The sequence below is a fragment of the Marmota monax genome, unplaced genomic scaffold (assembly GCF_021218885.2).
Source record: "Marmota monax isolate L192 unplaced genomic scaffold, Marmota_monax_Labrador192_F-V1.1 WCK01_AAM20220418_F8-fsc00013, whole genome shotgun sequence".
NCBI classification, from domain to species: Eukaryota; Metazoa; Chordata; class Mammalia; order Rodentia; family Sciuridae; genus Marmota; species Marmota monax.
Window position 1 is genome coordinate 11,043,562 of NW_026692202.1, and position 72,089 is coordinate 11,115,650.

A 72,089-nucleotide genomic window follows, 5' to 3' on the forward strand; every position below is an offset into this window, starting at 1 on the left:
TAGTCAGCAGTCCAGGCTTAAGAATTTAGTTTTGACTTTACTTGTATTAGGATGTAGTTAAAGTTTTTGAATAGCAAGATTTTTTTGTTTTTAATACGTAGTCTTGTATTATAGTGTCCCCAAATAGTATGCAGCTGGTATTGGTTGAGTAATAGAAAAGTAAATGACATACAGTTACATTCTGCCCATGATTGGTTATTTTTCACATCTAAGGATCTTAGAAACGTCAATAGCATCTGAGTTTTATAAGATGGTTTCATTATTCTAAGAGGAGAGTTACTTGTGTGGTAATCTCCAGAACCCAATGTGAAATTGATTATAAGTGAGTAAAAGTTGAGCTGAGTTTGAATAGACAGTGGTTGAGTTGAGACCAAGGAAATAAACAAGAGAAAGAACTGCAATTACAGTGCAAAAACGAGCACTTTAGAGCAATGTTGAATAAAAATATTGCCTGGGATAGCAAAGTTCACTTATGCTTACACTGCTAAAATTTCTTTAGCTCTTCTTCCATATACTCTTCCCCCAGAAGGTGTTAATTGATGTTGGCATTGAATCTTTTGAAGCACTGGGAATTCATACTTTAAAATGTCCAATTAGCTGCAAAAATGAATGATGGAATGGGTAGCTGAATATTTTTAAAAGCTGAGAAGCACCTTCATTTGAGGGCATCTGAAACACTGCCCTGAAACAGCCTCCAAGGATCTTTCCTTCAACTTTTGCTTTATGTCTTTGTACAGAGGCTAGGATAGCAGCATACAGCCCCCAAAAGGAGAATCCTCACAATTTTATTCAGAATGCCAAGTGTTACAGTGAACGATAAATAACCTTTCTGCAACAAGCAGTCCTTTTTTCCCCCCACTGGAACAAACTGTTCAACTCTATTTGAATAAAAAGCCCACACATATATCAAATTAAACAAAATAGCATTGTTCCAAATACAGATCAGGCAGTCTTCCCAGACTCGTGTCAGTAAAATTTCATAGTGCTCCACACCATTGTATAGCAGCTCTCTTTCTACTCTTCTTTATGTGTGAGTGCAGAATCACTACTCCCAGACAAAGGAATGCAGACAGAGGCCATGTCCCCCACGCAGCTGAATAAAATAAAGGTCTGACTAGGGACTTCCAAGGCACGAAAAGAGAATGCACCACTGAAAATACAGGTGGAGCTAATGCTGCACAACCACGTCAGCAGCCATTGATAGGCAAGAGGCTATTTTGCTTATTGCCAGGACAAATATTTTCACATTTGATGAGGCATAACTCTGGACTGATGTTAATGAACCAGGAAGCTAATTGTGTAGTGTGTACTGAGATGGAATGGAAGCAGGGGTGTGCTGGGACTGCCTCACACTAACTCTTAACTGTTAAATTTGCAGGAGGGAGTTTACAAGCTGTTGGTGATATACAGCTATTACTAAAATTAATAAAAATGTATAAACTTACAAATCAATAACTTATATTAAGAAGGGACCATCCCAAATATGTTACTTCCCAGTTTACTACACTTTACTCTGATCTGTGCTCTTGAGGTTATGCATGTCTTTTGATCTACACTAGTGGTGGTGGTTGTGCTATGGAAAAGTGTGAGACTTCATGTCTGTTCCCCATTCAGTATTCAGTGGTATTGCATTAGTTGCTTAAAGTTGGTCCACATTATAAATCAGGGTATTATTATTTTCTTTTCCCAGTGAGCTGATTGATGAACATTTCTCAGTGTGCCACTGGATACTAGCTTTCTAAGAACAAACATAATTTCCCATGTAAACTTAGGCTGCTGAACTGAACAGGATTCTGGTCAGGGGATGCTTTCAGGACTTGAAGGTTAAGAAGATATGTCAGTGCTGTGCTGGACTTACAGCAACTGGGGCAGAGTTTACATGTTGTGCTGCCTTCCATAAAAGCATACTAAAGAATTACAGAAAATTTCCCAGTCTGACATCTCCAATTGTTCTTTGAACACCAGAGCTGCTTCTAGAATAATATTATTAGGGTGAGTTGGTTTATTAGGAAACATTTATATTCATTCTGAGTATTATATTTTATCTGCCTTACTAAATAGGGTATAAGTTTAGCTGGAATAGGCAGTATGGCACAACATGGGGACTTTATCCCTGACATTTCCTACTCTTCACACCCTTCCCAAGGTTCTTGTTCCTGTTACACTGGAGAGGTAGACCAGGAAAACATGAGCCAGTTTGAAAACATAGGGGCAGAATTCAGAAGTGGTTATCATTCCATACAGGGGCTTTTCTGCTACATGTACCTTTCAAGGCTAAAAGCTAAAAGTGACATGATTTCTTATGGTATTTGTTGCAGATTTGAACTTGGTAGTGTTTATATAATTATTTTCTTCCTAATTGAGCCCCTATGACTATGTTAAGTCAATTGTAATATTTATAATTAATTGAAACAATTTTAATAAACATGTTCATAAGATATCCAGGGCTATACACATGTTGAATATATCACAATATCTCATATATACTATTATATATTATAATATACTATACATACATATTAGGATATATAAAGGATATATATATATATGTGTGTATATATATATACATATATACATACATATATATTTAAATAAAAGTATGTTTTGACTTGGACTAGCTGGTCAGAGCTCATCAGGTCAGAACCTGGTGTCAGAACTAAGTAGAGTAAACATTTTGTAAACCAGGACAATACTTATATAAAAAAATCATCATTTCTAATACAGACTATATTGTTTTATGATTTTATGCCACAAGAGGCCAGTAACTATTGTAATGTCCCTCCATCAAGTTTTCCTCTTTTGTTTGAAAAAATTCTTTAAGGAATGCCACGTGATCTTGTTTGGTTCTGTACAACTGTCACTTATAGTACACTTTGAGGATCAAATCCCTTATGTCACAATATTAAACAATTATTTTTGGCTAGACCATTGAATTTCAAATGCCTGAGGTGGCTCTTGCATTCCAAATCAGATCGAATTAAGAATATATACACTAGTAAATTGAAGAAACAGATAAGCAAGAGCAGGGAAAAAAAAACCAATAGGAAGATTATCCTTGTAATGTTTCATTAAGCAACTTCCATTAGGAAAGAAAAAAAATGATTAATGCTAACCCATGTTTGAACTTAAAACACAAAATCCAAACTGATTCATACAGTGTGTTTTTACAAGTAACCTGTGCTCTTAATAGTCACTCTTTGATACATGACAAGTATCATCTTGAATCTTATGTGAACTGATTCACAAAAGTCATTCAGCAAATTAATGTAGTTTTGGAAAATTAACAGCAAAGTAGGCATGCCGCCAAATGTCTAATGACAAATTGAAGGGTTTAGAGATGTGTCTGTCTATTTGCAGTATTGGAACTGTTTTCAAAACAAAAACACACTGAAAATGGTGCTGGCATGACAGAAGATGCAATCGTTATGCAATTTTAATTGACAAATAATTCTATTTTTATGTGAATAAATTCACCTAGCCAATAACTGCATTATCATCTATCATGTACTGGTTTCCCTTCCCATCTCCTGTACCCTCTAATTTTGATGAATTTGATCAAATGTATTTGGCAGCATAACCATACCTGGCAAGTCAAGGGGGGAACCACAGTGACTTGAAGGGTGGGGGCAGGAGGGAGGATGGTGATTTGTCACAGGGATGGAGACTGTCTTTAGCATTACCTGTTGTGCAGATATTATTATCCTCCATTTATCTTGCAACTGGAAAATTCAGACTGTGATGTGTCCTATTCTTTCAACAAGATGCTAAGCATCTCTCCAATATAAGTCAGGTATACAAGGAGTATATGTGTGGGGGTGGAGACTGGGAAAATTGGAAAGCTTTATGGATCTATATATAATTAATCTTCAGATGTTGGCTTTAAAGTCCAGCATAATAGCCTCAGTGTGTAGCTCACTTTCACATAAGAAGCAGCTGAAATGCAAAATGATCACAAATATGAACATACTCTAGCTAAGGGCAGGTATTCCAATGGCGGCATTAAATATAAATACAATAGAGTATTGACATAATGTAGTAAGGTTCCCTGGCTATTAAAAGGCTTTGTTCTAAAGCGTATCTGTGTACACAATGAGATGATGAACACAGTGCATCACATAGCTAAATTTAATATATGCAGGGGTATGATGTTTGCAATGCATGCATTTCAGCAGGTCCCATTAGTGCGCCTTTCCCCTCCAGTGAAAACAGAATGAACCACAGCCCCTTCTGGTTTGCATAAAGCAAACAAAATTAGATTTGCTTTGCTGAATTGAAACCCGCTTGGGATTGTGAGCCTCTCTCGGGGACAAATTACTTCAAACAATCCCTTTGTACCATAACAAAATCAAAAAATTCAGGCCAATCAACATGGCTCAAAACCCTTAACACAAGAATTAATAATACAACCTAGTCTATTTTTATTGCTTCTGTGCTACAGCTCCTTGTTTTAATGTAATTACACTTATTTGCCGTCCACATGTTAAGTAAGCTTGCATATGTTAACTAATGCGACATAAAACAACTTTCCTAATTTTACCATTGCTACAAGCATCGTTCCCCCTGGAATAAGATTTGAACGTTGGACAAGTTGAACACTAATGTTATTAAATTAAATCTATTTTTAGACCCTTGATAAATGAATATAGACAAAATGTCAAATATTTCTTTAGATAGGTGTAGAAGCTGATTGACAATCAGATTAGTCTATTAAGAATATTGGTTTATGGAGTGTTATTCACTAGATATCACTTGGCTTCTAAAGCCTGTTCTCCTGCAGAAGAGAAGGGCATTTAAGTCTGTAAGTATGGAATCTCTTAAATCGGGTATCTGGGCAATGATCACTTAAATTCAGCAGCTTGAGTTAATATCAAGATGATATATGTCCTACTGCTTTTAATACTTGAAAACCAACAGAGGTTATACACTACTAAAACTCTCATCTGAAGCACAAGTTTAGTGACTTTTCAGATTTGAAATTTAGGATCCAAGATAACTTTTTGCCTATTGCTTTTTAAGATATGTAAGTCGGCTAGAATATTCAAGTTCAGAAACTCTTGATCTTTTGAGATCCAAAACTGTTTTTTTTTTTCCATTCTGTAGTCCATCACAAACATAATATCATCTTTAGTAAAGAAGAATGTGTCAAACATTTATATATTAAGAAGGGTTTTGCCAGATGAAGTGAATTCTGAATAACTTGAGTGAACTGCTCTTGGCATTGAAAACATACCTGAGTGAAACCTTGTGAAGGTCTGTCTATAAGTATGGATTAATCTCTATAACTTTAGGACAGTTTAGACTCAAACGACATATCAATTTGGCTCAACTTGTGAGTTCTTCCAAAAGATCATTTAGACTCATTGTTTGCTATTGAGTAGATAAATATAATTGACAAATCTCCTTCCTACCTGCTATGTAGATTAGGTCTGAATTCACACACACACACACACACACACACACACACACACACACTTATATTGTCTACTAAGTAAAATTATCCATCACTAACTCTTTCCTATTAGACATTTGCTTATAAATATTGAAGACTCTTTATCAAAATAGTTACTCTTATCCATAAGTTCCAAGTATCTGTATGTGTGATTTCTTTAGTAAGGACAGTATTTGGTTTAGGTAATATTGGGATGCATCAATTTTCCTACTAACCTTCTTATAATCAGGCCATGCCTGGACCTTCAAAGTATTGAAAAAAATATATACAGTTGAGACCCCCTGAGAGAGACCTCTGGAACTGTCACACTGAAATAACTTACACAAAATATCTGAGAGAAAGGTATAAAAGGAGAATCAAAATATAGGGAACTTTTCTATTAAAAAAATTTACCCTGGATAACTACATGGGAACATGTGTATGAATACATGTAGATATATGTATACATACATTTTCACTTAGTCCTACTTTAGAATTTGTGTCCTACTATAGGTGGAGGCAGGGGAAATTGGTACCTTTCTAAGCAAAGATTTAAGGTTAGTGGATCACTTTGGCATCCTATTGTAAAAGACCATTCTCCATTTCTCCAAGTCAAAATGTTAACAATCAATTCTTTTAAAGAACAAAGGATGATGTCATTATTTCAGTTTTATTCATAAGACCTATGAATGCAAACCACCTTAGTTTTCTGCTATTTTTGCTTTCTATTATTTAGGTCTTATATTAAACCCTTGGATCAGTTCCCAACCCATTGTGATTCTAATTTGATTTGTATACCCCCATCTTTCTCAAAGGTACTTTAAAAATCTTAGATAAAAGAAAATGAATTAGTTGTATGTACATGCCAGAGCAGCAAGAGCAGGGATCTAAGATCAGTGAGCTGAGTTCAGCTTCAGAAGGAATAATTAAGTGATCTTCCACCTGCCCTCTCTACTTGCTCCCTCACCACACACACATACACACACACAAAATCATTCTCTTGTTCTTCAACTTTACCTTAGTGCTTCATTTCTTTGCAGTGTCATGCAAAATGCCCAATTGAGCCTTCTGTCCTCCTTTTGTACAAGCTGTAACGCTTTGACTAAACACATTAGCTCCTCAGATTTTTGCTTTCTCTATCTCTAAAGTTATGATGTCTTCCCTCAATGAATTTTCTTAAATTATAAGAGTCTCTCTTTTGAGAACTCTATTGCACACCACATGTCACAATTATTTTCTAATTCATCCTCTTTTGTCTGCCCATAGACTCTCTTGGGGTGTTCATTGAGTTAGATGTAGTGGCCCAGCAAAGGTAAAAAGATACTTTCTCAGATTAAATTGTTATCCTTCAGTACAGTATTATTATTCTTATTTTTAGATTTTGAAGAAGGAAACTGAGGCTGAACCAATCAGCTGGGAGAAAGCTAATGGACTTGTCTGAAGTGCTCAAAATGCCAGTTGAACTTTAGGTTTTGCCCTGACATTCATTCATACAATACATAGAATATTGTCACAGGTCACGTGAAAGTGGTATGAAGTAAGTGGAGAGGTTCTGGGATTAAACACCAAATCAGGTTAGCTTTTATGGCAATTCCACTGCTTCCTAGTAAGGAAAGAACTTAAGTTTAATAGCCACATACATACAAACAGAATAATAATATCTATCTTGCAGGATTGTTGCAGGTTTTAAGTGGAAAGATTTCAAGAACATAATAAGAAATTGCTTCAATTGTAGATTTGATTGTCATATAAAGCACATAAAACGTAGCACTGAGCAAATAGAACATGATCAATAAATGTTAGTTCTAGTCAGTCATATCTTCCTCAGTTTATTTAAAATGTTTTTAAACTATCTAAGTAGACATTTAAAATATATAACTAGTGTGAATTAGTTTATCAAAGAGTATCCACATTCTAATGAAATGTTAATTAATTCTATTAATTCTATAATTCATCAATAGAAGACCACAGAAAGGTGGTCTTCTATTGATGAATTATAGAATTCATAAAAGTCATTGATTATAACATTGATAAAAGTCATTGATTATAACAATAAAAACAGTTAAATGCATTCATACTGTGTCTAGCATGTATGTTGTATGCATAGGCCATAGAAATGCATAACAGATATTCAATGATTAGCTAAAAAGAGCTGGAATGAAATTTATTGTTTTGAAATAGATCTAATGTTTTTACTGTTGCCATGGGGAAATGCATCACTCCCTTCCAGAAAAATCTTCTTCTCTTCTTCTTTCCTTCCTTCCTTACATGGGTATCTTTTCTTCCAGTACAAGAAAAATGTCCTGGAAAAATGTAGTGCTCAAGAGAATGGGTCAACTTGAAGATGAATATATAGAATAGTGCAACTGACAGAGACCTGTTGGAAACATAGATACAGGGTAATTGATTTTCCCCCAGATGCCAAGGCAGTTCAATGGGTGAAAGAATGATCTTCACAATGTATGGTACTAGATAACTGGAATCTGTAGTGGGGGAAAATGAATCTTCATACCATACACATACTTAACTCAAAACTGATCAAGTGCATACATATAAATTAAAACCACAAATTTTCTACAAAAAAAAAAAAAAAAAAAACCAGGAGAAAAATTGGGTGTCTTTGGGATAAAGAAAAGTTGGGTGTTTTGGGGGTAAAGATTTCACAAAAGTACATTAAAGATGATACAGAAAGCACAAGCCATAATCAAAACATTTGACATTTTGTAGTTCACTGAATGAGTTTTGCTTTTCAAATACATAATTCAGTAAATAAAATGGTAAAGCATGGACTAGGTTTTGTGATGCAATATTTGGAATATATATATCTGTTAAAAGACTATCCAGATTTAGAAGAATTCTTGTAGCTCAACCATAAGACAACCTAATAGGAAATGGGCTAAATATCTAACAGAGTTTACACAAAGGAAGATAAATGAATGAAAAGATGCTCAGCATCAGTAGTTATCATATAAATTCAGATTAAAACCACAATGAAATACAACTATATGTCCACCTCAATGGTTAAAATTAAAAGAACCAAAGTACAAATCATCGGCAAAGTAGCTAGAACACTCATATGTGACTGGTGTAAACCTAAAATTGATATGCCACTTTAGAAAACTATTTGACAATATATTATAAAATTTAATGTGAATTTAACATATAACTAATTATACCCGTCAGTAATTTACCAAGGTAAATGAAAACAATATCCACACAAAAACAATTCTGATAAATTTATCCATGTTAGCTCAATTTGAGGAATAAATGTAAATTTCAATTAGCACATGAGTGGATAAGCAAGTCTGATATATTTGTATAGTAGAATACTACTACACAGTAAGAAAAATAAATTCATACAATGAATCTCAACAATACTATGCTTAGGAAAAGATGCCAGACAAATGAAATAGATAATGTGTGATTCCATTTATACAAATTCTAAAACAAGCAACTCTAATGTATAGTTACAGAAAATAGATTAGTGGTTACCTGAGGCTGGGGTGAGGGAGGAGAAATTTTAAAGGGTAGGAGGTCTTTCATTTAGATGATAGAAACACTTAAATATTAATTTGGTGTTGATTGCAAAACTCATTAAATTATATACTTGAAATGGATGTATTTTATTGCATATAAATTATTTTTTAAAAGTTGCTTTTTAAAAAGCATTTAATATTGGGCTGGGGATGTGGCTCAAGCGGTAGCTCGCTCGCCTGGCATGCGTGCGGCCCGGGTTTGATCCTCAGCACCACGTACAAACGAAGATGTTGTGTCTGCTGAAAACTAGAAAATAAATATTGAAAAATTCTCTCTCTCTCTCTCTCTCTCTCTCTCTCCCTCTCCCTCTCTCTTTAAAGATAAATAAATAAAAAGCATTTAATATCTAAATACATGCAATATCTAGTAGCATGACTACTACTATAATAACTATTCATTACAAAACCAAAATTGGCAGAAAGCTTTTCTCTTGGGAAAAATCATAGTTTGAAGTTTTTACTGCTAAAATCATGATTTGGGGATTTTATGTTTGATTCCAAAGTTTGCTTCTAGTAGATTCCAGTCTTGGGTCTATGATTAATTTCACTTGAGCATGTCAGGTAGCTCCACCAGGCCTCTGCATCTCCTCTGTGGATAAGAGGCCTGGCTAACATTCAGATTTAATAAAAAATTATTTTTACCTACTCTAACTCAGACATTGTGCTAGATGACCTCACCTACTTTATTTCTTTCAACTATTATTCTAATATGTCCCTCCACATTAAAAGTACAAGGCTTTAGAGTTTTGGGCTTTTTCATTTTCAAAGAAAATTGCTCCTCTCCAAAAATGTTACTTTGTATTATATTACCTATGAATCCTGCTGTCTAGCGAGGAACTTCTAAAGTTTATTATGAAGTACAAATCTGATTCAAAATGAACGACTACTTAACTGCCTTTTGAATTTGCCTCTGATGTTAGAATGGGTAAACTTTCAAGTTTTCAAATCCCATCCCCATAGCCTCAGTTTTCTGAGCCATATAATTCTTCCCTTAATAGAATCTGATTCTTGATAAATTCAAACCTGAACCCTGGGCAGGAGTAGAAGCCTACTTAGCAAATCCCTGGCATGGGGGATCATCTCCAGAAGTGCCTACTAGTTGCTGTAGAGGAATTGTAACCATGTGACTTAAAAATGCTGATTTATCTCATTGCCTTCCCAAGTATCTGTTCCAGAGAGGGTGAATTTCCAGCAGTCTTAGAAAGCTTCCGAGATATTTAAAAGCAAAACTGTTCTCCTGGAGAAAGTGTATGTACTACAGTGGCAGTAATGCGAAGTAAAGACTCAGAGGATGTAAAGGAACGATGATCAAGAATGTAAGCTTTTTTACCTTGGGGAACTAGATCCATTTGTTCTTTTCTATTTTGAGATTTATTTCTGATATTTCTGTCTCTGTCAGTCTGAGTGTTTCTTTATAGATGCTTTGCCCTACCCCATTTATTTATGTTTTCCTCCTGCCCCAATTTTCTCTCTCTCTCTCTCTCTCTCTCTCTCCCCCCCCCCCCATCTCTATCTCTCTGTGTGCATTTAATTTATAAGACTTACCCATTAGAAAATAAGATATCACCACTAAGGAACTAACAAAATATAGATAAGCAAAAAGAAAATCATATACTCACAGTTATAAGCAAGCCTCCTATAAGGTGCTCACCCAGCTATCACTATCAACAGTGAATATTTTATTGGGACTCTTTTAGACCTCATTCAGTATATATTTATATACAAGCAGAAACAAATGACAATGAAGTTACCATAATTCAGGGTATACAAAGATCAATTTAAAAAGCAGAACCCTAAGGAATATCCTCAGATTTGAGAAGACATTAGGTCCACAAAATAATAAGAAATATAGTAAATAAACTGCAATCAGAGAACAAGACTTTTGGGAAATTGAATATATGATTGTCAAATAATTTAACCTAAGGTTTTCAAAATAAAGTTTAAAAATTACTTCAGAAAGTTGATTAAAAGATAGATGAAAATATGAGCAGAAATATGAGAATGTGAATTTATGAGAGTGTCATGTAGAATGTCCAATATTTTAGGAATGGGAGTTTTAGAAACAGGGTACAGAGAAAAGTAGAGGGTGGGAAATTAAGAATCACTCCTTCATCCAGGCATCCCTACTATATAACTTAGCCAAGTTCTAGGTGCTAGAAACACTGCAGTTACCTAAACAGTCAAAATCCATGCCGAAACATGTGGAGCTTGTATTAGTGGGGGAAGAGGATGGCGGTGATGTGAGGAATAAACAAATCGTTCAAGTTCATTATATTCAGATGGTGATTAGTGCTGTGGGATGAAATAGAAGAGGTGAGGAGAACAGGTGAAGATAGAATGATTATAATTTTTAAAAGAAACTATGGAATTCCCCATTGATAAGTCAGCAGTGAAAGAGAAGAGAGGACGAAGCCTGCAAATACTGAAGAAAAGGGATTTTGGGGTACAGGAATATGCAAGCCCAGAAGTCTGAGGTGGAAAGAGCTTGGCATGTTCAAGGAAGAGCAGTGTGGGATGGAGTGAAGTTGGGTGAGGTGGGAGGTGGGTGAATGTAAAACCAAGAGGACTGGGAATGCGAGTCTGTGCAACAGAAGGAGGAGCCTGCCATTAATTGAGATGTGGAGGATGACAAAGAAGTGGGTGTGTTTGGGAGTGATCAGGGATTTGTTATTGTTTCAGTCAGCTTTTTTTTTCACCACTAAGATAAGAATAGATAAGAACAATTTTAGAGGAGGGAAAGTTTATTTGAAAGCTCACGGTTTCCAAAGTCTAAGTCCATAGACAGATGGTTTCATTCCTCAGGGCTCCAGGTGAGGCAGAACATCATGGTGAAGAGGATGGCAGAGAAAAGCAGCTCACATGATGATCATGAAGCAGAGAGAGAGATTTCACTCACCAGGTACAAAATATATACCCCAAATGCACATCCCTAATGACCCATGTCTCCAGCCACACCCTACCTGCCTTCAGTTACCACTCAGATAATACCTGTTAGGGGAATTAATTCATGGATTGAAATAAGGCTCTCATAAACCAATCATTTATCCTCTAAACCTTCTTGCATTGTCTCATACATGAGCTTTTTTTTTGGGGGGGGGGGCGGGAGAAACCTCACAGCCAAACCATAAAAATTATGAACTGCTTTAGTTTAAATTTCCTATGAAACAATTGAAACAGATTTCTGTTTGCATTGCTTTGACCCTGGCCTCCTTTCCTTTCTATTTTCTTCCTTCTCTTTCTCTGCTTTTTTTTTTCTAGCTCTTCCTTCCCTAAACCTTAATTAACATTAAGAAGTTAACAAATGACCCTCAAGACTTACAAAGATAGTTTTCAGAAGAGCTGTTCAGATGGCTGCCCAAAACAAACTATGACAATGATTCAGAACAAGAAGCATGGAAAAGAACAACAACAACAACAAAAGCTCCATGATTCTAACCACAGAACACACAGCAGCTCGAGATAAATAAAATTGCAGCCTCAGTCATATGCCCTCTTTTCCTCCTCTTAAAACACTTTAATCCTACTTTGGCAAAGAGAACACTTGTTCTTAAGGTGCATCCTAAAAAGTGTCTGTCTTTAACTTCTATTTGAGTTACTTTATATAACCAGAGACCTCTGAGTGGACACTTGGAGTGGAGTATGATTTATGATGTATGGATCAGGAATTTTGGGGAAAGGTTTGGGATGAGATGAAAACATATATGTTGTCAGCATAAAAATTACATTTAAAGCCATAAGACTAGATGAGATCACCAGTTAAGATCCCCAGTTAAGGGTCAATAAAGACCAGAGGCCCAAGTAGTGGAATAAGGGGCATCCAACATTAAGGGGTAGGAAAATGAGGAAAGACCAGCTGAGGATATTGAGAAGGACCAGGCAGTGTGATTGGAGAAGAACCTGCAGAATAGAATGTCCAGGGAACAAAGAATAAAAAATATTTGAATGGGGAGTGAACAATGACTGAATGCTGCTGATGAGTCATGTTAGAGAATATAAAAGAATTGGCCTTTGAATTTAACAGTGTCAAGAACATTAGTGACACCAAGAAAAACAGTTTCAGAAGACTGATGGTTTAAAGTTGGGGATGGGGGGGCTAGGGAAGAATAGAGTTACATTAGATTGTGAAGGGAGGGGAGGGGGTATAGAGATAGGAAGGGGAGTAGAACAAATCATACATTATTACCCTACATGCATATATAACAATATGACTGGTGGGGTTCCACATCATGTACAACCAGAAAAGTAAGGAATTATAATCTATCTATATATGATGTATACTTTACTATCACGTATAACTACTTAGAACAAATTTAAAAATGAGAGAGAAGTATCCTGTTGGGCTTTATGATAAAAATATTAGAAAGAAAGAAAATGAATATAGTGAATCTGAATAACTCTTTTGAGGAACACAGTTATACAGAGGGACAGAGATATGGAACCACAGATGAAACAGGAAATGGAATCAATATAAATTTGTTTTTGTTTATCCCAAGTGAAAGATATCATATTTTTTTAGGACTGAAGGTATGGTGCATATAGAAAAGGAAAAATATAAGGTAGGATAATGTAGGAGAGGTAAAAATTGCTGGAAACTGAACTCATAGGAATAGAAAGAGGGTTACCAAGGGCTGAAGTAGGAAAGGGGTTGGAAGACGTTGGTCAAAGAATACAAAATTTCGATTAGGAGAAACAAGTTAATGATATCTTTTATACAACATAATAGCTAAAGTTAATAACAGTGATTCTATTTTTGAAAACTGCGGAGAGATTTTAAGTGTTTTTATCATAGAACATGAAAATATGTGAAATAATGTGTTAAGTAGCTTGAATTAGCCATTTCACAAGGTACAAGTATTTCAAAACATGTTATTAACAATAAATATACATAACATTTTGAAAATTAGAATATAAATTTTAAAAAATAAGAAAAGAGGGAAATATCCCTCAAGAATGAGATGATATGAAATCTTGTGAACAATGGGGGCGGGCTATGCTAGAAGCTCAAACATTCTATCCATAGTGTTAGAAAGGAAGGCAGTTTATGAGCATGGATGTTAGCAACTGTGGAGGTAGAGTTCATAGAAGTTCTTTTTCTTTTTCCCTTTCAATTTTTTTTCAGTGAAACAGCAAGCAGAAGTATAAACTGAAAGTAAAGATGATTATACAGAACTCAGTATATGGGCTACCTCCAGATTCATGTAGTAACCTCATTTTTTAGCTTAAGCACCCGTAGAGAGAAGGTTCATTTATTTCCAAGGTCATGCAGTCAAAGAATCATTATTGGTACTTTAGCTTATAGTTTGACACTGGCCCAACTGTCATTGCTGTACCTCAGAGCTACCTGAGAGTCTTTTGTGTCCTGGTACTGTGTTTTCCTGGCAGTTTTGAGGCAGCATCAGTGAAATCAACGTGATGCTTTTAAATGTGCACTAGATCATTTTTCATGCTGTGGCTGATACTCTGGATCCTGCTAATCCTATGTTGAATTGTGTTTCTTACTCACTGCAATTTGGTGCCACCAGGAAGTACAGGGTAGGTGTTCCTGAGGTTGTCTGCATAAGGAATCTGGATCTCAGAATACACAATTCCTAGTGCTTGTCTCAGGCTAGAGATCTCTTGCAAAACTTGTTTTTGTAGATTAAATAGATATTTTATCCCTCTTTTTAGGCTAACTTGTAAGTAAAAAACGAGGTGTGTGTCTGCGACTTCCTTGCAATGCCAGAAGGAAGTCCCAGACATACACCTCTAGAGCTACCTAGCACAATTTATAATACAGGCCATGTTGGGGGAAAATTCATAGACTTACTTTCCCTCAAGCTCTTCTTCATTGACATTGTGTTCTAGTTGCCTTTTGTGTCACTGTGACCAATGTACCCAATAAGAACAATATAGAAGAAGAGAAGTTCATTTTGGCTCCATTTCAGAGGTTCAGTCCCTGGTCAGACAACTGAATAGCCTGGGCCTGAGGTAGAGTTGGGGGGGGAGTCATCGTGGTGAAAGAGTGTGACAGAGGAAGGCAGCTCTGGATATGGCAACCAAGGCAGAAATATCTCTGCTCACCATGGAAAAATATAAACCCCAAAGGCATACTCTCAATGACATACTTCCTCCAACCATTTCCGACCTGCATACAGTTACCACCCAGTTAATTAATATCAGAGAATTAACCACCCATTGTTTCACCTCTGAAAATTCTTGCCTTGTTTCACACATGATCTGGTTTTGAGGTGGGGAGTACCGGAGATTGAACTCAGGAACACTTCATCACTGAGCCACATTCCCAGCCCTATTTTGTATTTTATTTAGAGACAAGGTCTCACTGAGTTGCTTAGTACATCACTGTTGCTGAGGCTGGCTTTGAACTCACAATGTTCCTGCCTCAGCTTTCTGAGCTGCTGGGATTACAGGTGTGCACCTCCATGCCCTGCTCCTACATGATCTTTTGGAGAATACCTCATACCAAACTGTAACACATTAACAAGCATAGATGTTCTATATGTTCAATGACCAAAGTATCAGTGAGAGGCATCTTTATCAGCAAGCAGCCTGAACATACATTTTGAATACTTCAAAAGTGGAGATAAACCCATTGGCACATTGTGTTTTATATTTACAAATTAGCTGAAGAGTAGGTAGGAAATATCTATTAACTACCCACAATTTCTTGTGATGACCAATAGTGAGAGAAAGAGAGAGTAGACCTAATAATATTTAGGCAGAAAGCAATGTGTGTTGAGCAGGGTGAAGTGCTATTAGTATTGGGTTACAGATGTGATTGAGAATGTGGGGACCTCACCAGAGACATTGAACGTTCTAAGATTCTTCTTGACTCTTTCTGGAGATTGAGGAATAGGCAACATAAATAATAAGAAAGGCTTCTTTCCAAAACTAACAGTAGTTGTCATTAGATTGAAAGGGCCTGCCAAATACCTGGATCATTGAATGAGAAAAGGCTGTATCTAGGCATAATGTTGTGATGTCAGAGATAAACAGAATTTTAATCATTTCCAAAAAGAGTGGTGAATGGGTCATTTACAACAGAATACGTCATAATAGGATGATAATTAATAAGCAACACTGAAAGCTATAAGTCAATGTAGCAGCACATGCAAAGATTTGCTAAAAAATAAATTGCAACTTAAAATTTTATAACCAGATGAATTATCTATTTACTATAGGTGTAGAATGAAACCATTTTGAGAACATTGCCATTTACTTCCAGAATATGATTTCTTAAGAAATGACTTTAGGATGTGCTTCAATAAAATGTTTGAGAGAGGGGGAAAAAAAAGAAGTCATGGGGTCCATGAAAGCAGGGATGGAAATAGTCCAGAATAAAAAGAGATGGAAATTGCAATATGATGCTAAATAGCAGGCCCAGAAAAGAAAGAGCATAGATATGAATGTAGCACCCCATACAAAGGATTTGATAAGATGTAGGAGTTGTAACACCTTCAAAATTTGCAACTTAGGGAGGAAATGCAGTCAAACAGTGGAATAAGAAATACACTATTGAAAAAGCACAAGGAAAAATAGAAAAACTATATTAAGGGGAATGTATTCACATGCATTATTTTGGTGGCACAGCGAATAATATTAAATTATTCATTGAAATATAAATGCCAGTGTTTTTCATACTTTACAATCAATGGACAAAATAAAGCAGTTTTAATTATGGTTTCAGAATAAAATGTATATATTAGCAGTATAAATGTAGAGGAGAGAAAATTGTTGGCAAAGTAGAACTAAAGAGGATGCACAAAGGGCCATGTTCCAAAAGTGATAACCTTATGTTAGATGGGGACTAAAGAGATACCACCTACAGTTAATTAAACATGAAGTAGAAGTGTAAGCACATTATTATAAATTACAAAGTAAATTCAGAGGAAATAAGTGTAGTAACTATATTTAAATTGGAAGATAAGAAGGAAATGGTATAAATTAAGTAAAAACTCTCCTAACAAAATATCAGTAAATAATGTTAAATTTATAGTTAAAAAGTCATACTATAAAATAGTTATGTCAAGACTTGAAGATGAAAACTAAAAGAGTAAAAAAGAGAATTTGCTTCTCTGTCCTTTTGATATACTCCCATCCTTTTGGTTTTGTAACACTGCCTTACTTTTGGAATATCAAGGATGTTCCAGGATCATTTTAATAATGTTACCTATAAGTTTTTCATATAAACCCTTTATGAAGTTAAGGAAGCTTCTTCTATTTTTAGTGTTTTTTAAAATATACTTTTTAGAGCACTTTTAGATTTACAGAAAAATCTAACCAGAAATCAGATAGAATTCATACATATCCCCTCTCCCACATTTTCTCTTTTTTTAATATTTATTTTTTAGTTGTACACAACACCTTTATTTTGTTCATTTATTTTTATGTGGTGCTGAGGATCTAAACCAGGGCCTCGCACGTGCTAGACAAGTGCTCTACCGCTGAGCCACAATCCCAGCCCTGTCACATTTTCTCTTATTATTAATAGTTTACATTAATGCAGTACATTTTTATAATTGAATAATATCATAGTGTTGTTAACTATAGTCCATAGTTTACACCAAGGTTCACTCTTTGGGTCATACAGTTCTGTGATTATTGACAAATACATAGTGACCTATATCTTTCAGTAAAATTTCATAAAAAACAACTTTATATCCCTTAAAGTTCCCTGTTTTTTAAAATCCACTAATCCTTCCCTTCCCTCCTCTCAAACCCCAGACAACCACTGATTTTTTAATACTCTCAATAGTTTCACCATTTCTAAAATGTCACATAGTTGGAATGTATGATAAACAGTCTTTTAAGAATGGCTTGTTTTACTTAGCAATTTAAGGTTTCTTCATGCCTTTTCATAGCTTGATTGCTCATTTCCTTTTATTGCTGAGTAATATTGTATTGCACAGTTGTACTGCAGTTTATTTATATATTCACCTATTGAAAGAAGTCATAATGGCCTCCAATTTTGGCCATTATGAATAAATGTGTTATAAAATTAGTGTGCAGCAAAAATCAACTCAATGTGGATCAAACACCTATGAATTAGACCAGAAACACTGCAATTACTAGACGACAACATAGGGTCAATGCTCCAACATGGTGCAGGCACTGACTTACTTAATAGCAGGTACTAACTTTTTCTTAATAAGACTTTAAAGCTCAAGAAATAAAACCAAGAATCAATAAGTGGGATGGCATCAAATTAAAAGCCTTCTGCACAGCAAAGGAAACAATTAAGAACATAAGGAAAGTCTACAAAATGGGAGAAAATTTTTGCCAGCTACTCTTCCAACAAGGGATAAACATTCAGAATACAAAGAACTAAAAAAAAACCCAATAAATGGGCAAATGAACTAAGTAGACACATAATTATGTGCCAACAAATATATGAAAAATATGCTCAATATCCTTAGCAATTAAGGAAATGCAAATCAAAACTATGCTGAGATTTCATGTCACTTGTTAGAATGGCAATCATTAAGAATAGAAATGACAATAAATGGTGGTAAGGATGTGGGGAGAAAGGTACTGTCATACATTGTTGGTGGGACTGCAAATTAGTATAACTATTTGGAAAGCAGTATGGTAATTCCTAAAAGACCAGGCATGGAACCACTATATGCCAGCTATACCACTTCTTGGTATTTATCCAAAAGAATTAAAATAAGCAAACTATAGTGATACATGCAAAGCAATGTTTATAATAGCACAATTCAAAATAGGCAAGTATGAAACCAAAATAAATGCCTGTCAACAGATGAATGTATAAAGAAAATGTGATATATATATATATATATATATATATATATATACACACACACACACACACAATGGACTTTTACTCGACCCTAAAGAATAATGAAATTATTCCATTTTCTGGTAAATGCATAGAATCAGACAAGGATCAAATCTTAGAAGCTGGAGAGAGAGAGAGAGAGAGAGAGAGAGAGAGAGAGAGAGAGAGAGAGAGAGAGAGAGAGAGAGAGAGAGAGTTTTTAAAGGAATAAAAAAGGGAATTTCTCAAGAATAGAATGGAAACAAATGGAATAGAGGAAGGAGATCTAGAGGGAAGGAGAAGGCAAGGGCATGGAGAACTACGAGGGAACAAAAATCTACCAAATTATGCAACGTCTCTGTATGAATATATCACCGTAAATCTCATTCATACATATTATTGTAATACACTAATTGAAAAAAATAAATCCAAACTATTAATCTTCACCTTGTGTGTCAATGTTTTCAATTCAAATGGGTAAGTACCTAAGGATTGTATAGTAAAATTATGTTTAACTTTGTAAGAAGCTACCGAACTGTCTTCCAAAGTAGTTCAGTTTCATATGCATGTTTGCTATTTGCATGTTTTCATTGGCAGAATACCCAAATCTTCCCCCACCCCATCCCCCGTTTTTTGATAGAATTGTTTCCTTTCTTATTGTTGAGGTTTAAAAGTTCTTTTTATATTTCTGATAGAAGTCCTTCATCAGTTATGTTTGTTAAAAAATTATTTCAGAATGTGGCTATTCCTAGCTTTTTAGGATTTTTCAAGTCATAAATGAAAGAATGTGTTGAATGTATTTTATGAACATATGTGTTTTTAGGCAGTTTGATGAGAAGCATGAATTTCCTTGTTTCTGATTGTTAAACCAGAAATGAACCCCACTTGGTTTTCAAACAGTATTCTTTTTATATTTTGTTGGATCAGGTTAATTAGCATTTGTGGAGAATTTTGTGTCTATGTCCAGGAGAGATATTGGTCTGCAGGTGTTTTTCATTTTTCTTTTAACATCATTAGCTCAATTGATATCAAGGTAATGTTGACCTCCTAAGAGGAGTTGGAAAATGTTCTCCCTGCTTCCATTTTCTACAAGGGATTGTGGAGAATTTGTATTATTTCTTTTTAAAAGATTTGATAGTGATAAAGGGGATAATTTATGGATTTAGGGCTTTCTTTTTGGAAAATTTAAAATGAATAATTCTATTTATTTAATTTCTATAGACATCTATCTTTCCTGATGTGAGTTTTGTTAGGTTGTACCATTAAGAAATTTGTTCATTTTACTTACTAAGTTATGAAATCCATGAACATAGAGTTTTCCTACTCTTCTTTTATATTTCTTTAAGGTCAGTGGGACAATTTCTGATATCAGTAAAATTTGCCTTCTTTTTTTTTTTTTTGATTACCCTTATCAGAGGCTTTTTATTTTAATTGAATTTCTAAATGAACTAGCTTTTGGGGTGGTCAATTTTTATTACTGTTTTCCTGTTTAAAACGTGCATTTTGCTCCAATGTTACTAGTTTTTCCTTTCCCAGCCTAAGATCTTATATGTTCTTCTTGCTCCTGTTTCCTTTGTGATGCTTAAGTTACTAATATTATAAATTTATATTTTCCTAATATGCATATTTGGTGGTATTTATATCCTTCTATGTCCTGCATATTTTGATAAAATATATTTTCAACTTACTTCAAAATATTTAAAAATTTGTCTTGAGGTTCTCTCTTTAACACCTTGGTTATCAAGAAATGTATTGTTTAAATTTTAAGTAATTAGAAAATTTCCATTTTTTTGTGTTATTGATTTTTAGTATAATTCTACTGTGGTCTCAGATGAAACTTTATATGTTTTCTAATTTTTAAATTTGTTAAAGTATAATTTATGGCCTCTTTGTAGAAATTCCTAGTGAGCTTCCAGTTGTATAAATGTGAATTACATCAAGTTAGTTGATAGTATTTCTCAGGTCATGTCATTTAGAGTCTCAATGAATTTCTGCCTGTTTGATCTATCAATTACCCAAAGAGGGATGTTGACACTTTCCATTATAACTGTGGATTTCCTCGTTTGTCTCTTAAGTTCAATTGGTTTGTGTCTAATCTATTTTGATGTTTTCTTCTTAGGTATATAGAACTGTTGAGTTTTCTTGAAAAATTAAGCTTTTTATTAACATGTAATATTCTTTTATCTCTAATAATCTTCATTGTTTTTAAGTGTGCTTTATCTAAAATTCATACAGCTTCTTTAGCACTTCTAAATTTTTATCTACCTGAGTCTTTATATTTAAAGTGACCTTTTTATACAACACTTACTTGAGTCACTAGTAAAATTCCACTGTGACAAATGGAGATTTTTTTTCCCAGCTACTTGGGTGGCTGAAGCAGGAGGATCCCTTGAACCCAGGAGTTTGAGATAGCCAGGGCCACCCAGAAAAACCTGTTACCTTGAAAAAAAAATGAAAATCCACTTTGACAATGTAGTTCTTTAATTTAAGTGTTTAATTCATCAATACTTAAAATGATTATTCATATTGCTGGATTATTATTGAATATATATTGAAAATATATATGTATATAAGTATATATATATCACACTATACTATTTTATGTTTATTGTGGGCATGTTAATAAAGAATATTCCCAATTTTTCTCTTTTATCCCTGTGACAGTGTGTTATTAATTTTATTTATCTTTACATTATAACTACTGAATAAATATATTGACACTATTTTTGTCTTAAGAAAATATTTTAGCTAAATTAAAAATAAGAAAAATAAAATATTTTATTTTACCTAGTTACTTTTTCTTTAATGATTTGCCCTTATTTTTTAAAGAAACATATTTTTTTTCAATGATATAATTTTTTTCCTGACTGAAAAATTTATTTTAACCTTTTTTTCGAAGAAGATCCACTAGAAATGAATTCTCTCAATTTTTGTTTGTCTAACAATTATTTGTCTCTCTTTTCCTCTAAAAAAGTAATTTTGATGGAAGTAGAATTCTAGGTTGGTGTTTTCCTTTCAATACTTTCTCTTCCTATTCATATGTTTTCTGATGAGAAATCTATTTTAATTCTTATTCTTGTTCCTTTATAAGTAAGGGTCAGTCTTTCTTCTTTCTTTATTCAGAAGTTTGGTCTTTGGGTCTCTGACTGTGTGTGTGTGTGTGTGTGTGTGTGTGTACACATGCATATATATAGGTAGATAGGTGGATAGATATGCCTGTGTTTTAAATTGCTTTTTTGGATATTCTACCTGATGTTTCTGAGCATATCTTTATGTAATTTGGTGTCTATCATTAGTTTCAGAAAGTTCTTCAGCTATTATTACTTGAGATTATTTTTTTCTTCTTGTGTGTGATACTTCAAAGATGCATATGTTATAAATTTTAATGTTCAATGGATGTTCTTTTATTGCTTTTAGCTCATGCTTTCCTTGTTCTTTCTTCCTGCTTGCATTTCAGTTTGGGATGCTTCTATTGAAGTTAGCCAACTCCCTTCTCAGCTGCGTTAAGCCTACCAATGAGTCTGTTATAGGTATATTTCATTTCTGCTACTATATTTTTGAGTTCTAATATTTCTTTTTGATTATAGATGGTCACTGACTTATGCTGGTTTGACTCATGATTTTTTAACATTGTGCAAAAGCGATAAGCATTCAGTAGCTGCTGTGGTTTGAATTTTGAATTATGATCTTTCCCTGGGCTAGCTATATGCAGGATGAAACTCTCCTGCCATGCTGGGCAGCAGCAGGGAGCTGCATCTCCCAGTCAGCTACTCCATCTGGGGGGTAAACAATGGATGATCCAAGATGTACTGTTTTGCTAAGCTGTGGTGTGTGGTAGGTTAGGTGAACTAAATACATTTTTGACTTGACAATATTTTCAACTTACAATGAGTTTATCACGGCATAGCCACATCATAAGTCAAGAAGTGGTCTGTATTTAGAGTTTCCATCTCTCTGCCTGAATTATCCTGAATCTTAGGTTTTCCACTATAGCCCTTAACATATAAATGATAGTTATTTAAATTCTTTTCTCTGAGAATCCCAATATTTATGTCATATTTGAGTCTGGTTCTGATGCTTGCTTTGTCTCAGATTTCTTTCTTGCCTTTTGGCATACTTGTGACTTTTTATTGAATCTGAATATGTTGTATTGGGTAATAAATACAATAGGCTATTTGTGTGAGGATTTATATTACTTTGTTTGGAGTTGAAGTCTTTTTAATGTTTATTGTAGTCGTAGATACCAAACCTTTAAATTCCTTTAGATTTTTGTCTTCCCTATTAGTTTTGGGGTTTTTGCATTCTGCTCTAGGAGAGTGTCTATACTGTGACTCTTTCAATTGTAGTGCAATGTTATCAAGCTGTAGCAGACTGGGTGTGGATGTGCATGGGGAGTGGGGAGGATTCTATGATCAAATTAAATCAGTCTTCTGGTGGTCCTGTGTCTCAGAGCTGTGGCCTATACTAGACTTTCCATCCCTCTTCCAGTGCTATAGAGCATTTTCCCCTTTCCTGTCTACTCTTTAACCTGGCTGCAGTGTTTCCAGCCTACTTCCTTGAATCTTTGCTTCCTGTTTACTATGTTTTAACATCCCTTCCTCTTAAATGAGACAGAAATACCTGCGGAGGATTGAATTGGGAATTATTCTCTTCTCTCAGCTGGGATAAAGTTTCAAAATTGTGGTGGCCATATCCTTTCCCCAAGAGAGCAGTAACCCTTTGTTATGGAGAAAGCCCTGGGTGTTTGTTGCTCATGATCTTTCTTAGATCTTCCTAGTGGGAAGCTGGAGGAGTTACTAAAGAAAATCCAGGAAAATATGTGGTCTCCCTGGGACTGGATCCCCAGGTATCCCTCACTTTCCTCTTAGTCCACTTTGGCAATTTGTTAAAATTGCCTCAAGTACTCTGATTAGTTTGTGGCTCCAGAGGGCCCCTCTTTCAGAGAAGCTCATCTCAGTTCTCTCTTGGATGTACCTGCCTCTCTAGAATTTGAGGTGGCAGTTTTCTCTGAGGCCTTAGATCTCTGATGAGTGCAATATATTATTGATTTTTACATTGTCTAAATATTTGTTGTTGATAAGATGACAGTGACAGCTTTCAAGTTCTTTGCGTATTAGAGCTGAAACCTGAAGTAGCTCTCAACTCTTTATCTAATTATAAAAGCACAGTTTGCTTAAGCAAAGAAATATCCAGACAGGAAAAAAGTTCCAAAGCTTACTAAAAAATTATGTAGGTGAACAATCTTTTGCCACCAGGTTATTTTGGGAAATGTTTGCCAATCTCTTTCTATGTAGGTGAACAATCTTTTGTCACCAGGTTATTTTGGGAACTGTTTGCCAATCTCTTTATATGTAGTTCTCCCAGGTTATGTGGAGTGGACCATTTCCCGGATCTTGGCTCACTAAACATTTATGGTTGTTATGGTAATGCTTTAGAAAATGGTTGCAGTAATGGTTAGGGAAGCCTACCTCCAAACGTATGTCTCTTGACTTTTCTTAATGTAATGTCAAATATATAATTATTTGGAAAGAGCCTAAATAATGATGAGTGTGTTTCTCCAGTTTTCATGAAGATATTTGACCTGAGTGTTTCTCCTAGGCCTATTCACAATTTTTTTCTATCTAATGTTAAATATAGTTCCTAATATATTTTTGTACAAAGACCAAATAAACTTTCATGTATGAATGAATAAATATGTTAGCTACTATTATGCCAGTAGCTCTACTTTGCTATTTTTACATAAAAACTTGAATGCTGATATTGCTATAAATAGCAGCTACAAATGAATTTTGGGTGCATTGCTGGCAGGTTTCTGGTATACAAATGAACATGACTTGCAAATAGCAATTTTACAGTTTCCACATATGGAAATTCAGTTCTGTGTATAATATTCTGCTTTAAGGCTTAGAACAAGTATGCAGAGCAATGTTCATTCACACACAAAAATGTGTTTGCTTAGCTATTTCGGTTTCTTCTGTGGGAGAGTACTGAGTATATCAAGTATTACTGTGTGTTGAGTTCTAGGTTGCATGCTCAAGGACATCAGGGAAGATTTGAATTCAGGTTAATATTAGGTGAATTTTTCTGGTAGTTCCTCATCATAGAGCTAAAAGTGGAGACATACCCCGCATGTGATTTCAGGGCTTTGAGTTCTATAGCTCTGAGTTATTTCCTTAAAGGAACTGATCAGCCTCACTGCATTTCATGGCTCCCTGTCATTTCTACATGGTTCCATGTACCTAGTGCTTGTCAATGAAATGTGAGCATAGTTAATGTGGGTCCCTTCTGAACCAAATGGATGCCTACTCTCCAATACTTTTCTTTCCTACTGATGAGCGAAGAACTCAAAATTAAGTTGTGCTAAAAGATGGTAGGAATATAATGTCTTGGAAACAACAAAAGAGGAAGGATACCCACCAACCTAAAGCACTATATTACTCTTTTATATAAGTGAATCTACTTCATCATATTGAGCTCCTGATGATAGTTCGTAGTTTACATGATAGCAGCTATCATTATACAGAAATTATTACTGGAAGTGATAATCTGCTGTAAAAGATACTGGCGGTATCCCACCTGTATACCATTGAAATGAACATTTTAAAACATGCTGGACTCAATATCCAGCTGCTAGCATCTGACTCTTTTTACCTAAAGATAAAGTCATTTGTGCTCACACCTATGGCAGCATGGAAGTCAGAGGGAATTAAGACCTCAGGAGATTTCATCCAATGGAAGTTAGGAAAATTGACCTATCGATATTCATATAATTTTTGGTGAAACTTTTCTGCACAAAAGCCACTTGACCACACACCAAATTTTGTGTTCCTTTCCATAATGTACTTATTGCTTCCTTCCCCTCATGGCAGTGAATGAAGTGAACTTTTGAGTCCAGGGTCTCACCAAGTTGAGGTAAACTATTAACCTTCAAGAAATATCTACATGTTAACTACTAAGCAAGCAAGTGAAAAACTTATTTTAGATTAAACCTCTAACATTTGGAAGTTTATTTCTCATAGCAGTCAGTATTGCATTAATAAATATGAGAGGTAACTAAGGAGGCCATGTTGAAGAACATGAGTATCTTTGATACTCATCAAAGATGAGACCACATGTATGTCTGAAATTTATTAAGTAATGGGAACAAATATTAAGATCTGAATTACTGCAGAAAAGAGAGACTTAGAGAATCATGGAAGGTGAGAGTAACACATAGTGAATTAGAGCAAGCAAATAAAACCAGGTTTAGATTAATGTCAGAGAAAAGAATGATGTCTGTGATGGGTTTTAGGTCCATCTAATGCACGTTATGTAAATATGCTGGGTTCATGTAGGAGCCAGACTGGGGCGAATCAGTTCTGGGGAGTGTGACTTTTGCAAACTTTTTAAAGAAAAGTTTCAATAAAAACCATAATAGGAAAGACAGTAGAATCAATCTGATATAAATTTCCTATGCTTACATATGAATATACAACCAGTATAATTTCACATCTTGTACAACCACAAGAATGGGATCTAAAATGGAATGGGTTGCACTCCATGTAGGTATATTATATCAACATAAATAAAATAAAAACCATAAAAGGAAAAAAAATCCCCCAGAGGTCATTAAGCTTAAACTGTTGCCCAAAATAGGAATTACTTCTGTGGATATTAAAAGAAAAATAAGCATTGAGTTTCACCTGAAGCTTTTCAATGAATTACTTCACTGGGCCTACTGTTCCATGATTGGCTAGGACTAATTGCTGAAGATTACTAAAGTGTTGCTTTATTTTGATTATGTAATCGCCTGTTTTTTTTCTTTGGCTTCCCATTTGCTTATCATAAGCCCTCTTCTTTCTATAGGTCCCTAAAGGTTGGCATTCTCCAGTACTCTATGGGGTCTCTAATTATCGTACAGTCCCCTGGGTGAGCGCAGGTTCCCTCTACAATCCACAAAATGATGATCTCAAATGAATATGCCCATTTAGATGCCTCTCCTGAATTTCACATTCATTTCTCCATTGTCTACTGCCTATGTTTAAGTGGACATGCTCTGGGCACCTCGCTTGGTGCATACAGCTGAAATCTTCAGCTACTCCTGAAAATCCTTCATCCTTCTCCGTTTCTTATCTCAATGAATGACTTGTAGTTCTGTCTCCTGAACAGTTAATGAATTAAAGCAATTTTCTCTAACATCACTGGTAATACTTTAATTTATGCCAGAACTGTCACTTGCCTAGATTATAACAAATTCTTCAAAAATGTTCTCCATTTTTCCATTCCTGTTTTTTCTTCAATCTATTGTCTAGGTAGCAGACACCATGATATTTCTAACTTATGTCTGATTATGTCACTTTTCTGTTAAAAGTCCTTTGATGTCTCTAATACTCAAACATGTTCATTTTTATCTTTCTAGAATATTCTCCCTTCTTTGTTTTAACTTCATCAGTTTAATTCTTATCCATTCTTTACACCTTGGCTTTACTTCATTTGAGCAAACTTATCTCACTACCAACCAATCAACAAACAAATAAAACATTGGATCATTAGTGTCCTCGTGTACCCTTGTAGTTCCAACATGATAAAAATTGCACTTGTGACTTTAGCAAACTGGAATGGAATAATATATTATAAGACAATTATATTTCTTTCATATAACAATATATCATGGACATACTTTCATGTCAGTGTACACAGAATAACTTCAAAATCTTTATAACTCTTTCTTAGTTCTTTCATAGGTTTTAGGGCAGTTCCATCTAACTTCCACTCAGGAATTTAAAAGATAAAAAGAAATATTCTAGATTAAGCATCTTTTATGATTAATGCAACACTTAAAACAGGTAGTTTATTAAATGCCCTAGATGTACATATAATGAGAAAACACACTTGTGTAGCCCTAGGACAGACACAGAGTATATTACTACTTCTGCCAAATAAAGAAAATAATGAATTTGTTCTGAAAGCCAGGCCCACAGGTAAGCTGCAAGGCATGTGTCTTAAGGGTTAATTCTCAAGTGAATGCAAAGATACATTCAGCCTCCAACAAGGAGCCTGTAGATTTAGCTCTTATGTAAGCACATTTCAGTCTTCAGAAAGGTGAAACTGGGCTGAGAGGATGTCATGCACCACTGTTTGAGCAGGATGGAAGGCAAGATGGGTCTTTTCAAGTGTGTGCTGTAAGCCTGAAGGAAGAATAGCAATGTCCTTGGAGCCTTCCAAGGAGAGGCAAGGCTGGCTGAATAATCAGTGTGCAGGAACCAAAAACCCTGCAACTTATCAGGCACAGGGACATGAAGGCTACAGTTGCTGTGATGATGCAAATGAAGGGCAAAATGGTACAAATTCCTGTCTCCCAGAAGGTGTAATTAGGGAGCGAAGGTAGAAAAACATCTATCTCTGGAAATTCAGAGCAGATGCATATGCAGACTACCTCAGGCTTGGGTTAACAGTTAAAAGATATTGATGATTTTCACTTCTCGCCTCCATTTTATATAAAAGTTTGCCTGAGTTCCAATTGATAATACTAATAACAGATCACAAAATAGACACAGCAATGTATTAATGCAGAAGCCATGCACACAAAGCACTTAAAACATCTGAGCCAAAGGAAACCTGGGCCAAATATGAAAAACATATCTATGATAATCAATCTAAAATTATGCACATAAAATCTCAGTCTAAAGCATGTGAACTATTTGACATTCTAGCCATAGGAAACACAGAGTTCTTTCTAAACACTTTGGTTTGATAATACAAGAATGAATTCTACTTCTATTCCACTCCCATTTAAATGGTATTTACGCTCTATGTCTTTTATAAACCTGCATAATGATGCACACATATTGGGCAGTTGCCACAGTTTTTTTCCTTACCATTTGAAGTTATTCAAGTAGCTTCAGCATAGGGTCAATGTAGTATTCTGCTTTGCATGAATATCAGTGTCTGAGACCTGCAAAGTACTTTTCTCATGTACAAAGGCAGAGAGCCACTTTGGCTGCTTTATGAGTCTGCATTAGCCAATAAAACTCTTAATTTAGCTTAGGTTGTTGGTGTGATGGTCTTTTCTTGATACTGCATACGTTGCCTTCAGTTTTCTCCTGTAGGTGATGGTTTTCCTCTTAATACACTTGGCTAATTAAAATAACAAATCTTCACAGCCCTCTTTTTGGAATTCCTTCTTATCACTCTCAACTAATTAAACTGGAGGGAAGAAAAAGAACTTGCTAAAACCGAGTAGCAAATCTTCAAGTATCAACTATATTTAGTATCTTTTATAAAATAAAAACATTTTATCTTGGACAACTCTCTTCTTCATGGCTAATGTATTGTTCCTTGAGGCAATCAATCTTTTCCTATTCCACTTTCTACAATGAGAAACTTCTTTGTTTCTGCTAAGTGGACAACAAAAAGAACAGAACCCACTTTCTAGCACTCTCAGAGATGGACTCAATCCCAATCCAATTCTATACCCTGAGAGCTAATCTGTATAAAGGCAGTGAAATACTAAATAGCCTGTATGAAAAATTTCTGAAAAGGCAAAGACGAGCCTGTGAATTTCATAGGCAGTAACAAGATACACATGATGTTAGAGCGTATTTTGACATACTATACATACATGGAGTATAACTTATTCTAATTAGGATCCCATTCTTGTAGTTGAACATGTTGTGGAGTTTCACTGAGGTGTGTCCCAGGGAGCTATCATTCTCCAATTCTATTGTATGGAACTTTTGTAATGGTTAAGATTCATGGACATTTGGAAGTGCTTGAGTATGTTAGGTGTGGTTTAAAATAACTTTTCAAGTTTCTGGCCAACCATTGGACCCTGTAATAGTTAGCAATTTTTGAAGACTTCACTTTTTTCCTTCTCTGGAACCTCAAATTATACTTTAATGTCAAAAGAATTTGAATAGGAAGTTGAGGTTAACCTTGGCATCATATATATAATTAAAGAGTTTTTATATTTATTTGAACTATATACAATAGTTTAGTTTCATCTTAATTTAGAATGTATTTTCCTGCAGAATGATGCCTTATAGAAATTCTAAATTAATAAGCAGATGTGCAGTTTCCCTTGGTCTTATTTCTGAATAGTTCAGGATCAAGCACATTGACTGTGAACAATAAAGTCTAACTAAATAGTTTGAGATTAAGAAAATTAATTACTGACTTTTAAATTTAGTGAACAACTAATTTCTTTCTGTTTAATTTGTTTCATGAGGCACTCAGAGAGGAATCCATAAAGGTGTTAATGTTCAAAGATTCCAGTGCCTATAGCATCTAGAAGTTAAATGATTAGTAGGACACACATTTGGTAGGAGATGGGAAGAATGATGGTTTACCATCAAAAGTCATTTTGAATAGAAGAAGATAGTAAAGTGAAAAGGAAAACTAAAGCAAAGCTTGGCTGGCACATTTCAGTTATAGATGGAATCTTTTATGTGGGGCAGTCTGAGGTTGCTCAGTAGAAAGGGTCTAACAGCATACAATTGATTCTGACCTTCAAATCCATCTTTGTTACACTTATGGAAATACCTTGGCAAGGTGAGATTGTACACATTTATTGTACACTTTATGTATCATTGTTCTAAGTGCTTTATGTGCACTAACTCATTTGAATGTCAGAACAACTCAGAAGTTTTAGGCATTATTATTAGCCTCACTTTATAGACTTCCCCACCAAAAACAACCAAAAACAAAAACAAAAAGCAAAAAAAAAAAACAAACAAGCAAACAAACACACAAATAAAAACCCAACAACAACAAAGAAAAACCGTGAGTCATGGAGAAGTAAACACTGCTTACCAAAGTCACACAGTTCACAAGTAGCAGAACCAGATTTGACCTCAGGAAGGATGTTTGCAGGATGCATATTCCCAAGTATATTCTGTGATGTCCCTCAAAGAGGGTATATTCATCATTTGATTTAGTACTCCTAGGATAATTTCTTTCCACCTTTTCTAGAATTCCTGTGCACTAACTCATTTGAATGTCAGAACAACTCAAAGTTTTAGGCACTATTATTAGCCTCACTTTGTAGACTCCCCCACCAAAAACAACCAAAAACAAAAACAAAAAGCAAAAAACCCAAAAAACCAAAACCAAACAAACAAACAATAAAACCCCCAACAACAACAAAGAAAAACCGTGAGTCATGGAGAAGTAAATACTGCTTACCAAAGTCACACAGTTCACAAATAGCAGAACCAGATTTGACCTCAGGAAGCATGTTTTCAGGATGCATACTCCCAAGTATATTCTGTGGTGTCCCTCAAAGAGGATATATTCACCATTTGATTTTGTACTCCTAGTATAATTTCTTTTCAACTTTTCTAGAATTCCTCCAAGGTATCAAGAAACTATCAAGTCCATCAGTCCTCAAAGCATTCAGGAGAACTACAATTAGCATGAATAATTTGTACAGCATTCAGTTAAAATTTATTTTTTTTTTGAAATTTTAAGCTACCAAGCCCACATTATAGTAAATGTATACTTAAACTCAATAGACAAAATAACTCCAATTCTCCTAATTTAAAAGATCTAAGAGCTCCTACCAACAAAATGGTGACTTTAAAATTATTCATTGTACATGAAGATGAGTTTACAAATTGTTATTGAAGATGTGGGTGATCAGAGATTATCTTTAAGCCCGGTCTGTTTGAAATTTCTTCATGTGCAGAATGGGCATTGTGCTAGTGCATTTTATGCTGCCATCTGAGCTTTGGTAATGTATACAGAGCGGGATTTAATTCCTTTCAGTTCTGGAGGTTGGGAAGTCCAAAGCTGAAGGTGCTTTAACTGCAGAGAATCTTGTTGCATCATCATATGGCAGGAGGTGGAACAGCAAGAGAGCCCCTGTGTGAGGAAGGGGATGAACATACCTTTTATCAGAAACCCAGTCCTGTGAGAACATCATTAGTTCATTCATGAGGCCAGAGTGATTCCTAATCTCTCTCTTTTTAAAATTGTTCTTTTTAGATACACATGATGGTAGAGTGTATTTTAACATATTATACATACATGGAGTATAACTTATTCTAATTAGGATCCCATTCTTGTGGTTGAACATGATGTGGAGTTTTACTGAGGTGTATTCATATGGGAACATAGGAAAGTTATGTCCAATTCCTTCTACTGTCTTTCCTATTCTCATCCTCCTTCCCTTCCCTTCATTCCCCTTTGTCTAATCCACTGAACTTCTCTTAAATTTCCCTCCTTCCAACACTGTTGTATTGGAGATTAAGTTTCTAACACAGGCACTTTGGGGGACACATTCACACCATAGCAGTTACTCAGCAAAGAGTTGTTGAAAGAGTGAATCTAAAACGAACTTCTTTATGCCTGCTGTGGGTCTGCTGTCGCTGCTGTAGCAGAGTGCCACAGGCTGGGTGGTTTCATCAAGAGCAGATACATTCCTCATAGTTCTGTAGACTGCAGGCAGGGAAATCCTAGATCAAGATGCCAGTAGATTCTCTCTGGTGAGGGTCTGCTCCCTGGTTCATAGACAATCATTGTCTTGTTGTATTTTCATACAGCCGAAGGAACTCTCCAAAATCTCCTTTACCCCATTTATGTGAGCTGTCCTTGTTCCCCTAAAGACTTCATCTCCAGATACTATCATATTGGGGGTTAGATTCAGCATACAAACTTTAGAGGGACATAGTCAATCTATAGCACTTACTTTTTGAAAAGATATTCTCCAGAGGTCTAGGCTTTTGATGAAACTTGACATTCACAATGAATCCATGATCGTCTTCTGAATTTTAGGAAATGTACCTTCAGGATATACATTGTCAAATAAGTGGATTTTTTTAAATTTATTAATTTGATTTTGATGATTCTAAGCAATTAGTTCTCCTAGAACACACTATTATTTCATATTTGCAGATGAGGTATTAGTATTTATTGCCAAATTAATAGTGTATTTCTCAAGGAATACTATTGATTTGTTTAAAAATTAGTGGTAATTCTACTTTAGCAAGAGCACCAGACCCATTTTTCATCTCAGTCTGAGTTTAGAGGAGCTTAGCTGAGCCAAGTTAACTATTGTGGACAGTGAGAAGCAGTCTTGCTGAGATCTGTTTCATTACAGAAAGGAGGGTTCAACTCAGTATTCAATAGCCTCAAGTTTTAAATACTTCAGGGCTAATCAAGTGTGAGATATTTCCCTAACAACAGTTATTACATTGTTTTAAAAATAAGTGAAGATAGAGTTCCTTCTCCAACGAAATTAAGTAACACTTCACTATCTTCAGTTATCAAGTTGAATTTTCACTGATTCTTTTAAAACTCATAAGGTATTACTGAGTCAATTCTTGGAGGGGAAACCAAAATTCCATACAATAGAGATTTCTTTAGTTCTGTGACTCTCTGATTTTTTAAAAGAAGTAACTTTTTTTTTCATTTAGTTTATAATTATTATTCTGATAGATTGATCTAAATATTCCCAAGTACCAAGTCAATAATAAGTGTATTAAGGCTTTATTAACAGTGCATTTGATGTAGCACATATAAAAATGTTATGGGAAATGTGTGAGATATTAGCCCAAATTAGAAGTTTAGATACTGTAGGTCAATCACTTAAAAGAAGACAGTTTCTACTATCTATAGATATGCAACTTATCTATACATTAGGGGTTTGTTATCATTAGGGATTTGTTATAAAGAAAACTAGCTAAAGTTTTAGCACACCCTCCAGCTCTTAAAGATTGCAGTCATTGTTATGTTCAGGTTATTGAATAACTGAGATAGATTACCATTAAATATTGTCTCAATTTCTTTAAAAATATTTTCTTTGTTTATATAAACTTAAACAACATTTTAAAAATAATTTTTAAAAATTTATATATGACAGCAGGATGCATTACAATTCTTATTCCACATATAGAGCACAATTTTTCATATTTCTGGTTGAATACAAAGTATATTCATACCAATTCATGTCTTTATACATGTACTTTGGATAATAATGTCCATCACATTCCACCATCATTTCTAATTCATACCCTCTCCCTTCCCCTACCACTCTGCCCTATCTAGAGTTCCTTTATTCCTCCCATGCTCTTCCTCCCTACCCCACTATATCAGAGAAAACATTTGGCATTTGTTTTTTTGGGGGATCGGCTAACTCACTTAGCATTATCTTCTCTAACTCCATCTATTTACCTGTAAATGTCATGATTTTATTCTCTTTTATTGCTGAGTAATATTCCATTATGTATAAATGCAACTTTTTTATCCATTCATCTAATAAAGGGCATCTAGGTTGGTTCCACAGTTTAGCAATTGTGAATTGTGCTGCTATAAACAAATATGTGGCTTTGTCCCTGTAGTATGCTGTTTCTAAGTCCTTTGGGTATAGACCGAGGTGAGGAATAGCTGAGTCAAATGGTGGTTCCATTTCCAGTTTTCCAAGAAATCTCCATATTGTTTCCAATATTGTTTTCCATATTGGCTGTACCAATTTGCAATCCCAACAAAAGTGTACGAGTGTACCTTTTTCCCCACATTCTCACCAACACTTATTGTTGTTTGTATTCATAATAGCTGACATTCTGACTTCAGTGAGATGAAATCTTAGAGTAGTTTTGATTTGCATTTCTCTAATTGCTAGTGATGATGAACATTTTTTCAAATATTTGTTGATTGATTGAATATCATTTTCTGAGCATTGTCTGTTCAGGTCCTTGGGCCATTTATTGATTAGGTTATCTGTGTTTTTTTTTTTTGTTTGTTTTTTTGTTTTGGTGCTTAGCTTTTTGAGTTCTTTATATATCCTAGATATTAATGTTGTATCTGATGTGTGAGGGGTAAAGATTTGTTCCTAAGATGTAGGTTCTTTATTCACCTCACAGATTGTTTCTTTTGCTGGGAAGAAACTTTTTAGTTTGAGTCCATCCCATTTATTGATTCTTGATTTTAATTCTTGCACCAAAGGAGTCTTATTAAGGAAATTGGGGCCAAACCCCACATGATGGAGATTAAGGCCTACTTTTTTCTCTATTAAACACAGGGTCTCTGGTTTTATTTCTAGGTTCTTGATCCATTTTGAGTTGAGTTTTGTACATGGTGAGAGATAGGGGATTAATTTCATTTTGTTGCATATGGATTTCCAGTTTTCCCAGCACTATTTGTTGAAGAGGCTATCCTTTCTCCAATGCATGTTTTTGGCTCCTTTGTCTAATGTAAGATAATTGTAATTTTGTGGGTTAGTTTCTGTGTCCTCTATTCTGTACCATTGGTCTACCAGTCTGTTTTGGTGCCAATACCATGCTGTATTTGTTACTGTTTCTCTGTAGTATAGTTTAAGGTCTGGTATAGTGATGCCACCTGCTTCACTTTTCCTGCTAAGGATTGCTTTAGCTATTCTGGGTCTCTTATTTTTCCAGATGAATTTCATGATTGCTTTTTCTATTTCTATGAGAAATGTCATTGGATTTTTGATTGGAATTGCATTAAGTCTGTATAGTGCTTTTGGCAATATGGTCATTTTGACTATTAATTCTGCCTAACCAAGAGCAAGGTAGATCTTTCCATCTTCTAAGTTCTTCTTTGATTTCTTTCTTTAGGGTTCTATAATTTTTGTTATATAGATCTTTCATAAACAACAAAATTTTAAGTGAGAATCACTAAAATGATGGAGCCACATGTATTAATACTATTATTTAAAAATATAGTCTATCAGAGGTGAGGTAAGAAAAGAAAAGAAGGTAGAGCATGTTAAGAATTCTAGTGCTCGTCTTAATGGCACAGATAGAATGGTTGCAGGTGAGTTGACTCTCTGAAAACAGTGGAATTGTTTAGCTTGAAGATAAAGCCACATAGCCAGGAATACAGGTAATTCCACAACCGTAATACCTATTAAAGTACTTTTAGATCAAGTTGTGCATGGAATCCCACATGAATAACACAACACAGATCCCTTTCATATGTTGTTTTATACAATTCTATAAAGCTAAGGAAATCTCTAAAATGAAGATATTATTTGGGAAATATGGAGAACAGATTAGTAGAACTCAATTCAATGAGATGAATCCATTGAAAATATGAGCAGAACTGGGCACAGCGGTGCAACCTTTTAATCCCAGCAACTCAGAAGGTGAGGCAGCAGGATCACAAGTTCCAAGACAGCGTGGGCAACAAAGCAAGACTCTGTCAAAATAAAAAATAAAAAGGCTGCTCAGTGGTAAAGGGCTCTTGGGTTCAATCCCTTTACCAAAATAATAATAGTAATAATAATAATTATAGTATAACAACAACAATAGTAAGAATAATAAAAATAAATTTTAAAATGTGAGTAAAGGGAAATTTTTCATCTATCCTCATTGAAAGTACTTGTGAATACATTTACAACTCAAAATTTCTAAGGTATTTTGGGAGGTACTGAGATGAAAGAAGATATGAAAATGAGGTAGAACTATGATTAGATGCTCCTATTTAAGTAACATAAAGTAGGTTACAAGTTGTTTTATATTCAATAGTAGAGTAAATACTATTGTATTACAAAGTTTATTTATTCCTTGAAAGTTGTTATTTCTAACTTTAACTTTCAGCCTAGCATTATGTGCTCCTTTGATTCAGATTCCATATTAAGTTTTTTTTTTTCTTTTCTTTTCCTGTCACTCATTAGGACACCTTTTGGGGGTGAACATCAGAGGTAAGACTATATTTTAACATCTGTAGCTTAACTCTTTAACTGATATATGACATTTATTATGTATACTGTAAATTAACAACATTGCTGTTTAAAAGTAAATTTACAATAAAAGTAATTTACTCTTGCTTATTTTCCCTAAGTAATTCAGGCTCTGACATTATCTACTCTTAGGACGTTGTGAGGTATTTAATATCTACAAACCTAAATTTTGCTGTGTATGAAATGAGAGGAATGAGATCCTATGTGTTAGGGCTCCCTGATTGTACATTTTTAAAAGAACCTTTTACAACATTTTTGGGGATTGAAGCCAGGGATGTTTTATCACTGAGATACATCCACTGTCCTTTTTATTTTTTATTTTGAGACAGTTTCTTGCTAAGTTGCTGAAGGTCTCTCCAATTTGCTAAGGCTGGCCTTGAACTTGTGATCCTTCTGCCTCAACTTCCAGGGCTGCTGGGCTTATGGGTGTGCATCAGGATGCCTGGCTGCCTTTAGAATATTTTGATGCTACATATGTGTGTGTGTATATATATATATATATATATATATATATATATATATATATATACACACACATATATACATTTTATATATGGACAGATTAAATAAGGAGAATTTTTCCTGGATAACAATTATATTCATAAATCATGACACAGTTATATGATAGGTTTGTGAGATGTCACAGCTATTCAGGTTGAGCACTGTTTTTACTTTTTCATGTTAAAACTGAGTGATTTGCAATTTCCCTTCTCTCTCCCTTTCCCTCCCACCTCTCATCCCTGTTAAATGTTAATCTTCTTCTCCTGCTCTTCGTCCCTACTCTGATCTTAGTTACTCTCCTTATATCAAAGAATACATTTGGCATTTGTTTTTTAGGGATTGGCTAGCTTCACTTAGCATAATCTGCTCTAATGCCATCCATTTCCCTGTAAATTCTATGATTTTGTCATTTTTTAATGCAGAGTAATACTCCATTGTGTATAAATGCCACATTTTTTTTATCCATTCGTCTATTGAAGGGCATCTAGGTTGGTTCCACAGTCTTGCTATTGTGAACTGTGCTGCTATGAACATCGATGTAGCAGTGTCCCTGTAGCATGCTCTTTTTAGGTCTTTAGGGAATAGACCAAGAAGGGGAATAGCTGGGTCAAATGGTGGCTCCATTCCCAGCTTTCCAAGAAATCTCCATACTGCTTTCCAAATTGGCTGCACCAATTTGCAGTCCCACCAGCAATGAACAAGTGTACCCTTTTCCCCACATCCTCGCCAGCACTTGTTGTTGTTTGACTTCATAATGGCTGCCAATCTTACTGGAGTGAGATGGTATCTTAGGGTGGTTTTGATTTGCATTTCTCTGACAGCTAGAGATGGTAATGGAAGGAGACCCTCAGGGTTATACAGTGGAGGGGGTAGAGAGAGAGAGGAGGGGAGGGGAGGGGAGAGGTGGGGAGGGGGGAGGGTGGAGGATGGGAAAGGCAGCGGAGCACAACAGACACTAGTATGGCAATATGTAAATCAATGGATGTGTAACTGATGTGATTCTGCAATCTGTGTATGGGGTGAAGGTGGGAGTTCATAACCCACTTGAATCAAAGTGTGGAATATGATATGTCAAGAAATTTGTAATGTTTTGAACAACCCACAATAAAAAATTAAAAATAATTAAAAAAAAGAAGTAGATTCAAAATGCAACTGAAATTAGGGCCGGCTTGAATAGACATTAATCAACCAATGCTGCTTCTTGAACTGAAGATTGGTGTGTTGAAACTATTATGAAGGATAAAGGACAGAAGGGAAGAAGAAGGAAACTAGAATTGAGGAGGCTGTTACAGTCTTAATTGGGTCAGAAGGGTCACATTCAAAGATGGAAGGAATGTAACAGATTTTCTCCCTAGAAACAAACTAAAACATGTTGATTGGGCACCAGTTTAAAATTTCAGAAAAGGACAAGGAAGACCCTCAAAATCATCTGTAATACCGCATCCAAGAGATAAACACCATCAATATTTTGTATATATCCTTCAAGGTTTTTATGTGTGTGTCTGTGTGTCCTAATTAACTTCTTAAGTTTACTGTTATTTGCCTACAGTAATTCACACTTTTGGGGTACTGTTCTATGACTTTTAAAACATACACACACACACACACACATACACAGTCACGTAACCAAGAACAGTCAAGATACAAAATGATTCTATTGACCTCAAAAAATTCCTTTTACTGCCCTTGGGGTCATTCCTCCTCTTATTCCTATCCCCAGCTCCTGGTGTCCATGATCTATTTTCTGTTCTGATTATTTTGTCTTTTCTGGAAAGTCATTTCAGTAGAATCACATAGCCTTCTGAGTCTGGCTTCCTTCACTTTGCATAAGGCTTGTGAGATTTATCCATATCTTCACAGGTATGAGTAGTTCATCTTTTTACTAATGAGTGATATTTCATTGCATAGATGTATCATAATTTGTTTCCATTCATCAGCTGAAGAAAATTTGAGTTGTTTCTGGTTTTTAACAATGATGAATAAAGTCCTAAAACAATCAAAGAAAAAAAAATTTGTAATACATCAATTTCTGTTGTTTATAAATTGCTCTGTCTAATGTATTTTGTTATGACAACCCAAGCAAGCCAAGAAGGGCCTATGTGTACTAAAGAAATTGAATCAATAATTAAGTATCTGCCAAAAATAAAAGCACCATGCCTAAAAAAAAAAAAAAAAAAAAAAAACTGAGTGATTTGAAAATGTGAAAAAGTATTGTACATTGAAGTAAACTTTGGAGGAAATCATCTTATAGAAAAGAGAAATTCGTGAAAGACATAAACTTTGAAAGGAATCAAAGTACATTTGAGTCCATATGCTTTCTTTATAGCTAATAATGATATTGTTATTAATATCTTATAAGTAAAACAGTTGTATTAGGAGATATAGAGCAAATTATTTTTAAAATTTGACAAGTGACTTTAATCTATTTTCTTCAGTTTATGCTAATCTAAGTTATAGTGATAGAAAATAGAGACTATGATGGTCATTTTTATGTATTAAGTTGAGGCCACGGGGTTCTCAGATATTTGGTTAAATGTTATTTTGGATGTGTCTGTGAGGGTGTTTCTGGATGGGATTGCTCTTCAAATCAATGGATGGTTGAAACAAATTAGTCTCCCTAATACGTGTGGTGCTCATTCAGTCTATTGAACTGAACAGAATAAAAGGCAGAGTAACAACAAATTCTTTCTCTATGCGTCACTATCTTTGAGTGAGGACATCAATCTGCCCCTGCCTTTGGACGTGGACTGGAACTTGTACCATTGGCTCCCGTTGATCTCAGACCTCTTACTCTGACTGGAGTGCTTCTGGAACTCCAGCTTGCTGACTGCAGATCTTGGACTTCCTGGTCTTCTAAATCATGTGAACCAATTCCTTTTAGTAAATTTGCTATACATGCACAGGCACATGCAAAACACACACACACACACACACAAATAAAATGTGCTCCATCATGGTGTTTTGTCCAAGAACATACTGTGTATATGATGGTGTTCCCATAAGATTACAATGGAGCTGAAAAATTCCTATCACCATAGAGTTTGATTCATAAATTAGTCCTAAAGGAGAAGAATTTTAAGGATGAGTTTTCTGAATTACTTTCGAGGATTCTAGAATTATCTCTCTAATCTTACTATAATGACACTACTAACTCTATTTTCAGTTGAAAAGAGAGCACTGATAATACAATGCATGATCTGGCTATCCAGATATGCAAAACACTTCCATTAGATATTCCTATTCAACCACCTATAAGAAGCAAGGAGAGGGCTGGCGTTGTGGCTCAGTGGTAGAGTGGCTCAGTGGTAGAGTGCTCGCCTAGCATGCATGAGGCACTGGGTTTGATCCTCAGTAACACATAAATGTAAAATAAAGATATTGGGTCTATCTAAAACTAAAAAATAAATATTTTTTTTAAAGAAACAAAGAGATGAGGTAGAAACCTTAAGTATGAAATTTGTACCCTTAGAAAAGGGATTCCAGAGTGCTCCCTCATTCCTTCCACCACGTGAGAACACCAAGGAGACAACCTTCTATGAATAAGGAGGTGGAATCTCACCACATACATAATCTGCCTGGACCTTGATCTGAAATTTCCTAGCCTTTGGGACTGTGAAAAAGATATTGCTATTGTTTATAAGCAATCAGTTATGATATTTTATTATAGCAATATAAAGGATTAAGACACTAATAAATATAATGAAGTTGGTGGGTTGCTTCTAATGTCAAAGACAAAGTGGTGAAAAAAAAAAAAGAATAACAGGGCTTCAAATTCCCAGCTTGACTGCTACATATCACCTGAAACTTCTATGTTTGCCCTGAAGAATGGATGCTCTTTTTTCCTATAGCTTCAGGACTGCAATTTCTGAAAATCAAACTCAGAGTTCCATTCTGCAATTGGTTAAATATTAACACAAGCTCAACTTCCAGTCTCTTAGAGTATATACTGTTAGAGTAAAGACATGTATGGGGAGAAATTGGGGCCCTGTAAGTTTCAATGTGGACTTGTGGGAAGCCCCATGAAGCTGGGAACATGGACCTCCTAGGTTCTAAGGAGTCTTCTTTCTTTGCCAGGGGGAGAGCCCTCCCCACTCTCTGTAGAAGTGGTCTCTCCAATCCCAACTGCCTTCTCACCTCACCTCTCTCCTAGTCTAAGGGATTCACCTGGCACTGCCTGAGGAAATTCTAATGACCTCTGAGGCAGTTGCCGTGTGCAAGACAATGGTGACTCTTCTTAGGATCCACCCAGTCACCTCTCTGTTTCTAGATCTATAAAATGGCTCATGTCTTAGCAGGACCTTATAGGGAAGTACAAAGTGTGGCTCATGAAGAGGTGCCCTACACTGTAAAAGAACTACTTGAGTTTTTTAACCATATAATCAGAAATCCAGGGAACATTTGTGGAAATAGATTTTTGAGGATGAGAAATAACGGTGGAATGTATAAACAGTTGGATCAAGTTGAATTCATTGATATGAGTTCATGAAGCAGAGATTTTGCTTTTAATGTTGCCATTCAGGGAATCAGAAATTGTTCTAAGAGTTTGTTTGGCTAATTGGTTGAAGCATGAAACAAAAAGTGGCCTGTAGTGAGCAAATTAGAAATGCAGAACCTGCCTTGGTTTGGTGTAGAGGAGAGATAGAAAGGTTTAGGGAAATTGGAATATTAGAGTTAATTTTTCATTTAATAACTACTCCAGGAGAGTCCATAAAACACACCTTTCATCACTGCCATGAAAAATAAATTTGTAGGAAGAGCACTAGCATTCTTCAAGAACTTTATGATCATTTTTCCCTATAAGCCAAACCTTACAGTGGGGACTGACAACACTGAGTTGGAGAATTTACATGCAGTGGAAGCAACTGGATCCCAGAGTGGCACTGGTCAAGACATTGCAATCAAATTCCAAAGACAAGAAGGGGAGGTTCTTTGGTTTGAATATATCCCTCCCAAAGTTTATGTGTTAGAATCTTAATTCCCAAATTCATATGTTCATGGTATTTGGAGATGGGGCCTTCATTAGAGTTAGATGAGGTCATGATGGTAGGGCTCCCATGGTGGGATTAGTGACTTTATATGAAGGGAAAGAGAGACCTAAGCTTTTATGCCCCTTTTTTTTGTCTCCCACATGTACATCCTTGCCACGTAATGCTCTCCTCCATGTTATGACACAACAAGAAGAACCTCACTGGATATTAGCAATTTAATATCAAATAACCCAGCCTCCAAAACCGTGGGATGAATAAAATTCTTTTTTTAAATAAATATTTAATGTTCAATATTTTGTTATTATAACATAAAATGTACTAAGAATGTATGGTTCTGTAGTGGACAACAGAATCAACGCAACTATCAGAATAGTCTGACTTGCAGACCAATGGTGTTGGCTGGTTCATTATGGTGTTTCTATAGTAAAAGATAAGACACCTACTATATTCTCACTTGATATCTATAAGCAGAAAAATTCTAGGTCAAGTTAACAAAAGCCTAACTGAAATTATAAAAACAGTTACAGTCTGTCCCTCAATCAATTTTCAAAATTAAACTAGTTTTCAGACCCAGAGTTTTTTTAAATTAAGGGGAAGTCAAGTCCCTTAAGGAAGGACCCTGGTAAATTATCAAAATTGTTACTGTTAATCTTTCTCTTAGCCTTCTCCAATGGGACCTATGAATTTTTACCAGGGTAATTAATGGTGTATTAGGGAAAAGAAAATAATCAGAACTTTCAGGTACTATTGGATAGTGACTCCGAGCTAACACCAATTTCAGTAATCCCCAAATGTTACTGTGGTCCACCACTCCAAGAAGGGATTTATGGTGGTTAGGGGTTTCAGCTCAGTTCTGTCTCATGGTAGGCCCAGCAGTCCTTTGAATGCATTTAGTGGTTACTTCTTCAGTTCTGGAATACATAATTAGAATAGATACACTCAGAAGCTGGCAAGATCCCCTCACTGGTTCTCTCACCTGTGGAGGGAGGGTTTTGTGAGGTGAGAGGGCAAATGGAAACCACCAGAACTGTGGTTGCTTTGGAAAAAAGTAAAGCAAAGATAGTACCGCATTTCTGGTGGGATTGCAAAGAATAATGCCACCATCAAGGACCAAAAAGTTGCATGGGTGGCAATTCCCAACACATCTCACTCAACTCACCTATTTGGTCTGTGAAGAAGACAGATGATGGGCCTTAGAGAATAACAGTAGATTATCATATGTTTAACCAGGTGGTGAGTGCAATTGCAGCTGCTATATACCAGATGTGGTTTCATTGCTAAGCAAATTAACGCATCCCCATGGTACCTGATATACAGCTATTTTTCTGGAAAATGCTTTTTTATTGTTATCTGTTAGTAAGGACCACCAGAAGCAGTTCCTTTCAACTGGTAAGGCCAGCAATATACATTCACTGTCCTACCTCACGTGTATCCCATCCCTCTGTCACTATTTAGCTTGCAGGGATCTTGATTGCTTTTCCCTTTTACAAGATATCATATGGATTCACTGTATTGATGACATTGTTCTGATTTGACTTAATAAGCAAGTAGCAACTACTCTATATTTATTGGTAATACATTTGTGTTCTAAAAGATGAAAAAAAAAAGATTGTCAAAAGTTCAGGAGACTTTCTACTTCAGTATAATGTCTAAGGACTCAGTGATGTTGGACACATCAAGAAATCCCTTCCAAAGTAAAATATAAGTGGTTTCAACAGACCCCTTCCTAAAATAAAACAAACAAACAAACAAAGGCAAGGCCTAGTGGGTCCATTTACCAAGTGACTAAAAAAGCCACTGGTTTTAAGTAGAGCTTAGGACAAGAGCTAGTTCTGCAACAGCATACTGCTGTGCAAGCTGCTCTGTCCCAGTGGTGGTTGAAGTGACAGTGGCAGATCAGAATGATGTTTTGAGCTTTTGAGAAGCCCCTTTAGGCAAAATGCAGTACAAGCTCTTAGAATTTGTAGCAAAGTCTGTCATCCTTTGAAGATAACTATTCACCTTATGAGAAATAGCTCTTGTCTTACTACTGGGCCTTAGTAGAGTCTGAAAACTAAACCATGGGTTGCTAAGTTACCATGAAACCTGAATTACCAATCATAAACTGAATGTTATCTGTCCTGCCAAGGCATAAAGTTAGGCATTCACAGCAGCATTCTATCATAAAATGGAAGAGGTTTTGCAGGTGATATGGCCCAAACAGGCCCTAAAGGCACAAATAAGTTACATTAAATATGTCCTCAAATGCAATTCTTTATGTATGTAACATCATAAAATTATAATTCCTGCTACATTTGCCTTTTCTTTCCCAGCATGCACCTGTGGTCTCATGGGGCCATCTCTATGATCAGTTGACAGAAAAAAAGAATGCTTAAGCCTTATGGTTTACATAGGCTTTGGCATGATATGAAGGCACCATCCCAAAGTGGATGACTATAACACTATGGTCTCTTTCTGGGACAACCTGGAAGGAGACTGGTAAAAGAAAATCTTCCTTTCAAGAAGAACTTTGTTGACATTGCTTGGAAGAAAAAATAGCCACATGTTATATTACACCATTTCATGGGCTGTGACCAATGGCATGGCTGGATGATCAGGAACATGAAAAGAATATGATCAGAAAAGTGATGATGAGAAAAATTTAGGAAGACCGATATTCCTTTCCTGTGTATAATACTTTTGACAAACTACTGTCTGTGGGCTTACAGAATGCCTTATCAATTATAATTGTATTTTACATAGCATTGCTTTTGATCAGTGAATTTACTTCAAGTCAAAGAAGGGTGGTGATGGGCTCATGTTTATGGGATTCATTGGTCCTTACTATGTTCCTTAATATCCTAAAGTAGCTGATTTTGTACAATAGTGGAGTGGCCTTTTGAAGACTGCTTTCTGCCAGTTATATAGTTAGGTCAGGTTCTCTGGAGACTGCATTTTCTTGGAATTATCATGAAATTTTGTTGCTATTTCACCAATATCCAGGATTCATGGGTTCAAAGGGTAGAAATGAGAATGGCACTTCTTCTACCATTATCTCTAGTAACCTATTAGCAAAATTGTTGCCTCCTTTTTCTATGGACTTGTGTTCTGCTGGCCTAGAGGTTTTAGTTCCAATGAGAAGAATAACTTCCACTAAGATACCAAACAATGACTCCAGTGAATTTGAAGGTAAGAGTGCTGCCTGGCTTCTTTGGACTGTTCATGCCTCTGAATCAAAAGCTAAAGAAAGAAGTTTATATACTTGTTGGTGTGATTGATCCTGAGTACTGAGAGGAAATTCAACTGATACTCCACAATGGAGATAAGGAAGATCATGACTGGAATATAGAAGATTCCTTAGGCCATTGCTTAATATTACAATGTCCTATGGTGAAATATAAGTGGAATACTCCCGCAGTCCGGCTGCAGCAAAATAACGGGGGGTGACGAGCAACTTGTGTACATTGATACAGCAGGAGTGGGAGCCCTTTATTGTAGGACAGGAGGGGTATATATACATTACACACAGCCTATCTTAATTAACATAAACTAGATACAGCAGTCAACCAATAAGGAATCTCCACACTTAATAGCTCACTGGCATTACTTCACAAACCACTCCCTCTGGCAAAATGCCAGGCGCCATCTTGACTTGTTTACAGACCCTAACAGAGTACCATAACTCATATAGTACTACTGGTGGCCCAGATCCTTTAGGAGTGAAAGTTTGGGTCACTCCACAAGGCAAATTATCATGACCATTTGAGGCATTTGCTGAAGGCAATGGGAATTCATAATGAGTAGTGAAAAACGGGAGTTATAATTACTAGCTATGCCTACAGGCTTATTTGCAGAAATGAGGACTGTGATTGTTATGAGTATTTTTCCCTTATTTTATTATGACTGTGTGTGCATGTGTAGTAATATCTAATGTGTGTATACATCAATATATATTTATTTTCTTCTCTTATTTGTAAAATAAAGTATATTGGATTTATATCATAGTATTTAAGTTATGAGATAGCAAGAAGAGTAACAGCACTCAAGAACTTGGCCTTTCCTTTGAATTGAGTTAGTGCATTTGTGATTGTGTGCCATGTAGTTTTATCATGTTAGTCATAATTATGACCTTGTTAACATATTCCTTCCAAAATGACATGTGGTTAAAGACATGCATAAATGCCAAGTTGGCAAGGGGTGGACTTGTGTTGGTTAATTTCAGGCACCAATTTGAGTAGACCATGAGTGTCCAGATACTTTGTTAAACATCATTTGGGAAGTGTCAGTGAGAGTATTCCTGGATGAGATTAACATTTGATTCAGTAAATTAAATGAAACATATTTTTTTCTACTGAAGGCTTGAATAAAATTAAAGCAAGAAAGAATTCCTTTCCTTTGCCTAACTTGAGTCTTTGAACTGGGACAACAGTCTTCTGCCTTTGGATTTGGATGGGAATTTATTCCATCTTCCTTCTTGGGTCTCTAGCTTTCTGAAAGCAGATCTTAGACTTCTCATTCTCTCAAATCAACACTGGTTCTTTTTTCCTTTGGAGAACTCAGAGTCATTCTAATGTCTACAGGAGATTGGTTATTTATAATATCCCTTGAAGCTGACTGCAAAAATGGTGGATAAATAGTTGATATGCCAGTAGTTTTTTAAGCACTTTCTTATTCCTTTTTACAAAAATTATTCCATACTGAATAATAATAATTTTGAATGGTAGTTTATAGCATATTATATCATTATCTTTCCTTATTATCTTAAATGATTACTTTGGGAAATACCTATATAGTCTAATAACTATAGAATTTTTATCTGAAGAAATTTATAATGTGATAATTATATTCAATAAACTTGAAGTTTCTAAGTGTATGACTAAAGGACTTTTCTTTCATTTCTTCCATTATAAAATAAGATTGAGATGTTTTGGAATGGAGAGAACTAAGCTACTTCCATTTATTTCTGTGAATTTTATCTTTACTTGAAGATCATAAATGTCTTCCCTAGATTTCTGCTCTCAATGGGCACCTGCAAAGTAACTGTTCTCTCAGTATCTCCAAATTTCCCAATAAAATTTCTATGAAAACAGAAAAAAAAGGATGTAAACTCACAGAAACATAGAAAATTAAGATGGGTAGAGACCAGAATGCTTGAGTCAGGGGTGGTTAGGAGAGCAGTTTTCACTAAATAGCAGAGCAATGGAAGAGTATAAGAAAAATAATCAGTCCCCCTCCAACTTCTTTCTGTAAACAGACGAATCATGGTTCCCGAAAAATAATAGAAAGATACCTCATTCTTCCTCACCAAATTGCACAGAAATATAGAAGCTATAGGTCAGTACCTAACAGAACATGGGGAAATTATCTGTATATGAAGCTGCTGCTTCTTCAAATACAAAGGCACTCATCCGCAGCCTTCCTCCAGGCTTCTCTCAACCCCACCGTATAATACTTTGTACATCTTTTTGGAGAACACAGTTCTAATAAGTTAGCTATGCAGGTGATTCAGGGTTGATTGATCCAAGATCTACATCTTAGAAAACAATCATCCTGCTGGTGTGGAACCAAAAATAGACCATAGATTAAAGCTCTTAAAGTTGTACAGGGTAGTATTTCTGCCATCCTCCATTTGTAAGGTGTAAAAGATTTAAACAATGGAATTGTTAAATTGTTTCATTTTAGTCCAGAAGAACTGAACCAGATAAACTTTTATTATATACTGATGTATGCCTGAGATTCCTGTATGTTAAGTACCATGTCATTTGTACAGATACCAAAAGGTGATTCAGTTAGCACCTAGAACACAATGAATAGGATCAGATGAAATTAATAGATAATTTGATGGTAAACATTGAGACTGGGTACCTCTGATTTAATATGAAGAGGGACACAAAAATAATAACACAATGTCTAATTAAAAATAGGAAAAAGAGAAAATTATACTGAAGCCCAAGAAGAATCTGTTGATTTATTTTATAAGTCTGATATCATAAGAAAACTATGTGGCAGTGTCAGTTTAAGCACTAAGACATAGGCTCTGAGCTTGCTTTAGTTTACAAGAGAAAATTAAACTAAGAAAATCTATGTGTTTTTAATAATAGAACTATATCTATTTTGTGTTGGTGTATGTGTATAGTTGTCTATGTGATACCTACATATATATATATATATATATATATATATATATATATATATATATATATATATATATAAATTTATAATGTAATATATATGGGTAGATACATAAGGAAATAGATGTTAGCTAAATGAATAGATAGGGATAGATAAATAGATAATAGAAAATAGCTAGGTGCTGTGATGCATGCCTATAATCCCAGTGGCTCTGGAGGCTGAGGCAGGAGGATTGCGAGTTCATAGCCAGCCACAGCAAAAGTGAGGTGCTAAGCAACTCAGTGAGACCCTGCCTCTAAATAAAATACAAAATAGGGTTGGGGATGTCTCTCAGTGGTCAAGTGCCCCTGAGTTCAATCCCCAGTATCAAAAAAAAAAAAAAAAAAAGAAAAGAAAAAAGACAAAAAAGAAAAGAAACTTACTTGCAAATAAACTTACTAATGAACACAGACATAGATCTTCTTGCCAAGGCAACAAAAATATAATACTGAAATAAAAAAGGCAAATTTTTGTTAGTATTTTCAGACAATACAACTATTTAAATAAAGAACTCAAGGGAATAATCTAAAAAACTCTGAGAATTAATATTAAAGTTCATTACAGTGACTGGATACCAATTAAATGGCAAAAATTGATAGTTTTTCTGTAAAGCAGCATAACCAATTAGAGTATATAATGAGAAAAGGTACTATGCACATAATAGTAATATCTTATTAAGAAATGCACATAATCTATGTAAGGAGTATTAAAATATTTTACTAAGTAATATAAACAAATATGTCAATACAATATAAACAGAAAATTTATTTCCATAATGGAGCATTGGATTTTGTAAAATATGCAAATAGCTTCCAAATTAATTAAAGGATTAATAAAATGTCATTCAGGATCATGATAAAATAATACTGAAGTTCATCTGAAAGAATAAGTAGGTAAAAATGTTTGTGAACATTATAAGGAAAGAAAAATGAATCAACTTTTAATATAGTAAAATAGATGTTTAAATATGTTATTATGCTAAAGCTGTCTGTGGTTCTAGCTCATGAAATTCCAGTCAGATTAATATTTCTTAAACATATTATATGCATAAGAACTTAGCTTGTGGCCAAAAACCAAATTCCATAAAGAAATACTTCATGGGGGAAAAAAAACCCAAATAAATAAATAAGAAAAATTTTAAAACTTAAAGAAAAAAAATAAAATGTGGCTTAACTTTTTCATTTGCTCTTGTAACAGGCAAATCATTTCCATATAGGGCCAAGTAAGACCTACCAGGCTTACTGCTTTATGAAGAAGGGTTCCAGAGACAGCTCTGTCCTATAGACACTCCTCCTTTGAGAGAGAGTGTGTTTTAGCTTTCTGAAGCCATGAGATTGAAGGAAAACCACTTACATTTACACATCTTTGGTTTTTTAGACTTTTTAAAACACATAATTTAATTTATTTAACAGAACTTCCCAGAAGCCAAATTTTCAGAGACTATTCACTTTGGAAAAAGCTATGCTAAGTTTAAAAATAACAAATAGTGGGCATAATAATCTTAAATGTTCAATGTATTTTATTAAGAACTTAAAACTTTTATGTGAAAAGAATTAATTATCCAGGAGTCAATAGATTAGTGAAATATTTCTAACCAAAATGTAAAAGAGTTAATATTATTACATTTTCAGTGTTTTTTAACACTTAAAATCCAGTTAAAAAGAAATACAAAGACAAAAGAGTAAGACACAAAATTTAAAAAAAAATAAAATTCAGAGAAGAAATATAAGTGATCAGTAAGTATGACATTTTCCAACATGCTGATAATAAAACACAAGCTTAAGCTTTCACGTTTCCATTATTGCTAGTATCTAAGGAAGTATGTATATATGATTATTAGTAATAAAATTCATAACACCATAATGTGTTATGCCTCACTATCTGAGACTCTATGAAAGGTACTTTAGACAAATTATTTAATTTATCTGAAAGAAATTAAAATGCAAAAGTGCCAAAGGAGAGGGAAACTTTCATGGTGGACGTGGTGCTTTAATTGGTTAAACTAACTGAGGGTTTTGGAAACCAACAGAAAAAGCATTATAATAATTTGCATACTTTATATAAAACATTAACATTAGATTAAATAGAAAATGGTAACGCAGAACAAAACTTATAAATAGGCTATTTAAGAAGATATTGTGGATATTAGTGAAAAATTGGAATCACACTAAATGTATGCTAATGGGAAAATGATGAGAAAATTCATGGTATATTCAGTTTCTAGAATATTTTATAAATATTACAACTAAACTTTCATGGAATATTGGCAAGGAAAAATGCTCATCCTGTAATATCTTGTACTAAGCTAGAGACAAATGTTATGTACTAATCGAGAATTTGTGTATGTTTAAGCCTGTGTACCCATCTGTGTATGCTTTGTTTCAAGGTGATGAATTTAAATGTCGTTTGCAAAATGTATTTAATTCTTATACATTTTCTAAAGCAAAATACAAAACCAGTTTATTATTACCCCATGACAGACCTGAAATCCTTCCATTTTGTCATCTTGATTTCTACATGTTTGATCTACTCTGTAGCTCTATTTCTTAGCAGAGTTACTTAAAGATTTAGATGGTTAAAAAAAAAAAACCACTCATATTACTTGAAAACCATTTCAGTGTTCAATAGTAATGGTCAATTGAAACTTTTGCAAAGTGTTGCCCCTTCTATCATATAAGGCTTGGAAGACTAAAGCTTGGAAGGCATCATTTCAACAAGAAAAAAGGAAGCAAAGGGAAAATAGCAATGACATGTTAACCCTTCTAATCATCAATGAACCAGTCAATCTAATCTTGTTACAGATTTATTTAGCAAAAATTCAACATATCCATTATAATATTTGCTATGGTATTTCGAGATCATTGAAGATGCACTCCCTGCCCATTCTAGTCATCCATAGACAGAAAGACAGCTTGGGTATTAATAAGGACCAAAGTGGGATCAGGAACTGTAGGAAAAAAAAATCATAACAAAAGTGGTATCCAACCTTTTTTTTTTTTTTAATAATGGGGACAGAGCAGTTAATCCATGTTTCCCATAAGCCACTGTGTTCTTTAAGTAGGGATATGGTTTCACTATTGGTGGCCATGGGATTCATTCCTTTTTTTCAGGCCCTATGGTGTGTTTTCCTCAATGGTATTCCATGGGGTAGGCTAAGACTAGAGTATGGACAGCAACTGGTCACCTGCATGGTTCCTGCAGAACAGAAACAATAGAAACAAAGTGAGAAGAGAGAAAAAAATAAATCTCTTTAAAATATTCTGAAGAGTATATTCTAAAATGATAGAGTACAGTTCCTGGAAGCTAAAGTCACTGGCATTGAAGGGAATGATGCAGTGACACTTTCCAAATTATTTTTGTAAACATTTTATTGAGTTATAATTCACATAGCATAAAATTTACAACTTTTGTACAATTCTGTGGTTATAGTGCATTCCCTGAATTATGCAATCATCACCACATTCTAAGTTTGGAACATTTTCATTGTTGGGAACTTTTAAAAAACAAAATTTCAGGAATAATTTTTGGAATCAAATTATTCAAATACTGGTCACATGTAGAAATCAAAATCAGTTGATAAGTACTTTTTTTTCCAGAATATAAGCACAGACAAAAGTAATCTGTGTTCCTTTGCATGCTTCTTCAATATATATTAAATAGCCAAGGTCAATTTAATTATATATTTGCATGCCATGGAATTAAGTGCATTGCCTGCCCTTGTTTCAAAACTTGTCCCTTCAGCTGGTGTGGAAGATCCTGGCAGCTGGGAATTCACAAATATGTATAGACAAAAACAATAAGTTCATTGACTTTATTGATCTTCCAAAGAGGAAGAAAAGGAAATCTAAAATTCCTGCTATTTTTCACTCTGCTCTTTTAACTCTTCAGAATAGTCATTAACACCTGAGTTACTTCTAAAGGTATGCAAAAATATGCTTCAAGTACAGTCAGTCTACTGGGTCATTGCTTGCAATCTGAGCATCCTGTCTTTGGCAACATTCTGTTTCTTCAACAACAATTTAGGGATTCAGGAGAATCCCAGAAAGAGTTTGCTGGTAGAAAGGAATCAAATCTACTTATATTTTCCCGCAGATAGTATAGAATTTTGAAATTGCCAACAATTATTACCCATCATAAATGAGAAGCCTTGTCATAATTTTGAAAGAAAGCCCACTGGTACGATTTGCAACTTTAATATAAAGTAAAACCGGAGTCTCAATGCATTGATGGCAGGTGACACTGACTATAAAGCCCCCCATTATCTAACCATTCAGCAAAGTCATTCCGTGGGGTAATTGTGGAGACAATGAGAAGAATGAATGAGACAAATAAAGCAACTGGGAACAGGTAATTGTTCTGTGAAAGCAAAATTTCAGTATATGAAAATATCAGCCTTTAACTGAATGAGTTAATCTTTTTCTTTTTAAAGGGGAAATACTTAGTGTTAAACTTGTTTTAATTGAAATAATGTTTATTTTCCTGGTCTTTTTTTCCAGAAAAGATTGAATCTCTAAACCTTAACCCAAGTATTGCTATTTATTCCTAACAGCCTTAGGCAAAGATACTCAACCTCTATGCCTCATTTTCTCCATCTGTAGAATGGTAATAATGATAGTTACCTGCTTTTCAGGAGTGCTAAAAGGCTTAATTAGTTGTTCTAAAGTACTTTGCAGATGAAAAACTCAGTGTAAATTCTAAGTACCATTATTATTATGGCAATTTTATGTTCAGTGCATAATTGCATTTTTTCTTTTCAAAATATTGCCATTTTCCATCTGTCATTTGTAACTCATCAAACAAAAGCTAAATTCTTGAATTTTCTCATATTACCCTGCTAAGAAATGTATCTAAGTAAAAGTCTCAAGGCAGTATGCACAGTACCCAAATGCTCTAAGGCAGTCTCTCTGAACTCATTGTCACCAGGCAACAATGGTACACACTGTCCATGTATAACTATTTCAGAAATGCTTCTAGTTCTGCACATATTATGATGCTTAAAATTAATGAAAGTCAGTGATAACTTGGTCTCTGAGTGTTGTCAGAGCTACTTTTTGACACTATAATAGTAAAAAGCCCATTTTAAGCAATGGTGGGCTTTGCCTCCTTTCCCTGCTCATTCCCTCTTTCTCTTATCTCCTGCTTTTCTAGTCCTGCCTTGCCTTTTGTTTTAGTCGGAATTTTTGTTGCTGTGACCAAAAGACCTGACAAGAACTGTTTTACAGAGAAAAATTTTATTTGGAGGCTCACTGATTCAGGGGTCTTAGTCCGTACACAGCAGGTTCCATTTCTAGGAACTGGGATGAGGCAGAACATCATGAAGGAAGTATGTGTTGGAGGAAAGCAGCTGTGGGGATGGCACCAGGAAGCAGATAGAGAGCTCTTCTTTCCAGGGACAAAATACATACCCCAAAGGTGTACTCCAATGACCCACCTCCTCCAGCCATACCCTACCTGCCTACAGTTACCATCTAGTTAATTCCTATCAGGGGATTAATGCACTGATTAGGTTAAGACTCTTATAACCCAATCATTTCACCTCTAAACTTTCTTGCATTCTCTCACACATGAGCTTTTGGGGGATACCACATATCTAAACCATACACCTTCATTTTTTCAAGAGCACAAACAAAATGACTTAATGTGAAGTGGATCTGAATTTATAAATAATTTCTGTCTCTATGTGTAGGTCATGCCTCACTTTGTCTACTTGTTTGTTTGTTTGTTTAAACATAGTTTCCCAGTCCGGTCTCCTTCTGTTAGGCTCTTTTTCACTATAGCCAGCATTAAATGGTGAGCAACAAATAAAGACACATTGCAGTGGGTCTAAGCACAATTGTCTCCCCAATCCATGTGCTTGATAAATGCCCTGTTTCAGCTAAAAAAGATGTATAACGTTTCCCTTATACTAAATTTAGTGGCGAAAATCTTTAATAACTAAAACTGACTATAATTTCCTCCTTTCGACTGTTCTATTTCAAGGTCTCATAAATCCTTTTTATTGATTAGTTTTACACAGAATGCTGTAGAGCTCTAAACACAAGAAATTAAACTGAATGGCAGGTGGATTTTTTGCATGGTCTTTCAGCTAACCCAGCAAAAAGAATTTTAATGGAATGGTTGACTCTGTGAGCATTTCTTCTTTTTCTATTATTTAAAAAATTCTGCTAATGCCTATAATTTTATTGCATTTACTTTTATTTAGGACTAATTGCAGAAGAGAATAACAAACAACTTAAAATACTGGCTCAATTTTATTTCTTCTACTTTGAAGTGTATCACTTGAATGCACATGTTGATGTACATTATTTCATAAGAAGAAAGAATGAAGTTTCTCATCAAAGTGATTTGGCACATAATTATGAAACTGGCTGTTGAATGGAATGTCAAAGAAATTTCTTGCATGCAAGTTTGGGACTAGATCTTCTACCTCTCTTGTATGTGGAAAAAAGCACATTAGTCTTAGATTTAGGTAATTAATACATCCTGCCAATAATATGGTTAAATCGAAATAACATTTACTACAAAATACTGACATAATATGGAATAAATAATTAAAGTACTTAAATGCATAAAAAAGGGACTATACGTGTTTGAAGGAAATTTTAAGCCCCTGCATATTATGTTTAGAATTTTTATTTCTTCATCCTGCAATTGAGGAAGGAAAGGTAAGTTTTCGAAAGGAGAAAAGGATTAGGACAGGCATCTTTGAGGACTCCTGTTTACTTATTGGGTGTAAATGTTATTCAAGTCATTCTCTTCAGAAGCTTCTAGCTCCCAGCCAAACTTGTAGAGGATAGAACATGATTCAACCATCTTAGAGATCTCATATATCATAAAGGGAGACCTAGAAAAGACCTATGTGGCCAACAGTGACTCCAAGAACAGAATGGTCAATAGTTGACTTGTTAGGTGAGGGGGATTAGAGTGAAAAATGACTGTGAGATGCCTGGAGTTAACCTGGCTAGAGGTCGTATGACTCAAATCCTTAAAGATCAAGGAACTCATCCTTAGAGAGAGAACCAAAGGGAAGTCAAAACCTGAGAAGCAGCTAGTGAAGAAGAACGAAACTTGGGTAAACTAGTGATTCTAATTTAGCAATCATACAGCATGGGAAAATTCAGACTAGGAAAGAAGCATGCAACAAGAATTTTAAGAATATTCACCTACTTAAAAAAAAATCCTAACAGCATTCACAAAGAAGGTAAGGAGGAAAATATTCTGCCATATAAACCCAATGAAGCAAAATGAAGGGACTTGAAGGACATCCATTTTCTTTGAGATCCTTTGGTTCAGCAGAGCATATGTACATGGAAGACAGTATGTAAGGCCAGCATTGCATTTGCCTTTGGCTTTCTTTGCTCATGGAGTCATCTTATCCAACATTAATAACGTAGAAATCATCTGTGCTGGGCCTCCTACAACTTATGATAAATGTGTATACTAACTAGTAAGTCACACAGAGGGAACTTTTATTTTGAAATAACTTTGCTTTAGAAATATAAAGTTAAATAACTTCCTCTTCACACATTTGAAATGGAAACATTTACATTACTCAATCAAACACCTGGTGCTGACCCAAGAGCCCAGATACAGGTGACCTTGGAAGATGGTACCAATACATCTGTTCCAAGGCCTCTGTCACCAAGTCATACTAGAAAGAGGAATGAACTTTGATTCAGCAGAACAGTTTGGGCATGCTAACCCAAGGAAGTTTACAGTTAAAGAAGCTCAGTGAATGGATAGATGTAACTTAGCCTGTCTCTGTGCTTGATAAATGACTAGTGCTATCATCATCATTGTGCTAGTATTATCAATAGGCTTGTTATTATCATAGTTGTGGTTATTTTTATTGTTATTATATTCCAGAAAATTTCCCAATTTTCTTCAAGTTAAATACCACACCTTCTTGTGATATTTCTTCATCCCTAAAAAAATCTTTAAAATTCCATGGATGATAATACCGGTTAATATCAGACAACCATATTGAATTTGAGTTAACCTGCTTTAAAATAAGAGTACTTGCCTAAGTGCCTTTTAGAAAGGAAGTCAGAGAATGCACTCACCCTGACCTAATATGAAGTATTAATAATATTAAAACACCAAAATACTTATTTTTAAAATCCCCTGAACATAAATTGGTGTGAATATACTTTGTATACAACCAGAGATATGAAAATTGTGCTCTATATATGTGTAATATGAATAGTAATGCATTCTGCTATTATATATAAATTTTAAAAAATTAATTAAAAAATTATATCTTTCAGGAAAAAATTATGTCTAAGTTTCCAAACAAATTTTATTCACTTTATGAGAAATGTTGAAGCAGTCTAGAGACCTTAGAATCTCATATACTGTCAGGCATATGTATGTGAGTATGCACATGCGGTTTACTTTATATTCATTCATCATTTCTTTTGTTAATTCATTAATTCAGTTATTTTCCTAAAAGGAGGATAACTAGAAATTATGCATTTATGTGGAAATGGGGCAAAAAATAATCTCCTGATCTCAATATAATCAGCAGCAAAATTATGGACCTGAACAAAATCCTAAAAACAATTCTTGCTACTGACTCATTTTAAAGTTTTATAAAATAAATGAAATATTCACTTATAGTACTTGGGCTCACAAAAATCTCATACACAAGAACTAAATGGTTAACCCTTTTGCTTCTCAAAGGCCCATTGAAATCTCTGCCTGTGAGGCAGCTGCACTGTTGCCGATTCATTGTGACTGCACCTTTTGGCCAATTTTGAGTGTGTAAGCAATCTGCCATGTGTGCACCTTTTACAGGGAAAAGTGATTGACAAAAACTTGGAAATAATCTTTGGCTGAACTTTCCTGTTCTGTGAACAAAAGAATGGCTTATCTTGGAAGTTACCAGGATAAGAACTCTATTTTGCCCTCAGTTTTACCCTCAGATAAAGAGCTTGAATGATCCGTTAGATGCTTCTCTTTGCATAAAGCATTTTTTTCCCTAAGAAAGGATAAATGTGCATGTATAAATTGTTATTTTAGAATCACTTTTTATATCCTAAAAGGAGGTCCCTTGATCCACTTCAGAGTGAAAAACAGTTCCCTGTTAGATGACTCTTACCAACAGAGCTGCTCATGTTGAGAGAGGGGAGAGGGAGAGGGAGTGGAAAAAATAACCCTCTCAATTGCACAAAGGACGACTTTAGCGGAGACCTTCAAACATGGAAAATCAGCCCAAGTCTTGCCGATCATTATTGAGACATCTGTATTCACTTCACACTGACCCAGGCACTAATCAGCCAGGAAGTGCAACAAGCACTGGCAGCAAGTATACAAAGATAAAGTACCAAATGGTATGAATATTAAAATCATAAATACAATAAAACAAGATAATGACTGTCCTCAATTATAATAAAGCTAAAGCCCAATTAAAACATAATCACTGACTTATTATTCAGAGTTTTTTTAGAGATCATATTTAGCTGATTTGTTACACTCGTTTCCCTTTAAAAGATTTCATCATCACTCTCTTTTGCATATCCACTTTAAGAAGACTCATTTATCCATCTAATTGAATAATTAGGCTTTTTTGATTAATTGTTTTAAATAGTTTCATGTCATGGGTATCTTCTCACTGAAATGCTTTTATATTATCTTCTGTGCCTTGATGTTCCTGCTATAAATTACAAGTAATCACATCTCTTCACCTCTCCCTCTGGCACATCCAAGGAGGACTGGGTTTAGTTGGAGAGTTTCCTACTGGTTCTTCTCCCCATCCCTCATTTTCTTTTCTGGTTCTCACAGCTGCTAGGAGTTCCAAGCTTCAACATACGTGATCCTTTTAAACAATGAAGCTATAAAGCAATGGTGGTCCTCTTCCTACTTATGTTCATTCCTGCCATTGCATGCAAGATTCACAGCTTCAAAGGTTTCCCCAGGGGTCCTAGCCCAGCAGAAAATCCTGATTATAAGTGACATTTGAGTGGATTTTTAGAATTAGTTTATTAACAATTATATCCAACCCAAGGCTCTTTATTAACAGTATCAAGACAGTGGCCCAGAACAGAACTCAATGCCGCTGTGTTATCTTGGCATGAAAGCAATTTCCCACATGGGAAATGATCTCAAAGATTATCTGAAGGTCAGCATTGGGGGATGAATCCTTCTTCTAAGATTGGAGTGTCTGAAATCATGGAAGCCGGTGCAGCGGGTAAGAGAAGGGCTTTCCTTTGTGACAGCCACCTTGCTTCTCCCTTAGGATCAGACATTTCCATTTGAGAAATTAGACAGGCTGGCCTGTCTGCCAGGGCTTGACTGTAGCATAGCTTCGACACACCTCATCCACTAATCCCACTTCTGCAAAAGAAGCTAAAGTGAAGCATTTCTGTTGCCTTGAATACAAACTAGGTTGTCACTTGTCCCTAAAAATGATTTAATTGACTCATAATCATTTAGAATATTCTTCAAATATTGCTCTTTTACTAACAGTCTGGTACGTTTGTAATTGCTTCTAAAATATCAACAATTCACATGTGACAATTTTATAAATATGACACTAGTGGCATTCCAGCTTCTCTTCTGGGCTAATAACCGAGAAGCCAAATAGTGTTGCAGTGAGGTGAGAACATAATACAATGTCTGTTTTATTTTGAGAAGTTATGTCCATCTCAGAAATGAAATGCAACCAGGTGAAGGATTTTATCTATTTGGATTAGAATATTTAGTTTGGGATTAAATCTAAATGGAATTGGGCTATTCACACTCCAGGAGGAGGAGGGGGTGGAGCTCTCTTTCCCAATGTTTTATCAGTAATCATGCCATCGGGGAACAAATGGGGGAGTAGCATGATTATTAAAAAAAAAGCATCTGTGATTGCAGTGTTGCAGTATACAATTATGGCTATTTCATATATTGATTAACCTGGGTTGTTTTTTTTTTTTTTTTTTGGTAATAACTATGTTACTGTTTGATTTTTTAAGAAAGGAGCACATTTTCTTTTAAGGGCTTGTAATACTGAAGATTATGGATAAGTCAAGTATCAGGACAAGGTGATTACTTAACATCTGTGACCAAGTAAAAGGCTAAAGGAGAAAATCAACCAACATCTGCACTGTCAGTAAAATACTTGGGGGAAAAAAAACACAAGTGAAGTGTGATTAATCACCATGGATGTATGATTGAGTCAATTGACTGTTACTTTTTCATGATGATTAATCAGCTACAAAAATTATAATTGTCCCACTTCTAGTGGCTGCATGCTGTGCCCGATGACATCAGCTGGGGCTATAGATACTCAATGTGTGGTTTTCAAAAGAATATGCAAATATGACTGGGTAAGGAGGGGTGGGGCTTCAACTCCATTGTAAGAAACACCACGAATCCTTGCCCTTCTATTATGGTTGGAGTTTTCTTAGCAGCTTCCAGAGAGGGCAGTTCTTATGCTATTATGACTATTTCATAACCTCATCACCACCACAAGGGAAAATTAGAGAAACCCATTTCTGCAAATTGGCCATTGTGATCTTGTTGAGGAGATGATCAGATCCTCAGTGATTTATTTTTTTCCCTCCCCACTGATTTCTTTTGTGGTTAGTACAAAACGATGATATAAATATATGTTCAAGGAATGATACTCTCTAACAGGGAGTGGCTGGGGACTTGGGCTTTCGGCATGTTGGCACAGTTGACTTCTTTAGCGCATTTGTAGAATGAGACAAAGAAACTGGGTTTATAAATGTCCATTAGAATTTATCAAGCAACATCTATTTACTAGCCATGACTGCTGGAATCTGTCATCAGAATATGCTTGCTTGTTGATATGAAGGTTTGTTTTAATTTCTACATTTCAAAATTCCTAAAACTTCTGATGAGTCTCTCAAAGTCATGACTAACCTGAAGATCTGACAACAATGACCTAATTGATGAATTGTCTCAAAGCCACAGAGTCTTATCAAGGTAGATTCAAACATACTGGTAAACTCTGCAGCAGGGTACCACAGAGTAAGAATCCCCATCTTACTTTTATTCACTATTTTAGGGTTACTTTCTATCTGAGTTGAAATCCAGACTCACAATGTGATGATTTCTTTAAAAAAAAAATCCTTAGAGATAACATCTTTAAAGAAAAAAAAAGTTCATCCTTTACATTCGTTAGAAGAAAAAAAAAGAATTTAGAATTTCTTCCTAGTTAGTTCTAAGCAGGCAATACCTTTCTGAGCCTTCAGCTGTACATAAAGTTCCCACTAATGATCTGTAATGAAGTGCCTCTTTTTGCACATCTAGCATTTTCTCTTTAAAGTTCAAGAAATAGCACAAATTTGCCAACACTATTCCCCTTTTAGCATGTTGACTTTATTTCTGAACTGAAGCTCTAACGTGACTGAAAAAAAAATACTTAAAGAGTAATTTGTCTATGTGTGGGCCTTAACATATCCATCTATTCCAATGTGATAAAATGTAGCTGTATAAACATGTATCACTCCCAATTTATTTAATTTTAACTAGGAATTATTAACAGCTCTTATATACACATGCTCCCTAAACCCATAGAGGCCTTCAGTTTTATTAATCTGAATCACTAAAGTCTCTCCAACTTCTTGTATTTAGATAAGAAAAAGAAACGTGGGAGCTCCAGTCTCTTGAGCTTTCTCTAGGTACCTACTAATTGTTAATTATTAGAGACTAACTAAGTCACTGAAGTGAGTCATTTGGCTGGTGTCTCAAATGCTGTCATTTACTACTACACAAATCAGCCTGGTGATAGAGTGTCTTTAAATTAGGTTACAACCATGCAGTTATTGGACAGGGAGTAATTGATAAAACCATTAGTAACACTTGTAGAGATAACAGCTAGCAAAATCATGCAACCATAATTATTCCTAATGGATACATGCTATAAATTGTGGCAAGAAAAAAATCTTGCATTATCTTTCAATCAAATCTGACAGTCCTGGAAGATTACTGTAGACTAAATGCTTGTGTATGAGAAAGTGACCTATCAGATTCTCTTAGCTTTTTCTTATCCTTCTTTCCCATCAAATTATGGGTTTTTTCTTTTGTAATTTCTTTCTCTGATAGCTTTCACTTTAAGTAAAATGGAGGTCTTTTATTAGTTGTCTTTTTTTTTTGAGTTAAAAAAATACTGTTTTTCAATCACATACAAGATTTTGAAAGATGTTTCATAAAATAGCACTGATTCAGCTACAGTTTGAGGGAAAGAATTCCATGCCATGGTCTGTTTTCAATATCAAAACTTACCATTTGGTAATATGTAACATTTCTGTTTCTATAAATGTTTATGTTAATATGAATGTTAACTTAAAAAGATTGGTGTTGTTATTCTTATTCTTATTGTTATTATTTTAGTACCATGGATTGAACCCAGGGGTGCTTAACCAATGAGCTGCATTCCCAGCCCTTTTTTATATTTTATTTTGAGACAGGATCTTGCTAAATTACTCAAGGTCTTGCTAAATTGCTCAGGCTGGCTTTGAACTTGTGATCATGGCTGAGTCACCGGGAGTACAGGTGTGTGCCTCTGTGCTGGGCCAAAAGATTAATATTAGAATTCAAAAATACAATTGCTGATTTATTTTGACTTTCCACCATAAAGGAGAATACAGAGATAAAATTCAGCCAGGCGTAGTGTTGTATACCTGTAATCCCAGGACTCAGAATGCTGAGACAGGCTGGTTATGTGTTCAAGGCTGGTGTGGCCAACTTAGTAAGACCCTGTCTCAAAAACAAAAATAGATGGAGATATAGTTAAGTGGGTTTGGAAGTACTGGGTTTCAATCTCAGAACTTCCAAACAAATAAGAAACCAAAGAGGTATATCTTTATGAAGAAAATGCAGAGATAAATTTAAATAAAGCTTTTCTATTCTATTCATACCCTCTGTGAGCTGATGTTCACAAGGCCCACAAATGTGGCCTTTAAATGTGGAGAACTGTAAGTGAAGAAAACATGCCTACATCTTTTGAGTACAGAATTTTCTAAGTATATAGATAAAAATTTCTTGTTTTTCATTTTTTTGTTGATATAATTATCATCATAAATGTGTCAAAAATCTTTCCAATGACTTTGATGTTTTGTGTTTCTTAGTTCTACTTTGAGTTAGAAGAAAATCTAATTTGTAAAGAATTAAGGATTTAGTGACGATTGAGCCGGGACATGTAGCTTAGTGGTAGAGTGTTTTGCCTAGCATGCACAAGGCCCTGGGCTCAATATCCAGCACAAAACAAATAAACAAACAAATAAACAAAAACTCCAAAAAACTTACGTTAGGCAAAGCTATATTTAAAACCCAGGTCTAATGGTTCCTAGTAAGTATGATTTTCCATTAAATCGCAAAATTATGAATACTCTTGAATGTAAAATAGACCCTTCAGAATTTTGTATATGATTAATTTCTGAAATGTGTTTAGTTGAATCAGTTAATATTAACATATCAACAAATAATACAGGTGTAAAATTTTGAAAAGGTGGATGATAAATATATAGCCTCTCTATTTTCTCTTAGAACTCAGTTTTGAGGAAAGACTTTAGAGGGGAAATAGTAAATAAACTGTAAATTATGCACACATATGTGTATGCACACAATGCTGTTCAACTTACCCTTTGTCTCTATTTCTTCTTTACTATTCTTTAGGAAGTACTAGGCTTGAATACAGCCAACTTTTCAAACAGGACTAATACTTGAGAAGCACCACAGAGGTGACCCTGTGTATGTACCATCAAAAAAAAAAGGGGGGGGGAACACTATACAATAATAAATTGCAGATCAATACATCTCTTTAGTCTCATAAATTTAAGGAGAAATTACCACAGAAAATGATTTAAAAGAGCCACAACAGCAGAAAGCAGCAATGTTAATGTTGGAATAATATAGCACATAATCTGACAGAGATGAGAAGATAAAAGGAGTCAAACAATAAACCCATTTCATGAATTAAGGCTGCAAAATGAAGCATGCTCAAGCAGAGTAGTCATTATCATGAAGTTCAGGTTTTTTAAAAAAACTCATATAGGACAATGTAAAAGAACAAAAAGGAAAGAGGGATTAAAGAGGAACATTGTAGCTACTGAAGAAAGTTAAAGGATAGCCTATGTATTCATATTCCTGTTTCTACAGAATATAACAGAGCAGATAGAACAGAAATAACAAAGCACTGATAGAAGAAAACTTTTTTAAAGAAGAAAAGAAAATGGGAAATGGGAAATCCGAATGTCATATGAGACTTCCGAGAGAAAAGCACATATTTAGAGCGATCAACACTCAGATTTATTTTAGTAAGTGTAGCTGCAAAGGTAAGTGAAAAGCATTCTATCGTAAAATGTCTGGAAATATTAAATAACCTATAACAGGATTGACCAAAGGTGTCCCTAGACACTTTAATTTTCAATGAATAAATGTTCTCATGATACCAAAAGAAAAATTTTAAAAATTAATATGAGAATTTTATGGTTTGTCAAATTATGATATATGCATAAAAGCATGGAAAGATATCCCTAAACCTGCAAGAAACCAAGAGATAAGGAACCCAGAGGCCTTTTTGAAAAGAACTATTTAGTGATAATATCTAGCCACGAATCAAAATGCAGAACCTGAGAATGAGGAAACTGTGGTGTGAAATAACTATTAGAAATTATAGATGTGAGCTAAATGGAAACTTTGACAGTTTAAAAATAAAAATACACCTATCCCAAACTACAAGATTGTCAAGAAGGGTAGATTGAAGAAAATGCAAATCTATCCTGTCTTTCCCTCTCTCTTTTACAGTTCTGGGGATTGAACCCAGGGCTTTACACATGGTAGGCAAGAGTTCTAGCACTGTGTTACACATAGAAGACATAAGTATAAAGATATATACTTTAGAGGTAGTTGAATCAGTGAAAATGGTTATATTAATTTTTGTTATTCACTCAACATGAAGATGTTAAGTTCATTTTATTTATACTTATCTAAGTATTCAAATATATTCAGTTCAAGAATAGAAACCTTTTGTATATACTTGAGAAGCTGAGGAAGTTAAGGTAGGCCTAAAAAAATCACTACACAAAATAATAAACTAAGGCAAAACATCTGTTATAGTAAAATACAAATGATATGCATTTACTATAAAAAGACAGTTTTCCTGGATGACAGAATATAATTCAACTTTATGCATTATAAAAGACATTTAACTAACAGACGTGGTTTGATAGTTGGAAAGTAAAAGATTAGAAAAAACTAAAGCAGAAAAAGGAAGAAGAAGAGAAATGGAAGAAAGGAGAAACAGCAAGTTTCAACATCTAAAATGGTTTAAATAATTTTAAATGCACACAAGAAATAATATAAATCGATTGTCTATAGATTCAACCCTTAGTGTATGAAGTGAATATTTTTAACATATAAGGCCATAGCATATCTAAACTTCCTGTCTTTCTAATAGAAAATAAGTCTCAAATTCATTTTGGGGACACTTTACATTAAGTAATAATTTTTCTAATCAATCAATTAATTAAAAAATTAATAGTTTTTACTATTCTGAACCAAATTTTATCCCACATAGGGTAATTAAACATCTTTTGGATTGAACTATCTTCCTGTTCATTGTAATAATTTTGGTAACCTGTATTTATTCATTCAAAATTCCCAAAAAATTTATATTATTTACTATTTATATTCATATTATTTCATCTGTTTTAATCTTATGTTTTAATATGTATCATGTACACAGGAATCAGATCAAGTCTTGTCATACTTTTCATCTTGTTTCCTAAGTAATCAGTTGTGTAGTTTATGGAGTAAATTTCAATTTGTATCAGCAATAAAAAGGTTAAATTCTGGCAGCTCTATAAATCCTATGATGTTAACTAGGCCATAAAAAATAAATGCTGAAGCATTAAAAAAATGGTTTAAATAAATTCAAAATGCATTATAAAAATCAAATTTGTAAGGTTGTGATAGGTCACAATAAAAACACAACTATAATGGAGATGTGTCAAATGAGAACATCAAGATATAGAGCAGAAATCACTATAATTAAAAGGACCAAAAGAAAATGACTTAGCCCCTAACAAATCAAATATATAAAAATTAAACATGACTGCTGATTAGTGATAAAAGTAGTCATATACTTGAAATTACTTGTTTCTAAATGCCTCATAATATGCAAATATTACTTAAATATTAGGTCACAGAGAAAACCACAATTTTAAAAAATGTACAACTAATGTTAACTGTATTCTATGATCAAATGAGGTAAATGTAGAAGTCAATACTGAAATTGTCTGCAAAAATTTCAATCACTTGGATTTTTTTTTCTTTTTTTAGACTGGGAATTGAACCCAGGGGCACTTTACCACTGAGCTACTTCCCAATCCTATTTACTTATTTATTTATTTATTTTTGAGACAGGGTCTTGCAAAGTTGTCTAGGGCCTTGCTAAGTTGCTGAGGCCCACCTAGTGCTTATGATCTTCCTTCCTGTCTTACCTTTCAGAGATGCTGAGATTTCAGGCTTGTGTGAATGCCCTGGAAGAATTTACAATTTTAAAGTCTCCTTAGAAAAAGAAGACAAGAACAACAAGGAGAAGAAGAAACCAAAAGCTAGATTAGAGACTATAAAAAAAACCAACAACAAAACTGTGACTTTATTGTATACCAGAACCTGAAAGGACATGAAAAGTTGTTTTCTGAAGAAAATCTGGAGCATTAATATTCAGGAACCAGAGAAAGACAACAGAAAGAGAAGGAAGAATTTAATGAGATGAAAGGAAAAGATAAATTGACATAAATTTAAAAAGTTGGAATCATGGAATCTATTTTTTAAAAAAATCTTACCCTCTGGAAAACAGCTATAATTCATAAACAAACTCTCTGCACTTGAAAAATACAGAGGAAAAAATACACTAGAAGTAAGATTTGGATGTCATCACAATGCTTTTCTCATTCTGTGCAAAATGTTTAATAACTTTATGGCATTAATAAATTTCCAAAAAGTAAGTTGCCAAGAATTGAAAATAACTCACATCTCTGATTTGGAAATAATACCCAGGTACCTTTCATCTCCAACTCATCAGTGCTATAATTCATAAGCATTAAGAGGGTAAAATGTATTTTAGATTGTCCTGCAAGCTCATGCTGAGTCACAGATTTAGAGACTGTTTTCTCTCTGGGAAGAGAAAGAGTTCCTTTAATTTTTGTTTGTTTATTTGTTTGTTTTTAAATAATTCTAGGAAAATACCTGAAGACTTTTTTTTTTTTAAGAAGAGAAAGAGGAGGAGAAAGAAGGGGAGAGAGAGAGAGAGAGGAGAGAGGAGAGAGAGAGAATATTTTTTTAATATTTATTTTTCAGTTTTCAGTGGACACAACATCTTTAATTTTATTTTTTTATGTGGTGCTGAGGATGGAACCCAGCGCCCCGCGGCACACATGCCAGGCGAGCGTGCTACCGCTTGAGTCACATCCCCAGCCCCACCTTAAGACTTTTAATGGAGAAAATTCTATCAGACATTTCTCTTATTATTTAGTCATGCAAATATTTTTGTGTTCTATGAATATTTTTATAATAATACTGTACAGATAAAAATTAAAGTAAAGACAACAAAAAATAACAAAACACATTACAAGGTAATTTCCCCTTCGCTCACATTTGCACATTAACTAGAATTTCTTCCTTCTTTTTCTTCCTTTCGAAAAACCTGCTTAAGAGCTTGTTTTACAGGTACTTGAAATAATAATCATTTACTTCATAAATGAATAGGTGGTACAGAATTTATCCTTTGAATATTAAATTATTTTTGTATTTCTATCACTCTCTGACTTATGCCCATTTTCCCCTTGAGTAAACTCCTTTCTTTCCATAAACACATATTACATTGTTTTCAAGGCAGTAAAATATATCCTGGAGAATATTATTATAATTACTAGAAAAATTACTACAAGTTTTAACTGCTAATATATGCTTTTTGTGTTATGATTTTGTGTTTTATCACAACTATAACTTCAGTTTGAACATCCCTAATTCCAAAATACTTCAAACTCCAACATTTTGAGTGTTGACATGACACCACCAATGGAAAATTCCACTTCTTACCTCATGTGTTGGCTTGCCTTCAAATGTAAGCATGCTAAAAATAGTGTATTTCCTATGTCCATATATGAATACACAACCAGTGAAACTATATATCATGTACAACTGCAAGAATGAAATACTAATTAGAATAAGTTCTATTCCATGCTTGTATAATATATCGAAATATGCTCTACTGTCATGTATCTTTAAAAAGAACAAATAAAAAACTAAAAAATAGTGCATAAATTTACAATATGTAATATTGGTAATATAGCTCTGTATGTATTATATACATAAAACATAAGCAAATTTTATGTTTAGAATTCAGTCTCATTCCCAAGATATCTATTTCATTATATATATGCAAATACTCTCAAATCTAAAAATGTTCAAAATCCTTACTCTGGTCCAAAACATTTTGGGTAAGGGATACTCAACAAGATGGCATAACAATTTATGTAACTTAAATATAAAAAAACATACTTGTAAACTTGTAAGTGTCCACAGACAAGTGGCTTTTTGGTTTTCTGTCATGGTGCAATTCACAGGAATATTCTTTTTATAAAGATTGACTAAAAAATAAGATGAGAAAGGAATTATTGGTCAAATTCAAGCTCCAGTCCTATTTACATGTTATTAGGAAACCTAAATCCTTGAGTGCTGTTGTACTCTGGTCATAAGTCCATTGAGGAAAGACAAACAGGTACACAGTCTTGAATAATAGAGAGGATATAAGTTAATAGGAGAAAGAAAAATGATAGAAAATAACTTTAAAAATCTTACAAAGCATATATAATAAAATTGATGTAGATATTGGATTATGAGTTACTAAGTACAAGAGAATTGAGTGAAGTAGTGTTAATCATGGAAGTTTCTGACAGTAAAGTTTTAAATAGGTAAAGTATTTGGAAAAATTCTTTAGGAAGAAATATTGTGAATATCATGTGAAAAATGTAATTATTTTGGTTTTTTTGACTCCTAAGTCAACAAATTCCTACAGATTCATACATATTACCAGATGATTTACAAACCAGGCCAATTTATCCTCATATTACTTGTGTGATAAATCTCAGAGCAATAATCTTTTCCATTACAAAAATATCAAATATGCTTCCATAACTTAGAAGTCCTAACATATTACCTTCTAACTGATCCTTTCAATGTACTTTCTGTCTATTAACTTGTTAATTCTCAGTATACCTCTTTGAGAAAGATGGAAGAGGGAATTAATATAACCCCAGTTTATTAGTCAGAGAGTGAATCAGAGAGAGGTGAAGCAGCTCATATTGGGTCACACAATTGGTTAGTAGCACAGGCAAAAATGAGCCATGTCAGAAGTCCCCAGCCATAGGCAGCTGTGGCTCCTCAAAACATCAATCAGTGAACATATTATGTTTTTTTAATGACATGTTAATGGTTTTAAAAAAAACCTCTCCTGGCTTAGAATATAAACTTGTATGTGAATATCACAAATTAAGTCAGTTAAATTAGTTCCAGTGAAACCCTTTGTCCTTTAAATGAAAAATTAACCAACTTGGTGCATAGATCAGAGCCAGACTAGCTTTAATACACTCAAATTCATATAAACCTCACACTTCCCTGGAGAAAGTTGAGTGTCTAAAGATTTAATTCAAGTTCCAAGGTCAAGCTAAATAGATCTGAATTTCTTCTTAAAATGAGAGTTTCATTCCAATAAGTATCTGACTTCAATTTACTGCTTCTTCTCATATTGGGATGGCATGGCCCAGGTCACCAAAGAAAGATCAAATCACACACTGCTGCAGAAAAATGTCCTCGAAAGGTTATTTTCCCAGTGGTCAGGTAGGGGGCAAATAAGCAATTAAGTGAGCAGCTCTCTTGAAGATGAAGCAGAGGCAACCACTTTTGGTCTGCTTTGCTTGGAGAAATGTGGGTAGGTGATACCTTACTGAGATCTCAAAAGCCATTGTTAAACATGGATAGTTTAATTGTATTTTGTGGACTTGAAAGTTTGTGGGAAAACATGACAAAACAAGTTATCATAAATTACATATATAAAAAACACATTTTTGTACTGCTTTTTAAAAAATGCCAAGCCAAAAAAAAAAAAAAAAAAAAACAACCCAGAATTCTAAAGTATGAACATAGATAAGAAACTCACCTAATCCCTAAGTGATAACCATACTTCATTTTTGCCCACATATTCCCTAACAGTATTTTGTTTTTGTTATTGATTAGTTTTAAATAATTTCACATTGTTTAGAAACATTCTAACAAAGCAAATGGATAAAGTTCCTAACTTCATAAACATTTTATGTTTATAGATTTGGAGAGGTAAATGGTGGGTAGTTTCCCTCACTTCTAATTGACATTTAATTCTGAATATCAGAATTATTAAAAATACTGACAATGCTCAATGAATATGAATCTTTTACGCAAATTTCTAGCAAGATGCAGTTCTTTGGTGTACTAAAATATTTTTCAATAATAGTGATAATAGTGTGTGCTTTAGTGGAAGAAAAAAAATATTCAAAAACTTCCATCAGTGAGGTAGAGCTATAATAAAGTCTCAGATTAGACTTTATTAATTTAAGGAAATATGAATCTCAATTAACAGCATAATTTTTAATCAAGCTTTTAAAAGGAATATTTAAAAGCATAACTTAAAAATAGCAAAGTCTTGATTTTCTTGGTAAGAAAATCAGAACTTTAAAATACATTTTAGAGAGAGATACAATCTCTAAAATACAGGATGACTTTTCCATAGACCTTTGGAAAGTTATTTCAAAGACAAATATATCCAGATAATTAGAGCATATGTGTAAGAATATGAGACCCTGAGTGGATGGTGCTCTTTGGAGACCATGTTAAACTAAAGAAATTGTAGATGGGATATTGCTGCTCTTGACAATGAGGCAAGGTTGAAGAAGTGAAGTTTGAGGACAGACTGAAACATTGAAAAGTGGGAAGTCTAGAAAAAAAATCACTGGAGTAGATTTAGTTCAAGTATTTAAATTTTTAAAAGGCATAGATAATATCAACATGAACTACTAATTTTTTTATGCTATGGCATAAGAAGACAGGAAGAGAACACAATTGGCAATTTAAAGAGGGCAAATTCAGAGCAGACGTAAGTATCATTCATGCAGGGAATAATAAATGTGCAAGAAGAGATTTCACAAGAAAGAATAATATGGCAAAAGCCTTGGGCTGGACTGGAACACAAAAGCATATATACTAAGAGGAAAAAGTCAGTAAACATTCTAAGTATGCATATCATGCTATTTTCCATTTTCTATTCTTCCCAGTCCAGTGCCTGGCACCAAAAAGCAACTCACATTTCCTAGGTTGTTTCCTCTCAGCGTTCAGCATGGTGGTAAGCTCATAGCACACACGAAATAAATGTTCAGCAAAGTCAATTCATTGGCAAAATTAATTTGCTTCTAATTTGCTAACTAATTTGCTTCACTAACTCAAATTGAAGTTTAAAACTAAAGTAGCTAGTGTGGTGGTCTGTTCAGACTGCTCTAACAAAACAGGCTGAGTAACTTTTAAACAATAGAAACTTATTTCTCATAGTTTTGGAGGCTGGAAAGCCCAAGATTAGGGTAGTGGCAAATGTTTCTGGTGAGAGTTATTTCTTGATTCACAGATGGCACATTTTTTTTTCTGTGTCTTCCCATGGTAGAAGGGGCAAGAAAGCAATGTGGGGCCTCTTTTATAAGGGTGATAATCTCACTCCTGAGGAATCTATCTTCATAACTTGATCACCTCCCAAAAAAGGATCTACCTTCTAATACTATCCCTTTGGGGGTTAGGATCTCAACACATCAATTTGTGGGAACACCAACAGTCAGACCATAGTATCCAGTAAATTAAAATCAAAAGATATCATCATTTAATGAAAAATTCAATGTGGTGTTTTCTACTAGATCTTCAACAAGTTAAAGCAGTTTTATGCATCATTAAAAACAAGTTTTGGAATCTGCTGTCCAATCCTGCTCTTGGAGATTGACAATACTCATGAGCTTATTAAATGCTCTGGGGAATATTTCAGTAAAAATATAAATGCCTACAAATTGCACTTAACCAGTGTTTCTTAAATTTACTTATCTATAAACTTTTTCCTTCGCATCTTGTGAAGCTAGAAAATAGTTTAGAAAATGATGATAGAGCAACTAGTCGGTAATTGCCATAGATGGCCCTAAGGCAGGAGGCCCATTCAGTCTAGAATCTTAGATCACAAGATCTAGATCCAGAAATTTTGATCACAGAGGATATATATATATATTTTAGAGAGAGAGAGAGATTTTTTTTTTAATATTTATTTTTTTAGTTTTCGGCAGGTACAACATCTTAGAGAGATTTTTTTTTTAATATTTATTTTTTAGTTTTCGGCAGGTACAACATCTTTGTATGTGGTGCTGAGGATCGAACCGGGGCCGCACGCATGCCAGGCAAGCGCGCTAAGCTTGAGCCACATCCCCAGCCCTCACAGAGGATCTAAATGAGCCTGGATGAACTCAAGAACTTCAGGCTTGCTCAGTAACTGAAAGTCCTTCAGAAGTTTTCTAATCAACCGTATATTACTAAGAACTAGAAAGACCATCGAATTCAGTTCCAGAATGGGATCTGGCTTCCTAGTTAACATTATTATCCTTCCAGCTCTTTTCCTTTGTTACTGTCACCAGCACCTTTCACTTCACAGAAATCTTCTGGGAAGAAATCTTCTTAAAACTATTTTTATCTGTTTCTAATCTGTCCTATTTTTTTTTCTCCTACCCCTTCCCATGTTGACCCTCTGATTTGTTCCTTTCCCAGCACCTGAGTTTCATTTCCAGCTTTTTTAACCTCAGTGTCCCCCCACCCCCATATCCATGCTAATTTACTTTCTCTACTCCTATGTGGGAAGAGTGATTTGCTACTGGAGAAAAACCACCACCACCCGGACTCCATTCATGATCAGTTCAGCTAGCTCATCATCACCTTACTTCATCATTTCCTCTTTCTGTGC